We start from the raw sequence: 60,948 nt of genomic DNA on the forward strand, positions 1-60,948 counted from the left end.
AAATTGGCCCTTGAAGATTAAAATAGGAAAAGTATATGTCTTAATTTCAAGAAAACTATAGTCTAGAATCAAGGAAAGATATATAAATGGTAAATTTATGTAATAAATTTACAAAAAACAAAATAATATTTTAATTGTTATTAGAGAAGAGTGAATGGGGATCTGAAAAGGAACAGTTGGAAAGAATTAGTTCTGTTTTCCATAAATTATTTGAAATTTAAGAAGCAAAACAGATTGTTTATTTAGAAGAGTAGGAGGATAAGAATTTAGAGTGAAAAAGGAAACCAGATCATAAAAGTAAGTAATTACAACTACTGAGTTAGCTGGGTTTCATGAGTCAAGAAATTTTCAGAATTGTTTTGAGGAGAATGTAGTATCAGCATTGTTCTTCAGCATGGAGCCCTGGAGACTATGTTTCCATCGAGGAGTGAATAATTTTTCTTCTCCTCCATTTTTTCATCTATATTTCAAATGTAACCATTGCAACTTCCCTCCTTTCATAAGAGGAAAATGAAAGAATATATATTTAGTCTACTTTTCTCCAAATGAGGAGAAAATTTTTAAGATTTTTGTCAACTTAATATGTCCATTTTCTAGTTTATGGTTAAAACAGGTTTCTAGAGACAAGTTTAGAAGGCTTTCATTCTCCTAGACAAAATCTATTGTTTCTTTTCTTAGGTGACATTTTAAGTTAATGGCATGAGATCTGTTTTCTCTCTCTTTGATAGTTTCTGGTAATTTTTTCCTTCCTATCATGATTTTATTTTCATCCTTTTGTTTCACTTTATTAGATATTAGAAAAGAAAATTCTGTTATCTGGCTCTACTTCTTTAACTTTCCCCCAGATTTTTGCTTTCGTTTGTAACATAAACCATGGATGACCATTTTATAAAGTAAAAAGAATATAAAGTGTCAATGCAATCTTATATCTAGAATGTTCCAAATTATGAGTCTTGAAAAACAACTAGAAATAGACTATCCTACCAAAAACTTTACACATGGATTCAAGGCAATGACAACTTGAATTTGAATAGGTAGTGGTAGTGTCCAATTTCAATGGAAGTAAGCACTTTTTTTTAATCTGAGCATTTGTACACAGTTTAATAATATCTTAAAAAATTGCAGGAGCTTTGTTACTATTTGGGGTAAAAGTGGAACACAATCTGGTATTTTCACATGCTTTATATGTGGTAATATGTTGAGTAAAATGAGGTACTTCTCAAGCATTTAAGGAACAAGCTGGATTGAACTGATTATGAGAGCAAATTATCAGAGCCACAGAAGGTATTGGAGAATGTATAATATTTTTGAAAAAGTATTTTATGTAAAGCTGTTGCTATTCTGAGTATCTTGTTTTCTTTGGTTGCTAGCTAGAGATTAGTGATAATATTCAATATATTCCAAATTTAATGCACTACAAGAACAAGAAGTGTTCTTGAATAGCCACATCTAAATCATTAAGTTCCCCTACACCCACATTTCTACTAAAACCTATGGTACAGTGGGAGCAATGTCATATAGTGGCTTAAAACATAGGCTTTAGTTCAAATCCCAGATTTTCAACTTTCTACCAAAGTTACCTGGGGATAGTTACTTGATCTCTCTAAGGCTCACCTCTGTCAACTCTAAAATGTTTACAATAATAGTGTCTATCTTATAGTTTTGAGCATTCACTGAGAAAATAGATGTAAAATATTAAAAGACAGCCAGTATTTATTGTGTTTAATAAATGACATCTATTATAACTATATTATAAACAATATATTTTTCAAGGAACTGGAGCTTAACTAGAAAGAAGGCATTAAATTGGTTGGTTTAATATAGCAGGGACAGTAAAAATGTTGGCCATTGTACTTGAAATCCATCTGCACAAGGCCAGCATATTTCTACTCTCCACACATCCAGCTGCATGCTGGGTAGCTGGGTCAGCAAAGATCTTACCTACTCTTCAGATAAAGCCATCAAAATACTTGGCAGCAGGTTATAAGAACTGGGCTAGCATCAACTTCATTGCCCTAGATATCTATGGGAGAGACAGGATGTATTAACATGCTGAGACAAGGAAGGAAGGTACTTTGTGTAAGTTAATGTTTAAGATCACTAGGCAAGAGTTCACTCAGCATTCTTTATATAAGCATTTGGAAATGAACATGGAAAAGAATGTATCACCTTCTAAATGAGCTTGTCAAAAAAAAAAAAGCAAGTCATATTCTTCTAAAGCTGTTCATCTAGTCTGGCTGTATGTTAATTCATACTTGGAATGTAATCCAAGTCATAGATAAGCAAAAGGAATGACTTCACAGAGTCTGGTGCTGAGCTACCAGAATATTCAGTATCTAAATATATAAAATGGTGAGTTTGATTCCTCATGTCACCAAAGTGGACAAGAATTAAAAGAAACAGCTTTAGCTGCCTAACATTCTCAGAATCATATTATACCAGTGCTAGGGTGAGGAGACTATGAAAATGAGTAAAAGCCAATCTGCTACATTTGGGCATTCATTCTTCTATTGCCTCTCTTTAAAGCTGCCAGAGCTTGTGGATATATGGATTACAATTCTAAACAGGTAGTCTTCCAGCATCATTTCTTGCAAAGAGTTTTAAATAAAATTCAAAACAATAAAATATATTTTTTAATTTTTTTTATTTCAGCCAGGATCAGTGACTCACACTTCTAATCCCAGCTCTTTGGGAGGCTGAGGCAGGCGGATCACTTGAGGTCAGGAGTTCAAGAACAGCCTGGCCAACACAGTGAAACCCCGTTTCTACTATTACATTGATAGAAAAGTAATTGTGGTTTTTGCTACTAAAAGTAATGGCAAAAACTGCAATTACTTTTGCACCAACCAAATAAAAATACAAAAATCAGCCAGGCATGGTGATGCGTGCCTGTAATTCCAGCTACTGGGAAGGCTGAAGCACAAGAATCACTTGGAGTACAAGTGGCCTTTTGTTACATCAGTGAATTAAATAGTGGTGAATTCTGGGATTTTAGTGCACCTGTCACCCAAGTAGTATACATTGGACCTAAGCTGTAGTTTTTTTATCCCTAGCCCCCTCCCATCATTCCCCTTCTGAGTCTCTAAAGTTCATTATACCACTCTGTGTGCCTTTGCATACTCATAGCTTAGCTCCCACTTACGAGTGAGAACATACTTATAAGTGAGAACATAGTTTTTGGTTTTCCACTCCCGTATTACTTCACTTAGAATAACGACTTCCAGCTCCATCCAAACTGCTGCAAAATACATTCTTTTGTTCCTTTCCAGGCCAGGTGCAGTGGCTCTTGCCTGTAATCCCAGAAATTTGGGAGGCTGAGGAGGGTGGATCACTTGAGTTCAGGAGTTCGAGACCAGCCTGGCCAACATGGTGAAACCCTGTCTCTATCAAAAATACAAAAATTAGCCTGGTGTGGTGGCACGTGCCTGTAGTTCCAGCTACTTGGGAGGCTAAGGTACAAGAATCACTTGAACCAGGGAGGCAGAGGTTGTAGTGAGCTGAGTTTATGCCACTGTACTCCAGGCTGGGCAACACAGCAAGACTCTGTCTCAAAAAAACATAAAATAAAATAATAAAAAATGTTGCTTCTTTTCATGGCTGAGTAGTATTTCATGGTGTATATATAGCACATTTTCTTTATCCATTCATTAATCATTGGGCACTTAGGTTGGTTCCACGTCTTTGCAATTGTGAATTGTGCTTCTATAAACATACATATGCCAGTGTCTTTTTCATATAATGACTTCTTTTCCTTTGGGTAAATACCCAGTAGTGAGATTGCTGGATCAAATGGTATGTTTGCTTTTAGCTCCTTAAGGAATCACCATACTGTTTTCAATAGAGGTTGTACTAATTTACATTCCCACCAGCAGCAATAAGCTTTCCATTTTCCCCACATCCACGCCAACATCTATTGCTTTTTGACTTTTTAATAATGGCCATTCTTGCAGGAATATAGCAGTATCTCATTGTGGTTTTAATTCTCATATCCCTGATGATTCGTGGTATTGAACTTTTTAAATATGTTTCTTGGCCTTTTGTATATCTTTAACCGAGAATTTTTTAGGAAGCCAGGTAAGGCATCACATAGGATGATTAAGGACAGTTTGTAATGACTTGGGTTCTCTGGCCTGAAAATCACATTTACCCATTTATTTAAATTCACGTTGAAGGTCAAAAACCAGGGCTTAAGCTTTTTTTCATACATATCATTAGATAGTATAGCTAAAGCTATAGTGGAGTCACATGCTCTAAAGCTAAAGCAACCACTCATCTGAGGAACAGATCTACTTGGAGGGGAAAAAGCTACATACTGGAAAATATATGATATAAAAAAATTAAAGCAGAAATATCAAAAATTTTGAATAATTATAATTTCTTCAAAAAGATAAAAAAGATACTGGTAAAATTAAGGACAAAACATTATAAAGTAATGAGGTTTAAAAACGTAGTAAGTGTCCAAATTAACAAAAGGTTGTAAAAGAGAAATAGAGAAATAAAAAACATAATAAAAGAAATAAAGAATAAAACAAGTGAGAATAATACCACGACAGGTAGAACCAAAGTAGAAATAATGAGCTAGAAGATCAGGTCTAATAAACTCCCCATTAAGACAAAAGAAAAAAATAAAAAGATTAAATAGGGAGAAATGATAGATCAATAGATAGATAGATACCAAAAGACAAGTGCAAATGCCAAAAAAAATCTAGACAATAAGAATCATGGGTGAAAAGAAAAGGAAAAAAGAGAAGAAAAAAAGGAAATAATATATTTTCTATAATATAGAAAGATAGCAACTAACAGATATCATAAATATCATACAGAATAGATAAAGGAAATATACACCTTTAAAATCAGACATTTAAATGTGATGGTAAAATAGATCATCAGACATTTAAATGTGATGGTAAGATAAAAGATCACTTCAGAAGGCTCACCACACAAAGAACAAATTCAAAATAATTTTTAAAAGAAATACACAAATTAGAACAGAAATAACAATAGAAGTATGATGCAAATAATATGAAAGATTAAAATAATAATATAAATTGTATTAAACACATAAAGTATATTTTTGACCTTTGTGTACAAATCGATGGGGTACAATTGTAATTTCGTTACATGGATATGTTGCATAGAGAAAAGTAAGGGCTTTTGGCGAATCCATCACCAGAGTAATATCCACTGTACCCCTTAATTAATCCACCCTCCTCCTGCCCCCCACCCTTATGAGTTTCCATTGTCATTATTCTGCATTCTACATCCATGTGTATGTATTATTTAGCTTCCCCTTATAAGTGAGAGCGTGCGATGTTTGTCTTTCTGTGTCTGATTTGTTTCACCTAAGATAATGACTTCTACTTCCATCCATCTTGCTGCAAAGACATGATTTCATTCTTTTTCATGGCTGTGTAATATATATATATATCACATTTCTTTATTCCATCATTCGTTGATGGACATTTAGGTTGATTCCATATCTTTGCTATTGTGAATAGTGCTTCAATAAACATACAAGTACAGGTATCTTTTCACATAATGATTTCCTTTCCTTGGGGTAGATACTTAGTAATGGGATTGCTGGGTTGAATGGTAGTTCTATTTTTAGTTCTTTCAGAAATCTCCAAACTGTTTTCTATCACGCTTGTACTAATTTATATTCCCAGTCACAGTGTATGCATCCCCTTTTCTCCACAGCCTCACCAACACCTGTTATTTTTTGTCTTTTTAATAATAGACATTCAAACTGGTGTGAGGTGACATCTCATTGTGATTTTAATTTTTCTATTTATCTGATTAGTGACAATGAGCATTTTTCATGATTTTTGGCCATTAGTATGCAATCTTTTGAAAAATGTCTGTTCATGTTCTTTGCCCACTTTTTAACAGGATTATTTGCTCTGGTTGTTGTTGCTGCATTGTTTGAGTTTCTTGTAAATTCTGGACATTAGTCCCATCAGATGCATAGTTAGCAAACATTCTCTCCCAGCCTGCAAGTTGCCTTTTTACTCTATTAATTCTTTTTTACTGTGCAGAAGCTTTTTAGGACATGAATGAGAAATTTAGCAATTAGACATCTTTTTTAAAAATATGGAACTGAAAGATTCATTGAAGAAATTACAAACTACATTTGAAAGCTTTAATAACAGATTGGACCAAGGAGGAGAAAGCCTTTCAGAATTTGAAGACAGATCTTTAAAAATAATACAGTCAGACAAAAAGAAAAAAGAATGAACAAGGCCTTCAAAATGTGTGGAACTATTTAAAGCAAATGAATTTATGAATTGTCAATATTCTTAAGGGGAAAGAAAATCAAATAGTTTAGAAAACCTATTTAAGGAAATAATATATTTTGTCTGTTCAAAAAGTGAGACTCAAAGAAGAAAAATCTATTAGGTTGGTGCTAAAGTAAATGCAGTTTTTGCCAGTAAAAGTAACTCATAACCAGAACTAAAATTTTAGAAAACATGCATTGTAGGGTTGCAAAGGAGGACCAAAGTAAGATAAAAGAAAGATAATATAGAATAAAAATTAGGGAGAGCAGAGCAAAATGGCAGATTAGACATCTCCATCCCTCCACAGAAACACCAATTTGAACAACTATTCATGCATAAAAAAGCCTTCACAAGAGCTAAGGAAATCAGGTAAGAGATTGCAGTACCTATTTAGAGCATAATAACAGGAAAAAAGGCTTGAAGAGGATAGGAGGGACAATTTTGCATTATCTGCCCATTCCTCCCCCAACCCCAGGCAGCACACCACAGAAAGAAATACAGTCTGCTTGGGATAAAAAGAGGGAAATAAGCATAGGACCTTGCCTTGGACCATAACACCAGTTGCCACAGTAAAACTCAGTACCAAGCAAATCTCTACAGTTTCTGAATCCAGGCCAATACCCACAGATTAAGCCCCTAGACCTGCCTTGGTGTCAGATGGAAATCCGGAAATCCAAGGCACCTGAGCCATAGACTACACCTCCAGTGCTCACAAATGCTAGCTGACTACAATAGCCTCAGGCTCTGGGCAGCTCTTCATGGCTGGCAGGCAGGCCTCCACAGCCACTAGCTTCAGGAACTCAGCAGTGCTACACCAGCCTCAGTGGCCACAGCATTCCAGCCCAGCACCATAGTAACCACAGAGGTCCTGGGCCTAGAGTTCCCCCTAGCACTGAAAAGGCTGCAAAAGTCTCTGACATAGTGACCATGCTAGATGGCCTGACCAGAATCTCTGCACTGGCTTAATGTTAAAGAGAGTTTCCAGACAAAGCCAGTTTGCAATCACTGAAATAGATACCTACTTCTTCAAATTACAGATATCAACACATGACCACAAGGTTCAAGAACAATTAGGAAAACATGAAATCCCCAAAAGGCCAAAATAAAATGCCAGTGACAAACCCTAAAAAATGGAGATATACAAAAGACCTGACAAGGAATTCAAAATAACTATTTTAAGGAAACTCAGTAAACTTGAATAAAATGTTGAATAAAATACAGAGAAATACTTTCCTCAAAGAAACAAGGAAAACAGTAAATGACCAGAACAAGAAATTTAATAGAGAGATTAAAACAATTAAAAAATTAAACAGAAATCTGGAGCTAAAAATATGAGATAAAAATAGATTGTATAAACAGTGGACTTGATCAAGCAGGAAAAAATTCTGTAAACTTGAAGACAGTTTATATGTAAGTATAAAGTAAGCAGAGAAAAAAGAAAAAGGAATAAGAAAATATTACAGGATTTATGGGAATGCATCAAAACAGCAAGTGCTTTCAGTTTCTAGAGTTAAAGGAGCAAAAGAAAGACAAAGAAGTAGAAAAATTGCATAAAGAAATAATAGCAAAAACATTTCCAAACCTGGAGAAAGATATAAATAACCAAGTACAGGGCTGTCAAAGGACAATGAAAACACCACCTACCAAAACTTATGGGTTACAGCAAAAGCAGTTCTAAAACTAAACATTAGAGGAATAAATGCCTACATCAAAAAAAAGATAAACAACCTAACATTATACTTCAAGGAACTAGACAAACAAGAACAAACTAAACCCAAAATTAGTAGATGAAGAAAATAATAAAGATTAGAGGAAAAATAAACAAAATCAAGATGAGAAAAATGAGAAAAATATCAGAGAATGAAGTTAGTTTTTTGAAAAGATTAACAAAATCAACAAATCATTAACTAGAATAAGAAAAAAGAGGGGGTGCAGCCAAGATGGCCAAATAGGAACAGCTCCGGTCTACAGCTCCCAGCATGAGCGACGAAGAAGACGGGTGATTTCTGCATTTCCCTCTGAGGTACTGGGTTCATCTCACTGGGGAGTGCCAGACAGTGGGTGCAGAACAGTGGGTGCAGTGCACCATTTGCGAGCCTAAGCGGGGCAAGGTATTGCCTCACTTGGGAAGCGCAAGGGGTCAGAGAGTTCCCTTTCCTAGTCAAAGAAAGGAGTGACAGACGGCACCTGGAAAATCAGGTCATTCCCACCCTAACATGGCGCTTTTCCAATGGGCTTAAAAAATGGCACACCAGGAGATTATATCCCGCACATGGCTCCAAGGGTCCTACGCCCATGGAGTCTCATTCATTGCTAGCACAGCAGTCTGAGATGAAAATGCAAGGTGGCAGTGAGGCTGGGGGAGGGGCGCCCACCATTGCCTAGGCTTGATTAGGTAAACAAAGCAGCCTGGAAGCTCGAACTGAGTGGAGACCACCACAGCCCAAGGAAGCCTGCCTGCCTCTGTAGGCTCCACCTGTGGGGGCAGGGCACAGACAAACAGAAAGACAGCAGTAACCTCTGCAGACTTAAATGTCCCTGTCTGACAGCTTTGAAGAGAGTAGTGGTTCTCCCAGCACACAGCTGGAGATCTAAGAACTAGAAGACTACCTCCTCAAGTGGGTCCCTGAACCCTGAACAGCCTAACTGGGAGACACCCCCCAGTAGGGGTGGACTGACACCTCACACGGCCAGGTACTCCACTGAGACAAAACTTCTAGAGGAACGATCAGGCAGCAGCATTTGCGGTTCACCAAGATCCACTGTTCTACAGCCACCACTGTTCTGCAGCCACCACTGCTGATACCCAGACAAACAGGGTCTGGAGTGACCTCTAGCAAACTTCAACAAACCTGCAGCAGAGGGTCCTGCCTGGTAGAAGGAAAACTAACAAACAGAAAGGACATCCACATCAAAACCCTTCTGTATGTCACCATCATCAAAGACCAAGAGTAGATAAAACCACAAAGATGGGGAAAAAACAGAGCAGAAAAACTGGAAACTCTAAAAAGCAGAGCACCTCTCCTCCTCCAACGTAATGCAGCTCCTCACCAGCAATGGAACAAGGCTGGATGGAGAATGACTTTGACGAGCTGAGAGAAAAAGGCTCCAGATGATCGAACTACTCCGAGCTACAGGAGGAAATTCAAACCAATGGCAAAGAAGTTAAAAACTAAAAAAAAAAATTAGACGAAAGGATAACTAGAATAACCAATGCAGAGAAGTCCTTAAAGGAGCTGATGGAGCTGAAAACCAAGGCATGAGAACTAATTGAAGAATGCAGAAGCCTCAGGAGCCAATGAGATCAACTGAAAGAAAGGGTATCAGCGATGGAAGATGAAATGAATGAAATGAAGCGAGAAGGGAAGTTTAGAGAAAAAAGAATAAAAAGAAATGAACAAAGCCTCCAAGAAATATGGGACTATGTGAAAAGACCAAATCTACGTCTGATTGGTGTACCTGAAAGTGATGGGGAGAATGGAACCAAGTTGGAAAACACTCTGCAGGATATTATCCAGGAGAACTTCCCCAATCTAGCAAGGCAGGCCAACATTAAGATTCAGGAAATACAGAGAACACCACGAAGATACTCCTCGAGAAGAGCAACTCCAAAACACATAATTGTCAGATTGACCGAAGTTGAAATGAAGGAAAAAATGTCAAGGGCAGACAGAGAGAAAGGTTGTGTTACCCACAAAGGGAAGCCCATCACAATTTCATATCCAGCCAAACTAAGCTTCATAAGTGAAAGAGAAACAAAATACTTTACAGACAAGCAAATGCTGAGAGATTTTGTCACCACCACGCCTGCTCTAAAAGAGCTCCTGAAGGAAGCACTAAACATGGAAAGGAACAATCGGTACCAGCTGCTGCAAAATCATGGCAAAATGTAAAGACCATCAAGACTAGCAAGAAACTGCATCAACTAACAAGCAAAATAACCAGCTAACATCATAATGACAGGATCAAATTCACACATAACAATATAAACTTTAAATGTAAATGGACTAACTGCTCCAATTAAAAGACACAGACTGGCAAATTGGATAAAGAGTCAAGACCCATCACTGTGCTGTATTCAGGAAACCAATCTCACGTGCAGAGACACACAGAGGCTCAAAATAAAGAGATGGAGGAAGATCTACAAGCAAATGCAAAACAAAAAAAGGCAGGGGTTGCAATCCTAGTCTCTGATAAAATAGACTTCAAACCAACAAAGATCAAAAGAGACAAAGAATGCCATTACATAATGGTAAAGGGATCAATTCAACAAGAAGAGCCAACTACCCTAAATATATATGCACCCAATACAGGAGCACCCAGATTCATAAAGCAAGTCCTGAGTGACCTACAAAGAGACTTAGACTCCCATACAATAATAATGGGAGACATTAACACCCCACAGTCAACATTAGACAGATCAACAAGACAGAAAGTTAACAAGGATACCCAGGAATTGAACTCAGCTCTGCACCAAGCAGACATAATAGACATCTACAGAACTCTCCACCCCAAATCAACAGAATATACATTTTTTTCAGCACCACACCACACCTATTCCAAAATTGACCACATAGTTGGAAGAAAAGCTCTCCTCAGCAAATGTAAAAGAACAGAAATTATAACAAACTATCTCTCAGACCACAGGGCAATCAAACTAGAACTCAGGATTAAGAATCTCACTCAAAACCACTCAACTACATGGAAACTGAACAACCTGCTCCTGAATGACTACTGGGTACATAACGAAATGAAGGCAGAAATAAAGATGTTCTTTGAAACCAATGAGAACAAAGACACAACATACCAGAATTTCTGGGACACATTCAAAGCAGTGTGTAGAGGGAAATTTATAGCACTAAATGCCCACAAGAGAAAGCAGAAAAGATCCAAAACTGACACCCTAACATCACAATTAAAAGAACTAGAAAAGCAAGAGTAAACACATTCAAAAGCTTGCAGAAGGCAAGAAATAACTAAAGTCAGAGCAGAACTGAAGGAAATAGCAACAGAAAAAACCCTTCAAAAAATTAATGAATCCAGGAGCTGGTTTTTTGAAAAGATCAACAAAATTGATAGACCGCTAGCAAGACTAATAAAGAAAAAAAGAGAGAAGAATCAAATAGATGCAATAAAAAATGATGAAGGGGATATCACCACCAATCCCACAGAAATACAAACTATCATCAGAGAATACTACAAACACCGCTATGCAAATAAACTAGAAAATCTAGAAGAAATGGATAAATTCCTCGACACATACACTCTCCCAAGACTAAACCAGGGAGAAGTTAAATCTCTGAATAGATCAATAACAGGCTCTGAAATTGTGGCAATAATCAATAGCTTACCAACCAAAAAGAGTCCAGGACCAGATGGATCCATAGCCGAATTCTACCAGAGGTATAAGGAGGAACTGGTACCATTCCTTCTGAAACTATTCCAATCAACAGAAAAAGAGGGAATCCTCCCTAACTCATTTTACAAGGCCAGCATCGTCCTGATACCAAAGCCAGGCAGAGATACAACCAAAAAAGAGAATTTTAGACCAATATCCTTGATGAACATTGATGCAAAAATCCTCAATAAAATACTGGCAAAATGAATCCAGCAGCACATCAAAAAGCTTATCCACCATGATCAAGTGGGCTTCATCCCTGGGATGCAAGGCTGGTTCAATATATGCAAATCAATAAATGTAATCCAGCATATAAACAGAACCAAAGACAAAAACCACATGATTATCTCAATAGATGCAGAAAAGGCCTTTGACAAAATTCAACAACCATTCATGCTAAAAACTCTCAATGAATTAGGTATTGATGGGACGTATCTCAAAATAATAAGAGCTATCTATGACAAACCCACAGCCTATATTCTACTGAATGGGCAAAAACTGGAAGCATTCCCTTTGAAAACGGGCACAATACAGGGATGCCCTCTCTCACTGCTCCTATTCATCATAGTGTTGGAAGTTCTGGCCAGGGCAATTAGGCAGGAGAAGGAAATAAAGGGTATTCAATTAGGAAAAGAGGAAGTCAAATTGTCCCTGTTTGCAGATGACATGATTGTATATCTAGAAAACCCCATCATCTCAGCCCAAAATCTCCTTAAGCTGATAAGCAACTTCAGCAAAGTCTCAGGATATAAAATCAATGTGCAAAAATAGCAAGCATTCTTATACACCAATAAGACAAACAGAGAGCCAAATCGTGAGTGAATTCCCATTCACAATTGCTTCAAAGAGCATAAAATACCTAGGAATCCACCTTACAAGGGACGTGAAGGACCTCTTCAAGGAGAACTACAAACCACTGCTCAAGGAAATAAAAGAGGATACAAATAAATGGAAGAACATTCCATGCTCATGGGTAGGAAGAATCAATATCGTGAAAATGGTCATACTGCCCAAGGTAATTTATAGATTCAATGCCATCCCCATCAAGCTACCAATGACTTTCTTCACAGAATTGGAAAAAACTACTTTAAAGTTCATATGGAACCAAAAAAGAGCCCGCATCGCCAAGTCAATCCTAAGCCAAAAGAACAAAGCTGGAGGCATCACGCTACCTGACTTCAAACTATACTAAAAGGCTACAGTAACCAAAACAGCATGGTACTGGTACCAAAACAGAGATATAGATCAATGGAACAGAACAGAGCCCTCAGAAATAACGTTGCATATCTACAACTATCTGATCTTTGACAAACCTGACAAAAACAAGCAATGGGGAAAGGATTCCCTATTTAATAAATGGTGCTGGGAAAACTGGCTAGCCATATGGAGAAAACTGAAACTGGATCCCTTCCTTATACCTTATACAAAAATTAATTCAAGATGGATTAAAGACTTAAACATTAGACCTAAAACCATAAAAACCCTAGAAGATAACCTAGGCATTACCATTCAGGACATAGGCATGGGCAAGGACTTCATATCTAAAACACCAAAAGCAATGGCAACAAAAGCCAAAATTGACAAATGGGATCTAATTAAACTAAAGAGCTTCTGCACAGCAAAAGAAACTACCATCAGAGTGAAGAGGCAACCTACAAAATGGGAGAAAATTTTTGCAACCTACTCATCTGAAAGAGGGCTAATATCCAGAATCTACAATGAACTCAAACAAATGTACAAGAAAAAAACCAACAACTCCATCAAAAAGTGGGCAAAGGATATGAACAGACACTTCTCAAAAGAAGACGTTTATGCAGCCAAAAGACACAGGAAAAAATGCTCATCATCACTGGTCATCAGAGAAATGCAAATCAAAACCACAATGAGATACCATCTCACACCAGTTAGAATGGCAATCATTAAAAAGTCAGGAAACAACAGATGCTGGAGAGGATGTGGAGAAATAGGAACACTTTTACACTGTTGGTGGGACTGTAAACTAGTTCAACCATTGCATTGTGGAAGACAGTATGGTGATTCCTCAGGGATCTAGAACTAGAAATACCATTTGAGCCAGCCATCCCATTACTGGGTATATACCCAAAGGACTATAAATCATGCTGCTATAAAGACACATGCACACGTATGTTTATTGTGGCACTATTCACAATAGCAAAGATTTGGAACCAACCCAAATGTCCAACAGTGATACACTGGATTAAGAAAATGTGGCACATATACACCATGGAATACTATGCAGCCATAAAAAAATGATGAGTTCATGTCTTTTGTAGGGACATGGATGAAATTGGAAATCATCATTCTCAGTAAACTATCACAAGGACAAAAAACCGAACACCACATGTTCTCACTCATAGATGGGAATTGAACAATGAGAACACATGGACACAGGAAGGGGAACATCACACTCTGGAGACTGTTGTGGGGTGGGAGGAGGGGGGAGGGATACCATTAGGAGATATACCTAATGCTAAATGAGGAGTTAATGGGTACAGCACACCAGCATGGCACATGTATACATATGTAACTAACCTGCATATTGTGCACATGTACCCTAAAACTTAAAGTATAATAATAATAATAATAAATTTTTTAAGTAAAAAATAAAAAAATAAAAATTGTTGGCAAGGATGTGGATAAAAGAAATCCTTTGGACTGGACACAGTGGCTCATGCCTGTAATCCCAGGACTTTGGAAGGCAGAGGTGGGAGATTCACCTGAGATCAGGAGTTTGAGACCAGCCTGGCCAACATGCTGAAACCCCATCTGTACTAAAAATACAAAAATTAGCTGGAAATGGTAGCATGCACCTGTGATCCCAGCTACTCTGGAGTCTGAGGGAGTAGAATTGCTTCAACCCGGGAGGTGGAAGTTGCAGCGAGCTGAGATCACACCACTGCACTCCAGCATGGGGGACAGAGTGAGACTCCATTAAAAAAAAGGAATCCCTTGCACATTGTTGGTGGGAATGTAAGTTAGTACAGCCATTATGGAAAACAGTATGGAGGCACCTCAAAAAACTGAAAATGCAACTACCATACAATCCAGAAAACCCACTACTGGGTATATATTCAAAGAAAGGAAATTAGTATGTTAAAGAGATATCTCTAGTCCCTTGTGTATTGCAGCACTATTTACAATAGCCAAGGGATGGAATCAACCTAAGCATTCATCAACAGATTAATGGATGGAGTGCAGTGGCCCAGCCTTGACTAGCTGTAACCTCTGCCTCCTGGGTTGAAGTGATTCTCATGTCTCAGCCTCCTGAGTAGCTGGGATTGTACAACTGGCTAACTTATTTTTTTTTTTGTATTTTCAGTAGAGATGGAGTTTTGCTGTGTTGGCCAGGCTGGTCTTGAACTCCTCACCTCAAATGATCCACACATCTTGGCCTCCCAAAATGCTGGGATTACAGATGCCCAGCTGAGTTGTGGTCTGGCTGCTTCTAACAATCTATGCTCATATATGTGAGCAAATAAATGATATGAAATTGGAACTTACATCTAAAGAGGAAGGAGAGAGTAAAGATTTGAAAAAATTACAGCCCAGTTATGTGATAGAAAAAGAAAGCCCATTTTCAAGGAAGGAATTCAAGTGGGGCTACAAAAATTTGCAAACCTAAAAGGAATGCAAGTGCTGATAGTCAAGACAACAGGAAAAAGGCCTCATAGGTGTTTCAGAGACCTTTGAGGCAGGAACTGCCCTGCATATCCTTGGGACACTGCTACCTGCATCCCAGCCACTGTAGCTCCAGCCATGGCTCAAAGGGGCCCAGGTACTCGGGCTGTTGCTTCAGAGGGTGCAAGACATAAACCTTGGTGGCTTCCATATGGTGTTAAGCTCACAGGTCACAGAACACAAAAGTTGTTTCTTGGAAACCTCCACCTAGATTTCAGAGGATATATGGAAAAACCTGGATGTCCCAGCAGAAGCCTGCTGCAAGGGTACAGCCCTCGTGGAGAACCTCTACTAAGGCAGTGGAGGGAAAATGTGGGGTTGTAGCCCCCACACAGAGTTCCCAGTGGGGCACTGGATCTGTGAGAAGGCAGCCACCAACCTCCAGATCCCAGAATGGTAGAGCCACCAACAACTTGCACCATGCACCTGAAAAACCCATAAGCACACAACCCCAGCCCATGAGATCAGACATAGGGGTTGACCCCTACAAAGCCACAGGGGTGGAACTGCCCAAGGCCTTGGCAGTCCACCCCTTGCATCAGTGTTTCCTGGATGTGTGACATGGAGTCAAAGGAAATTATTTTGGAGCCTTATAATTTAATGACTGCCTTTCTGGGTTTCAGACTTTCATTGGAGCCTGTAGCCCCTTTCTTTTGGCTGATTTCTCCCTTTTGGAATGGAAGTATTTACCCAATGCCCGTATATCAGTTCTATCTTGGAAGTGACTAACTCATTTTTTATTTTACAGGCTTATAAGGGGAAGGGACTAGCCTTGTCCCAGATGAGACTTTGGCCTGTGGACTTTAGAGTTAATGCTGAAATGAGTTAATACTTTGGGGGACTCTTGGGAAAGCATGATTATATTTTAAAATGTGAGAAGACATGAGATTTGAGCAGGGCCAGAGGAAGAATAATATGGTTTGGATATGTGCCCCCACTCGAATCTCGTGTTGAAATGTAATCCCCAATGCTGGAGCAGGGCCCTTGTGGGAGATGATTGGATTATGGGGGTGGTTTCTCATGGTTTTACAACACTCCCCCTCAGTGCTGTCATCACAATAATGAGTTCTTGCAAATGTGATTATTTTAAAGTGTATATCACCTCCCACCCCTCTCCCTCTTGCTCCTCCTCTGGCTATGTAAGACATGCCTGCTTCTTCTTCACCTTCCAACATGATTGTAAGTTCCCTGAGGTCTCTCCAGAAGCAGAAGCCAGTGTGCTTCTGGTAGAGCCTGCAGACCTGTAAACAAATTAATCCCCTTTCCTTATAAATTACCCAGTCTCAGGTATTTCTTTGTAGCATAAGAACACACTAATGCAGGAATATAAATTATTCTCCCATAAAGACACATGAATGTGTATGTTTGTATTAGCCCATTGTCATACTGCTGATAAAGACATACCTGAGACTGGGCAATTTACAAAAGAAAGAGGTTTAACGGACTCACAGTTCCACGTGGCTGGGGAGACCTCACAATCATGGCAGGAGGTGAAAAGCATGTCTCAAATGGCCACAGACAACAGAAGAGAATGAGAGCCAAGTGAAAGGGGTTTCCCCTTATAAAATCATTAGATCCTATGAGACTCATTCACTACAAGAACAGTATGGGAGAAACCACTCCCATGATTCAGTTATCTCCCACTGGGTTTCTCCCACGAAATGAGAGAATTATGGGAGCAACAATTCAAGGTGAGATTTTGGTGGGGACACACCCAAACCACATCATTCTGCCCCTGGCCCCTCCCAAATCTCATATCCTTACATTTCAAAACCAATCATGCCTTCCCAACAGTCCCCTAAAGTCTTAACTCACTTCAGCATTACCTCAAAAGTCCAACAGTCCTAAGTCTCATCCAAGATAAGGCAAGTCCCTTCTGCCTATGAGCCAGTAAAATCAAAAGTTAGTTGTTTCCTAGATACAATGAGGATACAGGCATTGGGGAAATATGCTCATTCCAAATGGGAAAAATTGGCCAAAACAATGGAGCTACAGGCCCCATGTAAGTTTGAAATCCAGAGGGGCTGTCAAATCTTAAAGCTCCAAAATGATCTCCTTTGACTCCATGTCTCACATCAAGGTCATGCTGATGCAAAAGGTGGGCTCCCATGGTCTTGAGAAGCTCTGCTCCTGTGGCTTTGCAGTATACAGCCTCCCTCCCAGCTGCTTTAGCAGTCAGGCATTGAGTGTCTGTGGCTTTTCCAGGTGAGCAGTGCAAGCTGTTGGTGGATCTGCCATTCTGGGGTCTGGAGGATGGTGGCCCTATTCTCATAGCTCCACTAGGCAGTGCCCCAGTAGGGACTCTGAGTGGGGGCTCCAGCCCACATTTCCCTTCTGCCTTGCCCTACCAGAGGTTCTCCATGAGGGCCCCACCCCTACAGCAAACTTCTGCCTGGGCATTCAGGCATTTCCATACATCCTCTGAAATCTAAGTAGAGGTTCCCAAACCCCAGTTCTTGACTTCTGTGCTCCCACAGGCTCAACATCAAGTGGAAGCTGCCAAGGCTTGGGGCTAGCACCTTCTTAAGCCACAGCCTGGGCTTTACATTGGCCCCATTCAGCCATGGCTGGAGAAGCCAGGATGCAGGGCACCAAGTCCCTAGGCTGCACACAGCACAGGAACCCTGGGCCTGGCCCACAAAACCATTTTTTCCTCCTAGGCCTCCTGGCCTGTGATGGGAGGGACTGCCATGAAGACTTCTGACATGCCCTGGAGATATTTTCCCCATAGTTTTGGGGATTAACATTTGGCTCCTTGTTACTTCTGCAAATTTCTGCAGCCAGCTTGAATTTTTCCTCCTAAAATGGGATTTTCCTATCTATCACATCATCAGGCTGCAAATTTTCCAAACTCTTATGCTCTACTCTCTTACAAAACTGAATGCCTTTAACAGCACCCAAGTCACCTCTTGAATGCTTTGCTGCTTAGAAATTTCTTCTGCCAGATACCCTAAATCATCTGTCTCAAGTTCAACATTCCACAAATCTCTAGGACAGGGGGATAATGCTGCCAGTCTTTTTGCTAAAACATAACAAGAGTTACCTTTGCTCCATTTCCCAACCAGTTCTTCATCTCCATCTGAGAGCACCTCAGCCTGGACTTTATTGCCCATATTGCTATCAGTATTTTGGGCTAAGCCATTCAACAAGACTCTAGGAAGTTCCAAACTTACCCACATTTTCCTGTCTTCTCAGCCCTCCAAACTGTTCCAACCTCTGCCTGTTACTCAGTTCCAAAGTCGCTTCCACATTTTTGGGTATCTTTTCAGCAGCACCCCACTTCTGGTACCAATTTACTGTATTAGTCCATTTTCACACTGCTGATAAAGACATACCCAAGACTAGGCAATTTACAAAAGAAAGAGGTTTAGTGGACTCACAGTTCCACATGGCTGGGGAGGCATGACAATCATGGCAGAAGGGAAAAGGCACATCTCACATGGTGGCAGACAAGAGAAGAGAATGATAGCCAAGTAAAAGGAGTTTCCCCTTATAAAACCATCAGATCTTGTGAGACTTATTTACTAGCATGAGAAAAGTATGGGGGAAACCACCCCCTGATTCAATTATCTCCTATTGGGTCCCTCCCACAACATGAGGGAATTATGGGAGCTATAATTCAAGATGAGATTTGGTGGAGACACAGCAAAACCATACCTATGTTCATTGCAGTACTGGTCACAATAGCAAAGACATATAATCAACCTAAAAGTCCATCAATAGTAGACTGGATAAAGAAAATGTGGTACCAATTCACCATGGAATACTATGCAGCCATTAAAAAAGAGCAAGATCATGTCCTCTGCAAGAACATGAATGGAGCTGGAAGCCATTATACACAAATTAATGCAGGAACAGAAAACCAAATACCACATGTTCACACTTATAAGTGGGAGCTAAATGAAAACAAATGGACACAAAGAGGGGACCAATAGGCACTGGGGCCTATTTGAGGGAGGAAGGCAAGAGGAATAAGAAGAAGATCAGAAAAAAATAACCACTGGGTACTATGCTTAGTACCTGGGTGATGAAATAATCTGTACACCAAACCTTCATGACACAAGTCTACCTATATAACAAACCTGCACATGTACCCCTGAACCTAATATAAAAGTTAAGAAAAGAAAATGTGGCTTTTTAGGACCTCCAAATTTTTCCACCTAACCTGTTTGTCCATAGCCAAGTCCAGCTATGACCACCCACCTGAGAAAGAAAAATATAATTACTCCATACTCTTCTTCTCTGTGGCTAATGTTCTCTGGATACCTCCCCCACCACCACCAATGTGTCTCCAAACTAGTCTCCCTGGACCCTCTTCTCTCAGCTGTCTATTTAAAGTTTGTTCCCAAAGTTATTCACAAAGGACATTCATTAGCCTGTTCCAGATGAGGATCCCCCAGGCAACTTGTGTTTCTTCACTCGACTGATCCCCAGTGCATTCTCTCAATAGAGCAGGTATAACCTGTGTCACTCTGGGTAAAGTTTAATCTGGGGTAGGACAGGGAGTTCATATTATGCCTTCTGAGATCATCAGTTTATTTCTCCTACAACAGAAAAATTCAAGACTACTCTGCTTCTCAAAGTCCTTGTTTTAGTGTCCTAGTTATTGGCTATGCTTTAAAAAGAGGATGTCCAAAAACTCTGATTCAGCTCCTGTTTAATTAGTTGAATAACAGATCAGCAAATCCCCACTGAAATGATAAGAAACAGAAGCAGCGGACTACTTCTTACCAGGAAAAGTTTGGAAATTTGTGTATTTCTATGAAATGTAGTATAGAACTTGGTGGCAGAAAAGGTAAAACAAAAAATGCAATAATTCTTATACTATTTTGTAATTATATTGCCTTCTAATTTTAATTTGCCACCAAGAATATTTAGGATTAAAATCTCACAATAGTCATTTGGATAGTCAAGTCAGGAAGTATGTTACCTGTTTATAGCTTCATTTATTTTACTTCTCTGGAGTTGTAAAGACTGAAACTGATGCAGATGTGAATATTCAACCACTCCCTGAAGACTCCAGGTTAGTAACCAGGAGGAGAGGGCATCTGCAGCTGATGCTCTCTGGCTACCATCCCCAGCACCACCAACCCATCTCCAAGCTAACTTCTCTGGACCCTCTTCTCTCAGCTGTATATTTAAAGTTTGTTCCCTAAGTTATTTACAATAACTTTTCTTGATCCCTGATTTCAACTGTTGACTGCAACCCAATAGGAGGTTATAAAATCAATTTAGTGGGCTTCAACCAGCATTTTAAAAAGTAAATAGAAAATATCAGATTTTATCACATGGGTCAGGTACAGTGCCTCACATCTGTAATCTCAGCACTTTGGGAGGCCAAAGTGAGAGGATCATTTGAGCCCAGGAGTTCAAAACCAGCCTGGGCAACATAGCAAGACCCCATCTTCACAAAAAATAAAAAATAATAATTAGCTAGGCATGGTAGTGCATGCCTGTGGTCCCAGCTAATCAGGAGGCTGGGGTTGAAGGATCACTAGAGGCCAGGAGGTCAAGGCTGAAGTGAGTCATGATCATGCTAATGCACTCCAGCCTGGGTGTCAGAGTAAGACTGTGGCTCAAAATACATATATATATATATATTATACCTTATGTGGTAAGGAACGCTCTATAAAACTTTTAAGTGAGATCTATATGTGTTTATTAAAATATATATAATTTAGAATGAATTTTAATCAAGAATGCTTTAAAGCTGCTGCCTTATAAACATTTATAAAAACATAACTAGAAAGAAATCTTGAATAAATCAATAAGGGCACTCCCAGATAATGTGACTCTTTAACTGCATGGGCTCACAAATAAAGTAGAAACTTGAAATGCCCATGAAGTACCCAAATATGGAATCTCCCAGAAAATCCTGTATCATAGTTTTGTACATTTTCCCCATAAAATTCACATGCCCACATACACAAAATGTTTTACACATAATTTAATGGATTCACAGACATAGTAAATCTAATCTAGGGATTAGTAGATCCCTGGTTTAAAAGTTCTTGCTTTAAATATTCTTAAGATCCTAACATTTCCTTGGAATTTAATAGAATCTCCCTATCCTTACAGGAAGCAAAATTCTAGATCTAAAGATTCTGAATGTGTTTGAGGAAATATTCTAATCTAATATTTACTGACCCCTAGAAAGTATGTAGAATGTTTCAAAGGACAGAATAGCATAACCCTAATACACAAATCTTTGAATCTAACAGACAGACATAGGCTAAGAAGTTGGAGGGTCCACTGGAAAGAAGTGGGAAGATGATACTTTTTTTGCTTCAAGGGAATTAAGGAAGCTGAACCTGAAGAAAAATGAGAAATTGCTATATTTATATGAAAAAAAGGTAGGGAAGAGTAAGAAAAATGACAATTCTGAGAAGAGTTAGGCACAAAAAGGAAGTAGGGCAATGAATGGGATCAATGAGAAATAAAGTTAATGTTGGGGGGAAGAAATTCATAACCATTCTGGAAGGAGGTAGCAGCTGGAGGCATTCTTTTATTAACTTATTTCACAATGTTTTGAATATCATTTATGAGGCAGACACTTGCCTCATGTGAGCACTAGGGAGAGTACAATGTGGAAACATAATGACAAGAACTTTCCTCCATAGGGCAAATGGGACTGGGAAGGATCCAACATCATTCAAATGGGCCACTGGTCTGGACTATGTCATCAGAGGAGAAGTTAATCATCCATTTCATTTTTTTCTTGTCAGACTTCATCCGTTCATTTCAGAGCACCTCTTCCTTTCTCACTTTTGATTACTACTCTCTTTTTCACTTTGAGACTCAAAATTTTTTCAACAATGAAAAATAAAACCGTGTTAACTGAGTTTATCCTTCTGGGTCTAACAGATGTCCCTGAACTCCAGGTGGCAGTTTTCACCTTTCTTTTCCTTGCGTATTTACTCAGCATCCTTGGAAATCTGACTATCCTCATCCTCACCTTGCTGGACTCCCACCTTCAGACTCCCATGTATTTCTTTCTCCGGAACTTCTCCTTCTTGGAAATTTCCTTCACAAACATCTTCATTCCAAGGGTCCTGATTAGCATCACAACAGGGAACAAGAGTATCAGCTTTGCTGGCTGCTTCACTCAGTATTTCTTTGCCATGTTCCTTGGGGCTACAGAGTTTTACCTTCTGGCTGCCATGTCCTATGACCGCTATGTGGCCATCTGCAAACCTCTGCATTACACCACCATCATGAGCAGCAGAATCTGCATCCAGCTGATTTTCTGCTCTTGGCTGGGTGGGCTAATGGCTATTATACCAACAATCACCCTGATGAGTCAGCAGGACTTTTGTGCATCCAACAGACTGAATCATTACTTCTGTGACTATGAGCCTCTTCTGGAACTCTCATGTTCAGACACAAGCCTCATAGAGAAGGTTGTCTTTCTTGTGGCATCTGTGACCCTGGTGGTCACTCTGGTGCTAGTGATTCTCTCCTATGCATTCATTATCAAGACTATTCTGAAGCTCCCCTCTGCCCAACAAAGGACAAAAGCCTTTTCCACATGTTCTTCCCACATGATTGTCATCTCCCTCTCTTACGGAAGCTGCATGTTTATGTACATTAATCCCTCTGCAAAAGAAGGGGATACATTCAACAAGGGAGTAGCTCTACTCATTACTTCAGTTGCTCCTTTGTTGAACCCCTTTATTTACACCCTAAGGAACCAACAGGTAAAACAACCCTTCAAGGATATGGTCAAAAAGCTTCTGAATCTTTAAAGAATTTAAGAATTATGCATCGCGACATTATTCACAATAGCAAAGACTTGGAACCAACCCAAATGTCCAACAATGATAGACTGGATTAAGAAAATATGGCACATATACACCATGGAATACTATGCAGCCATTAAAAATGATGAGTTGATGTCCTTTGTAGGGACATGGATGAAATTGGAAATCATCATTCTCAGTAAACTATCACAAGAACAAAAAACCGAACACCACATATTCTCACTCATAGGTGGGAACTGAACAATGAGAACACATGGACACAGGAAGGGGAACATCACACTCTGGGGACTGTTGTGGGGTGGGGAGAGGGGGGAGGGATAACATTGGGAGATATACCTAATGCTAGATGACGAGTTAGTGGGTGCAGCGCACCAGCATGGCACATGTATACATATGTAACTAACCTGCACATTGTGCACATGTACCCTAAAACTTAAAGTATAATAATAATAAAAATAAATAAATAAATAAATAAATAAAATAAAGAATTATCTGTGGGACTAGGTATGAAAAAAAGAGAGAGGAAAAAAAGAATTTAAGAATTTAAGACTTCATTCATGAGTCCCTACTATGTACTAAGCTCTTTGATAGTTACTAAGTACTCAATAAAAAGTTAAACTTCAGTTCAGTGGGAGAGACTTGGAAATAAATTGCAATCTGTTAAGTGTTAATAGTGAAATGAATATGGTTTTATTCTATTTAGTTACTCAATTGAATAACTCAACCTAAGTTAGAGAGAAAATAAATGTTTTCAGAGGGGGTAAAGAAAGAAATTTTGGTAGAATAAATATTGTGAATAGGAGCACAAAATTTCAATCCAAGGAGACTGAGTAAATATTACCACTATTAGTTTCAATCAAAACAAAACAAAAAGCTATGGAGATGATAAATTTAGTTTTGAATTAAGTTAAATTCTCATTTTAAGTAAGTTAAATGCCCATCTGAATTTGGAACCAGATCTATGAATTTCACAATCCTTAACATGTACATAGTAGCTGATGATGTGGGAATAGATGAGGTCATAAATAAAAGCATGTATAGAAAAGGCTTAAATATTAAATGCTAAGGTTCATCCTAAAATTTAAAAAGCAGAAGGGTTAATAAGAAAGGCAATAAACCTATCAAATTTATGGGAAGAGATGTCTCAAGAAACATAGTTTGTTGTCAATGTGAAATGCTGCAGAGAGCGATTAATAGGAAGAATGAAAGTGTGAGAACTGACAATTGGATTGTTGTTGATCTTAGCCATTTTCAGCAAATGTGAAAGTTGGGTAGGAAGTTGGTTTGGGTAGGAAGAAATCAGATTGTTGTGGATTACTAGTGAATGGGAGCTGACAAGTTAGAGAATGATCAAATGGAATTTCGAGAACAGAGAAATGGAAAGAATGAGCCCCAAGTTATATTTCCCCATGGTATTCTGCACTTTTTCACTGATAATATCTTAACAATGGTTATAGATGTAAATCTATATTCACCTCTAGTCTGTAAGGCATAGGAGTGCAGGGATAATAACTTCTTAATCACAATTTCATCTGCAATGCCAAGCAATGGTAAGTGCTCATTAAATAGTTCTTAAATGGATGAATGAATGAAGGATGGATGGATGGATGGATGGATGGATGGATGGATGGATGGATGGACAAATGACTGAGGGGTCTCAGACAGATTTTTTTTAATAAAGGCTCATGATCATTTGAGGGTTTATATACTTTGAGAAAGGAATTATCAAGGCATGCTACATATGGACTTAGATCTGCCTGGAAATTCCACTGTGTTTTACATATGGGGAACTGAAGCTTCAATAAGTGAAATCACTTCTGCAAGGTCACACAGCTAAGTGCCTGCACTACAATCAGAAGCCAAATCTATCTGGTGCTAGAGCCCACCTGCTTAACTATTGAGCCATACAGCCATTCTAACTGGTTTTACCATTTCCTCTCCCCAACACTTCTAATTATTTTAAATGACCTTGATTTTTTTACCTATCTTATTTTTCCAAGCTCTCAACAGCTTTGTTAGAAGCCTTTGGGATATGATTCTCTTTAGGAAGTTGCAAGTATACCCAAGCCCATATTATTCCACCCTATGGCTCTTGACTTCTCTCAAAATCCTTCTCCTTTCTATATCCATATCTCTTGTGAAGAATGTGGATCTCCTGTTTATTTTCTCCCTTTCAGTAGGAACATAAAGATCCCAAAGAGCATGAGAACTAACAAAACAGTATTTTGCTTCCATCTTCCCCTGCCAATAATAAGATTTCAATGAGGATTAAGTAATGAACAAGGAGACTCATATAAGCTGCTAACTGGGCTCACCTCCTCCCTATTTATCTTCTTTCTGAGCTATAAGGAAATGGCCTTGGCTTCTAGACTTGAGGGTACAAATGGTGGTCTACTACATATAATAGTGTCCTGCCCATAATAGGTACTCAATAAATGTTCAATTAGTAAAATAACTAATGTACAAATGAAAAATTTCTTTATTACTTAAGGTTCAAGCAATTGTCATAGCTTTTTTTTATTATACTTTAAGTTTTAGGATACATGTGCACAACGTGCAGGTTTGTTACATATGTATACATGTGCCATGTTGGTGTCCTGCACCCATTAACTCATCATTTAACATTAGGTATATCTCCTAATGCTATCCCTTCCCCCTCCCCCCACCCCACAACAGGCCTCAGTGTGTGATGTTCCCCTTCATGTGTCCATGTGTTCTCATTGTTCAATTCCCACCTATGAGTGAGAACATGTGGTGTTTGGTTTTTTGTCCTTGCGATAGTTTACTGAGAATGATGGTTTCCAGCTTCAACCATGTCCCTACAAAGGACATGAACTCATCATTTTTTATGGCTGCACAGTATTCCATGATGTATATGTGCCACATTTTCTTAATCCAGTCTATCATTGTTGGACATTTGGGTTGGTTCCAAGTCTTTGCTATTGTGAATAGTGCCACAATAAACATACGTGTGCATGTGTCTTTATAGCAGCATGATTTATAATTTTTGGGTATATACCCAGTAATGGGATGGCTGGCTCAAATGGTATTTCTAGTTCTAGATCCCTGAGGAATCGCCACACTGACTCCCACAATGGTTGAACTACTTTACAGTCCCACCAACAGTGTAAAACTGTTCCTATTTCTCCACATCCTTTCCAGCACCTGTTGTTTCCTGACTTTTTAATGATTGCCATTCTAACTGGTGTGAAATGGTATCTCATTGTGGTTTTGATTTGCATTTCTTTGATGGCCTGTGATGACGAACATTTTTTCATGTGTCTTTTGGCAGCATAAATGTCTTCTTTTGAGAAGTGTGTGTTGATATCCTTCACCCACTTGTTGATGGGGTTGTTTGATTTTTTCTTGTAAATTTGTTTGAGTTATTTATAGATTCTGGATATTAGCCCTTTGTCAGATGAGTAGATTGCAAAAATTTTCTCCCATTTTGTAGGTTGCCTGTTCACTCTGATGGTAGTTTATTTTGCTGTGCAGAAGCTCTTTAATTAGATCCCATTTGTCAATTTTGGCTTTTGTTGCCATTGCTTTTGGTGTTTTAGACATGAAGTCCTTGCCCATGTCTATGTCCTGAATGGTAATGCCTAGGTTTTCTTCTAGGGTTTATATGGTTTGAGGTCTAATGTTTAAGTCTTTAATCCATCTTGAATTAATTTTTGTATAAGGTATAAGGAAGGGATCCAGTTTCAGCTTTCTACATATGGCTAGCCAGTTTTCCCAGCACCATTTATTTAATATGGAATCGTTTCCCCATTTCTTGTTTTTGCCAGGTTTGTCAAAGATCAGATAGTTGTAGATATGTGGCATTATTTCTGAGGGCTCTGTTCTGTTCCATTGATCTATATCTCTGTTTTGGTACCAGTACCATGCTCTTTTGGTTACTGTAGCCTTTTAGTATAGTTTGAAGTCAGGTAGCGTGATGCCTCCAGCTTTATTCTTTTGGCTTAGAGATGTAGATTTGGTCTTATTTATTGTTTTCTGGTTGTTTTGTATATCCCTTGTTCCTTACTTCCTATCTTATTGTCTATTTTTGTGGTTGGGTAGTTTCTGTAGTAATAAGATTTGATTCCTTTGTTTCTCCTTTCTCTATTGGCTCTACCAGTGAGTTTATAGTTTTGCATATTTTCACCATGGTGGTTATCATCTTTTCTCTTCCAGATGTATGACTCCCTTGAACATTTCTTGTAAGTCCAGTATGGTGACTATTAATTCCCTTCATTTTTGCTTGTTTGTCACATATTTTATTTCTCCTTCATTTCTGAAGGATGGCTTTGCTGGGCATAATATTGTTGGCTAGCAGGGTTTTTTTTTCTTTCAGTACTTTGAATACATCATTCCATTCTCTCCTGGCCTGTAAGGCTTCTGCTGAGAAATCTACTGTTAGTGAAATGGGGATTCCCTTATACATGACTTAATGTTTTTCCCTGGTGTTTTTAGAAATTTTTTCTTTGTCTTTGGCTTCTGACAATTTGACTAAAATGTGTCTTGGATAGGACATGTTTGGGTTGAATCTATTTGGGTTTCTTTGAGATTCCCGTATTTGGATGTCCAGCCCTCTCTCAAGAATTGGAAAATTTTGACCTATTATTTTATTAAATATGCTTTCTATACCATTTCCCTTATTTTCTTCTCCTAAAATGCCCAGAATATGAATATTTGTTTGCTTAATGGTGTCCTGTAAATCCTATAGGCTTTGTTCACTTCTCTCTTTTGTTTTTCAGTCTGCCTGTGTTATTTCAAAAGACCTGTTTTCAACTTCAGAAATTATTTATTCTGCTTGGTCTAGTCTCTTAAAAGTTGAAAATCTTTATGGTCAAGGACCTCTTGCCACATTACTAAATTCAATGGTGGATGTGTAATAGGTATCTCAAACTCAAGCATTCTAAGTGCCTAATCTACACCACCTCTCCATCTCACCTGACAATCTCTCCTTTCCTCCAGCCCCTGGCAAATTTTGTTTACCCACAGCCCTTCCCAGCTCAATCCCATGGTTTTAGTCTTGAACCATCCCACTAGTTTTGGTTTCTCTGAAGATCTCACCTGATTGGAAACAAGTGCCTATAAATGCATCACTCTGAGCAGCTATAGGTAAAGTTAGCCTCAAGCTGGGCAAAAATGTCTGTGTGAACACTAGTGGGAAGGGACACTTGAGAATCAAATGACAAAATCAATTTGAGAACAAGATGACACAGAAGAATCGAGGCTAGCCCACTGTGCAGAAGGTACAAAGTTTTGTGAGGCATAAGACATATCTGTCTGTACATTAATTGAAGAAATGCTATTCTTTGGGCATGTGTTCCCTATTTCTTGTAAAGGATTAGACAGACTTTTACCCAGGTTCACTTGAACAGCCATATTAGTTGGCTCAACAGCAACAGGATTTACAATTTTTTGAAAGAGGCAGTCTCTTCTTAGGAGAGCAAGCCTCTGAATCTAGGGCATGGATCAGGGTTCCTATTGACAAGGCGGTAGGTGCACAGACTCTGTGGCAGAAGCCTGATCGATACCTCACACCACGGGTTCAGCCAGGGAGTCAGTTGCAGGCTCAATGACAAGCATAGGAGAAAACTGCATCACACGTAATTTAACAAGAACCACTTTGGGCTGTGGTAAATGCAACTTCTAAGGCTACTTCAGAGGTGTTGTAAGAGTCTGCTTTCTGGCATTAGAGCTTCAAGATTCTTTTAAAAAAAAAAGCTACTGTTTTTATTTCTGAAGCTTCTGGTTCTTGAGTGTCTGTCTAGAAGTTGGTTGGTTGTTTAGTGATTCAATGGTCTTATTGGACCCCCTCTAGTTTTATAGACTGTTTTACATTTTCCTTTTCTAATAGGTAGATCCCTGTATTCTGCAGGGACCATGGCCAGTTTAGTAAACGTCTGACTGTAATACCATTCCACTGGCATAGGGACAGACACATGTGCACTCAAAGATCTTGCCACAGTCCGAGTGTCTCTTCAAGTCTCATTACTACATTTATGTTCTCAGCATGCATTTTCATAAAGTGTTGCTTTACGAGAGAAAATTGAGAAAATGGTTTGTGAGAGCGTCCAGGGCATCCATCAACTGGACAACAGTAAAATTTCAGTACGGGTTATCAAACCATTTCTTTTTCTTTTTTTTAACTTTTAAGTTGAGAGATATAAGTGCAAGTCTGCAACTTAGGTAAACTTGTGTCATGGGAGTTTGTTGTACAGATTTCATCACCCAAGTATTAAGCCTGATACCCATTAGTTATTGTTTCTGATCCTCTCCCTCCTCCCTCTCCACCCTCCAGTAGGCCCCAGTGTATGTTGTTCCTTTCTATGTATCCATGTGTTCTCCTCATTTAGCTTCCACCTGTGAGAACATGCAGTATTTGGTTTTCTGTTCCTGAGTAAATTTGCTAAATATAATGGCCTCCAGCTCCATCCATGTCCCTGCAAAAGACATGATTTTTTTCTTTTTTATGGCTGCATAGTATTCCATGGTGTATATGTACCACATTTTCTTTATCCAGCCTATCATTGAAGGGCATTTAGGTTAATTCCATGTCTTTCCTATTGTGAATAGTGCTGCAATGAGCATACGCATGCATGTGTCTTTATAAGAGAATGATTTATATTGCTCTGGATATATACCCAGTAATGGGATTGCTGGGTTGAACAGCATTTCTGCCTTTAGGTCTTCCAGGAATCACCAAACCATTTATTATTGTTGGGTCTACTATTCCATCCTACAGGCAGTGGCTGTTGACCAAGAACATGCTGAGCGTGGGGCTGCTGGGCAGGATCTTGCACAGCCAAGCACTGTGTGCAGGTTATTGGTCCACACTGCCTGGGACAGCTTGATCACCAACTGCTGGATCAGCTCCCAGGCTGATGGCATCAGGCTGCAGGCTGCTGTCCCTCAGCTGGGGTCCCAGAGGCCCCCACAGGCTTGAGGCAGCCTTGACTTCCCTTGTGGCTGCCAGGATGGCCAGGGGGCCAGCCGCCAGCACTGCTGTCAAGGTTCCCATACAGCCACAGAGGCTGATCATCTATACTACTCTCTGATCTGAACTATGATTATCTGTGAGTCAGTTAGTGAAAGATATTCCAACTATATCTGCTATGCTATGTTCCTTTAATTTAGAAAAAGACAAATATGAAAAACATTGTAACCTCAATCCTGAGTAGAGTAAAGGCAAGAGTATAAAAATTTCTTTGTACGTTTCTCTAATTTATTTTACTTTATTTAACACACAAGGAGACAACATTTCTCTACTTTAAATATCTCAATAAAGAATCTTGGTGACCATTTTCATCAAATGTGTAGCATTTGATGAAATCATATATACTTCCTCCAAAATATTATGATATAGCCTCCTTTGTGACAAAGAAAACTCCACAGAACATAATATTCTTGGAAAATACTGTCTCCAGTTTGACATGCCATAGATACTAGGCATGTTAGGCCTGTACCATAATTCAAGTATTGTCTGGATGGAGCTGGACAGTGAGGCAGCTATCTAATCCTACTAGCCATAATACTTTATTTCATGTTAAGTTCCCACACCAATGTTATGTTTGTCCTTTCCCAAAAATATAGAAAATCATAAAAATATCACTAGTAAAAATTCAGACTGTCATAACATTTAGTTCTTCCTGCAATTTTGGAAAATTATCACAATTTCAATAAAATTTCTAAGAACTTAAAAATAGGAAGAGTATCAACAGTAGTTAAAATTCATGGAAATTCAGTGTCTACACCAGCAATTCCTTGTTTTGCTTTCTTTTCTAAAACTGTCAAGAATAATTGCAAATAAATACCCAAAAGGAAGAGATTATATAGATTATAACTGGCTTATTAATTATTTAAATATTTATTGGCTTGAACTGTGGGTGAACAATTCTTTGCATGAGAAAATGCAGGGAAATTCTAGAACTTTCACAGCTTTGCATAAAGTTATTTCTTCTTCATAGGAGCTTCCTGCATCTTTTTGGACCTTTTGGATGTGAAGTCTCTGATAGCATAGATCTAATTACTCCCAGAATATATACATGCTCACAATGTAGCATCATCATAAATTTGATGGGCTAAAACTGTGCCCACCTAGGTCATCCACCTCTAGACTGCCTAGTACCAGGTTCATACTGTGCATATTTAGTGCCTCTGACTGGTCTGATCCTATATATGAAAAGGGTCTCATTATTATATAACAGAAGCTTGTACATCAAAAGTTGATTCAGCACAAACTGTTACCCCTCCCCACTTATGCCCATATCACTCACTCTTTATTCCACACATATTCTCCCTCTCAAGGCCTTTGGCTTTGGCAATTTCTCACAAAGTAATGTTCCCCTGCAGTTCTTGCCTGATTCAATTAACTTCCTTTTATCAATAGCTGTCATTTTTGTTTGTGTTAGCATCTCCCTTTCTCTGATAAATATTTCACCCTGCTCCAGTCTTGGATTTCTGATGGAACTGTCAATCCACTCATCTCTCCTTATTTGACGTCATTGATAAACATACAAACTGGCCCATTCAATTATGATACCACATTCCCCTAGCTAAAAGATTGAGTCAGAGTTAAGCATATGAACCAAGATGGACCTTATGACCTTTTTGATTTAGACTTGAAAGAAAAGAGAGATGGTGCCATGCTTTCTGGATCATAGATTTCAAGGACTATATATTGGAGACTGTCTACTGTCTTCCAAGTGAAAAAATCTGTCTCAAGAAAAACACCAACCTTAAAAGAAGAAAATGGGGAGAGAGTAACTATGTTTGAGTCCCTGTATTCTAGATCTAGTAACACCTGAAACCAGTTACTGCTGGACTTATACATTATGTGAATTATAAATTTCTGTCTTCACTTAAGATAGTTTGGCTTGGGTTGCTGTCATGTGAAATCAAAAGATTCCTGATTATTCCTTCCCGGATTTTAGTTCTGTGATTTTAAACTAAGCTCTACTCTTCACCATAATACACAATTAATACCCAACAAAAATGGAACTTAGGACATTCCAACCCTATTATTGGCCAAAGTTCTAGGTTCTCCCATGTTATTCTATATTTTTCCTTACTTCTACTCCATTTCTGCATTTGACTGGATCCCGACATGGTGCCCAATGCTCCAAGATGCTTTATTTTTTCTGGGATACATCCATGATATAAGATTATCGGTATCACAATCTCAATTCAGGAAACAGTCTTTCACATCTTGATAAGCCACACGTTTTGTCATTCAAGAAAAAGAGGTATAGATGTATGCCATTTTATGATTGCAGAATAATGGTTTATCTGTGTTATCAGGGATTTAGAATTTAAAAAATGGAGGATTGGTTAACCTACTCCAGGATGACTGCAGTAGAAGAACATAGATATACCTCTCATAATGTGACTAGAGTTGAGAATACTTGTATTCCACATGAATATGAGTACTCACCATAAGTCTTCTTCAACAAACAGACATATACATACATCTATTAAAAAGTTGGTAGACAAGCTGACTTTTTCTGTGGATGAGAACCAATCTTATTCTCCACCACTTTAATGCTTGTTCAATGAGCTCAAAAACAAAGTAAACATTAAAGAAGGACTGTAGAATTATGCATGAGACTTTCCTTACCAAGACTCATCTGGCTACTGTCATTGCTGTGTCCAATCTTCTAATAGCAGAAATCAAAGCCAAGCCTATTGCATGGCACCTGCTACTTTCATATGCAATTGGTTAATTAGTTAATTGCTAATTAGTTAATTGCAAAGGGCCCCTTATATTATAGTGGGGCAGCAATTGTCTTCACTGAAACAGCCCTTCCTTTTGGATATGGATTTCTTCTGCCAGCTCAGCATTATCATCCAAGGGCAAACTGGATGATTTATTTACTATCATTTTTATCCCACAATGTTTCTTTTAAACAAGAAAAAATATTATCAAAATTAAATGTATACATATTTATTATATATTACCTTCTACCTTGATGACCCATAGTTTACCAACACAGAATCTATAACTAACTGCAAATTCCCAAAAGAGAGAAGATAATTGGTTCTGTTTGGCTCATGACTACACTTACTTCATTCTCCTCTGGCCAAGTTCATTCTCTTCTAGTTTTCTCAATATGTGGTGTGGGCTGGAAGAGAAAATAAACAATGAGCTATCTTATGTACTATAAAGTTATATCTTTGTCTTCCTCCTGACTCAAGAATTACCCACAAACACATGTTCCCACAAAGCTGTAGACTAGATTGAATCAATCCCTTCTGTAAATTATACTGTTCTGTTGTTACTCCCTCTTTGTTGCCTTTTCTCTAAACTCTTATTGTCCTGGTGTATATGTTATTGCTCTCCAGTAATTTCTCAGGACCATGTTTCTCTTTCCTAAAGAAATCTGTATGCTATAATTCTCTATCACATTGGCTGCTCAAAAATCCATACTTGGCACACTCATCTATTAAGACTCTCTGTCTAAAGCCAAACTGTGATCGGAGGAGAGAGATTGTTCACAAGTTAATCACAGACATCATCTAGGATCAACCTCAAATACAAACATTCCTCTCACCAAACATAGCTGAGAATTAATCCTGTGTATAGGACTCTAGGTCAAAGCCAAACACTGATCCTTCCAAGACCATGTCCCTCTACTCCTTCCAATCTGAAATTCCTTTTGTCAGGGAGAGTCATATTTAGCAGCTATTAGGAGTCACATGACACTTATCATTTCCATGTAAACATTTAGAGATCGCAAGTGGGTAAACTTGGAGAAGTTTGAGCCAGAGTGCCAGGAACAAGTGGAAGAGCAGTTCTCAAGCCTTAGAAGAAATAGAGGAAGAACAAGACCTCCTACCTCTCATCAGAGGACAGTTATCAGGGTACAAAAGACTGAAAGAGAAAAGGAGTTTCTGGGAGGAAATACTAAACCACACTCCATCTCTCACATTTCTTGACCAATGTGTGAGACCATCACAGCAACAGAAGGTAAATGCCCTAACTATCTCCCTCTTTAGGAGTCATATGGTGTAATGAACATTAAGAAAACAAGTTATATTGTCTAGCTTTATACATAAATATAATAAAGGTATTTTATTTAACATTATGCCCAGGACACACTAGACTTCTCAAAAAAACATATCATTGCAAAATGACAGTGCTAAGTCCTTACCTAACAATAATAACTTTGAATGTAATGAACTAATGTCTCCAGTTAAAAGACATAGAGGTCTGAATGAAATAAGAAAAACAGCATCCAACTGTATGCTGCCTACAACAAACTCAATTCATCCTTAAGGACACTACAGACTGAAAGTGAAGAGATGGAAAAAGATATTCCATTCAAATGGAAACCAGAGCAGCAGCTATACTTACATCAGATAAAATATACTCTAAGCCAACAACTGTAAAAAGAGACAAAGGAGGTCATTATACAATAATAAAGGGATCAATTCAGCAAAAGAATATAACACAGATGCAGCAATCTTTAACAAAATACTAGCTAACTGAATCCAACAGCATATCAAAAAGATAATCCACCGTGATCAAGTGGATTTCATACCAGGGATGCAGGGATGGTTTAACATACACAAGTCAATAAGTGTGACATACCACATAAACAGAATTAAAAACAAAAATCACATGATCATTTCAATAGATGCAGGAAAAACATTCAACAAAATCCTGCATCGCTTTATGATTAAAACTCTCAGCAAAATTGGCATACAAGGAAGATACCTCAATGTAATAAAAGCCATCTATGACAAACCCACAGCCAACATAATAGTGAATGGGAAAAGTTGAAAGCATTCCCTCTGAGAACGGGAACAAGACAAGGATGCCTAGTCTCACCATTCCTCTTCACCATAGTACTATAAGTCCTAGCCAGAGCAATCAGACAAGAGAAAGAAATAAAGGGCATCCAAATTGGTCAAGAGGAAGTCAAATTGTCACTGTTTGCTGACGATATAATTGTTTACCTCAAAATCCCTAAAGACTCCTCCAGAAAGCTCCTAGGACTAATAAAAGAATTCAGCAAAGTTTCTAGATACAAGATTAATGTATGCAAATCAGTAGCTTTTCTATACACCACAGGGACCAAGCAGAGAAACGAATCAAGAACTCAACCCCTTTTACAATAGCTGCAAAAAATATAAAATACTTAGGAATATACCTAACCTAGGAGGCAAAAGACCTCTACAAGGAAAACTACAAAACACTGCTGAAAGAAATCATAGATGACACAAATAGAAACACATCCCATGCTCATGGATGGGTAGAATCAATATTGTGAAAATGACCATAATGCCAAAAGCAATCTACAAATTCAATGCAATCCCCATCAAAATACCACCATCATTCTTCACAGAATTAGAAAAAAAAAACAATTATAAAATGCATATGGAACCAAAAAGAGCTCATGTAGCCAAATCAAGATTAAGCAAAAAGAACAAATCTGGAGGCATCACACTATCTGATTTCAAACTATACAATAGGGCCACAGTCAACAAAACAGTGTGGTACTGGTTAAAAAAAAAAAAAAAATAGGGACATAGACCAGTGGAACAGCATAGAGAATCCAGAAATAAGCCCAAATACTTAAAGCCAACTGATCTTCAACAAAGTAAACAAAAACATATAAAGTGGGGAAAGGACATCATTTTCAAAAAATGGTGCTGGGATATATGGCTAGCCACATGTAGGAGAATGAAACTGGATCCTCATCTCTCACCTTATACAAAAATCAACCAAGATGGATTAAGGACTTAAACCTAAGACCTGAAACTATAAAAATTCCAGAATATAACATTGGAGAAACCGTTCTAGACTTTGGCTTAGGCAAGGATTTCCTGACCAAGAACCCCAAAAAAATGCAATAAAAACAAAGATAAATAGTTGGGGTCTAATTAAACTAAAGAGCTTTTGCATGGCAAAAAGAACAGTCAGCAGAGTAAGCAGACAATCCACAGAGTGGGAGAAAATCTTCACAATCTATATATCTGACAAGGACTAATATCCAGAATCTACAACAAACTCAAACAAATCAGTAAGAAAAAAAAGCAAACAATCCCATCAAAAAGTAAGTTAAGGATGTGAATAGACAATTCTCAAAAGAAGATATACAAATGGCCAACAAACGTATGAAAAAATGCTCAACATCACTAATGATCAGCGAAATGTGAATCAAAACCACAATGTGATTCCACCTTACTCCTGCAAGCATGGCCATAATCAAAAAATCAAAAAACAGTAGATTTTGGCATAGATGTGGTAATCAGGGAACACTTCTACACTGCTGGTGGGAATATAAACTAGTACAGCCACTATGGAAAACAGTGTGGAGACTACCTAAAGAACTAAAAGTAGAACTACCATTTGATTCTGTAATCCCACTACTGGTTATCTACCCAGAGGAAAGGAAGCCATTATATGAAAAGATACTTTCACATGCATGTTTATAGCAGCACAATTCACAATTGCAAAATTGTGGAACCAACCGAAATGCCCATCAGTCAACAAGTGGATAAAGAAACTGTTGTGTATATATATATATACATATATATATGATGAAATATATGATGAAATACCACTCAGCCATAAAAAGGAATGAATTAATGGCATTTGCAGCGACCTGGATGAGACTGGAGACTATTATTCTAAGTGAAGTAACTCAGGAATGGAAAACCAAACATCGTATGTTCTCACTGATATGTGGGAGCTAAGCTATGAAGATACAAAGGCATAAGAATGATACAGTGGACTTTGGGGACTTGGGGAGGAGGTTGGGAAGGGGGCAAGGGTTGAAGATTACAAAAAGGGTCTCGTGTTATCGCCCAGGTGATAGGTGCACCAAAATCTCACACATCACCACTAAAGAACTTACTCATGTAACCAAATACCTCTTGTACCACCAATAACCCATTGAGTGGAAAATAAATAAATAAATAAAAATAAAATGTGTTCTAAAAAAAGAATTAATAAAGATCAAAGCAGAAATAAATAAAATTGAGACTAAAAAAATACAGAAGATCAACAAAACAAAAAGTTGGTTTTTTGAAAAGATAAAATTCACAAACCTTTAGCTGGACAGAAAAATTAAGAGAAAACACAAATAAGTAAAATCAGAAATGAAAAAGGAGCCCTCACAAGAGAAACACAGTAATATAAAGGGTCATTAGAGACTGCAATGAACAACTATATGCTAATGAATTCAAAAATCAAAAGTAAATGGATAAATCCCTCAACACATACAACCTACTGAGATGGAGCCTAGAGGAAACCGAAAACCTGAACAGACATGAACAAGTAACAAGATTGAATCAGTAATAATAAAAAGTCTCCCAACAAAGAAAAGTCCAGAACTAGATGCCTTCAAAACTGAATTCTACCAAACATTTAAAGAAAAATTAATATCAGCTATTCTCAAACTATTCCAAAATGTTGATGCAGAGAGAACTTTTCCCAACTTATTCCCTGAGGCCCTGATTCCAAAACCAGAAAAGAACACAGAAAAAAAAAAACCATGGGCCAATATTCCTGATGAACATACACACAAAAATCCTCAACAAAATACTAGCAAACAAAATCAAACAATATATCAAAAACATAGGGAGGAGCCAAGATGGCCGAATAGGAACAGCTCCGGTCTACAGCTCCCAGCATGAGCAACGCAGAAGATGGGTGATTTCTGCATTTCCATCTGAGGTACCAGGTTCATCTCACTAGGGAGTGCCAGACAGTGGGCGCAGGTCAGTGGGTGCATGCACCATGCGCGAGCTGAAGCAGGGCCAGGCATTGCCTCACTCCGGAAGTGCAAGGGGTCAGGGAGTTCCCTTTCCTAGTCAAAGAAAGGGGTGACAGATGGCACCTGGAAAATTGGGTCACTCCCACCCGAATACTGCGCTTTTCCGACGGGCTTAAAAAACAGCGCACCACGAGATTATATCTGGCACCTGGCTCTGAGGGTCCTACGCCCACGGAGTCTCGTTGATTGCTAGCACAGCAGTCTGAGATCAAACTGCAAGATGGCAGTGAGGCTGGGGGAGGGGCGCCCACCATTGCCCAGGCGAGCTTAGGTAAACAAAGCAGCCAGGAAGCTCGAACTGGGTGGAGCCCACCACAGCTCAAGGAGGCCTGCCTGCCTCTGTAGGCCCCACCTCTGGGGGCAGGGCACAGACAAACAAAAAGACAGCAGTAACCTCTGCAGACTTAAATGTCCCTGTCTGACAGCTTTGAAGAGAGCAGTGGTTCTCCCAGCACGCAGCCGGAGATCTGAAAACAGGCAGACTGCCTCCTCAAGTGGGTCCCTGACCCCTGACCCCCGAGCAGCCTAACAGGGAGGCACCCCCCAGCAGGGGCACACTGACACCTCACACAGCAGGGTACTCCAACAGACCTGCAGCTGAGGGTCCTGTCTGTTAGAAGGAAAACTAACAAACAGAAAGGACATCCACACCAAAAACCCATCTGTACATCACCATCATCAAAGATCAAAAGTAGATAAAACCACAAAGATAGGGAAAAAACAGAACAGAAAAACTGGAAACTCTAAAAAGCAGAGTGCCTCTCCTCCTCCAAAGGAACGCAGTTCCTCACCAGCAATGGAACAAAGCTGGATGGAGAATGACTTTGACGAGCTGAGAGAAGAAGGCTTCAGACGATCAAATTACTCTGAGCTATGGGAGGACATTCAAACCAAAGGCAAAGAAGTTGAAAACTTTGAAAAACATTTAGAAGAATGTATAACTAGAATAACCAATACAGAGAAGTTCTTAAAGGAGCTGATGGAGCTGAAAACCAAGGCTCGAGAACTACATGAAGAATGCAGAAGCCTCAGGAGCCGATGCGATCAACTGGAAGAAAGGGTATCAGCAATGGAAGATGAAATGAATGAAATGAAGCAAGAAGGGAAGTTTAGAGAAAAAAGAATAAAAAGAAATGAGCAAAGCCTCCAAGAAATATGGGACTATGTGAAAAGACCAAATCTATGTCTGACTGGTGTACCTGAAAGTGATGGGGAGAAAGGAACCAAGTTGAAAACACTCTGCAGGATATTATCCAGGAGAACTTCCCCAATCTAGCAAGGCAGGCCAATGTTCAGATTCAGGAAATACAGAGAATGCCACCAAGATACTCCTCCAGAAGAGCAACTCCAAGACATAACTGTCAGATTCACCAAAGTTGAAATGAAGGAAAAAATGTTAAGGGCAGAGAGAAAGGTCAGGTTACCCTCAAAGGGAAACCCATCAGACTAACAGCAGATCTCTTGGCAGAAACTCTACAAGCCAGAGAGAGTGGGGGCCAATATTCAACATTCTTAAAGAAAAGAATTTTCAACCCAGAATTTCATATCCAGCTAAACTAAGCTTCATAAGTGAAGGAGAAATAAAATACTTTACAGACAAGCAAATGCTGAGAGATTTTGTCACCACCAGGCCTGCCCTAAAAGAGCTCCTGAAGGAAGTGTTAAACATGGAAAGGAACAACCGGTACCAGCTGCTGCAAAATCATGCCAAAATGTAAAGACCATCAAGACTAGGAAGAAACTGCATCAACTAATGAGCAAAATAACCAGCTAACATCATAATGACAGGATCAAATTCACACATAACAATGTTAACTTTAAGTGTAAATGGACTAAATGTTCCAATTAAAAGACACAGACTGGCAAATTGGATAAAGAGTCAAGACCCATCAGTGTGCTCTATTCAGGAAACCCATCTCACGTGCAGAGACACACAGAGGCTCAAAATAAAGGGATGGAGGAAGATCTACAAGCAAATGGAAAACAAAAAAAGGCAGGGGTTGCAATCCTAGTCTCTGATAAAACAGACTTTCAACCAACAAAGATCAAAAGAGACAAAGAAGGCCATTACATAATGGTAAACAGATCAATTCAACAAGAAGAGCTAACTATCCTAAATATATATGCACCCAATACAGGAGCACCAAGATTCATAAAGCAAGTCCTGAGTGACCTACAAAGAGACTTAGACTCCAACATATTAATAATGGGAGACTTTAACACCCCACAGTCAACATTAGACAGATCAACGAGACAGAAAGTCAACAAGGATACCCAGGAATTGAACTCAGCTCTGCACCAAGCAGACATAATAGACATCTACAGAACTCTCCACCCCAAATCAACAGAATATACATTTTATTCAGCACCACACCACACCTATTCCAAAATTGACCACATACTTGGAAGTAAAGCTCTCCTCAGCAAATGTAAAAGAACACAAATTATTACAAACTATCTCTCAGACCACAGTGCAATCAAACTAGAACTCAGGATTAAGAATCTCACTCAAAACTGCTCAACTACATGGAGACTGAACAACCTGCTCCTGAATGACTACTGGGCACATAATGCAATGAAGGCAGAAATAAAGATGTTCTTTGAAACCAACGAGAACAAAGACACAACATACCAGAATCTCTGGGACGCATTCAAAGCAGTGTGTAGAGGGAAATTTATAGCACCACTAAATGCCCACAAGAGAAAGCAGGAAAGATCCAAAATTGACACACTAACATCACAACTAAAAGAACTAGAAAAGCAAGAGCAAACACATTCAAAAGCTAGCAGAAGGCAAGAAATAACTAAAATCAGAGCAGAACTGAAGGAAATAGAGACACAAAAAACCCTTCAAAAAATTAATGAATCCAGGAGCTGGTTTTTTGAAAGGATCAACAAAATAGATAGACCACTAGCAAGACTAATAAAGAAAAAAAGAGAGAAGAATCAAATAGATGCAATAAAAAATGATAAAGGGGATATCACCACAGATCCCACAGAAATACAAACTACCATCAGAGAATACTACAAACACCTCTACGCAAATAAACTAGAAAATCTAGAAGAAATGGATAAATTCCTTGACGCATACACTCTCCCAAGACTAAACCAGGAAGAAGTTGAATCTCTGAATAGACCAATAACAGGATCTGAAATTATGGCAATAATCAATAGCTTACCAACCAAAAGAGTCCAGGACCAGATGGATTCACAGTCGAATTCTACCAGAGGTACAAGGAGGAGCTGGTACCATTCCTTCTGAAACTATTCCAATCAACAGAAAAAGAGGGAATCCTCCCTAACTCATTTTATGAGGCCAGCATCATTCTAATACAAAAGCCGGGCAGAGACACAAGCAAAAAAGGGAATTTTAGACAAATATCCTTGATGAACATTGATGCAAAAATCCTCAATAAAATACTGGCACACCAAATCCAGCAGCACATCAAAAAGCTTATCCACCATGATCAAGTGAGCTTCATCCCTGGGATGCAAGGCTGGCTCAATATACACAAATCAATAAATGCAATCCAGCATATAAACAGAGCCAAAGACAAAAACCACATGATTATCTCAATAGATGCAGAAAAGGCCTTCAACAAAATTCAACAACCCTTCATGCTAAAAACTCTCAATAAATTAGGTATTGATGGGATGTATCTCAAAATAATAAGAGCTATCTATGACAAACCCACAGCCAATATCATACTGAATGGGCAAAAACTGGAAGCAGTCCCTTTGAAAACTCACACAAGACAGGGATGACCTCTGTCACCACTCCTATTCAACATAGTGTTGGAAGTTCTGGCCAGGGCAATTAGGCAGGAGAAGGAAATAAAGGGTATTCAATTAGGAAAAGAGGAAGTCAAATTGTCCCTGTTTGCAGATGACATGATTGTATATCTAGAAAACCCCATTGTCTCAGCCCAAAATCTCCTTAAGCTGATAAGCAACTTAGCAAAGTCTCAGGATACAAAATCAATGTACAAAAATCACAAGCATTCTTATACACCAACAACAGACAAACAGAGAGCCAAATCATGAGTGAACTCCCATTCACAATTGCTTCAAAGAAAATAAAATACCTTAGAAATCCAACTTACAAGGGATGTGAAGGACCTCTTCAAGGAGAACTACAATCCACTGCTCAAGGAAATAAAAGAGGATACAAACAAATGGAAGAACATTCCATGCTCATGGATAGGAAGAATCAATATTGTGAAAATGGCCATACTGCCCAAGGTAATTTACAGATTCAATGCCATCCCCATCAAGCTACCAATGACTTTCTTCACAGAATTGGAAAAAACTACTTTAAAGTTCATATGGAACCAAAAAAGAGCCCGCATCGCCAAGTCAATCCTAAGCCAAAAGAACAAAGCTGGAGGCATCACACTACCTGACTTCAAACTATACTACAAGGCTACGGGAACGAAAACAGCATGGTACTGGTACCAAAACAGAGATATAGATCAATGGAACAGAACAGAGCCCTCAGAAATAACGCCACATATCTACAACTATCTGATCTTTGACAAACCTGAGAAAACCAAGCAATGGGGAAAGGATTCCCTATTTAATAAATGGTGCTGGGAAAACTGGCTAGCCATATGGAGAAAGCTGAAACTGGATCCCTTCCTTACACCTTATACAAAAATTAATTCAAGATGGATTAAAGACTTAAACATTAGACCTAAAACCATAAAAACCCTAGAAGAAAACCTAGGCATTACCATTCAGGACATAGGCATGGGCAAGGACTTCATATCTAAAACACCAAAAGCAATGGCAACAAAAGCCAAAATTGACAAATGGGATCTAATTAAACTAAAGAGCTTCTGCACAGCAAAAGAAACTACCATCAGAGTGAACAGGCAACCTACAAAATGGGAGAAAATTTTCGCAACCTACTCATCTGACAAAGGGCTAATAACCAGAATCTACAATGAACTCAAACAAATTTACAAGAAAAAAACAAACAACCCCATCAAAAAGTGGGCGAAGGACATGAACAGACACTTCTCAAAAGAAGACATTTATGCAGCCAAAAGACACATGAAAAAATGTTCATCATGACTGGCCATCAGAGAAATGCAAATCAAAACCACAATGAGATACCATCTCACACCAGTTAGAATGGCGATCATGAAAAAGTCAAGAAACAACAGGTGCTGGAGAGGATGTGGAGAAATAGGAACACTTTTACACTGTTGGTGGGACTGTAAACTAGTTCAACCATTGTGGAAGTCAGTCTGGCGATTCCTCAGGGATCTAGAACTAGATATACCATTTGACCCAGCCATCCCATTACTGGGTATATACCCAAAGGACTATAAATCATGCTGCTATAAAGACACATACACACATATGTTTATTGCGGCATTATTCACAATAGCAAAGACTTGGAACCAACCCAAATGTCCAACAATGATAGGCTGGATTAAGAAAATGTGGCACATATACACCATGGAATACTATGCAGCCATAAAAAAATGATGAGTTCATGTCCTTTGTAGGGACATGGATGAAATTGGAAATCATCGTTCTCAGTAAACTACCACAAGAACACAAAACCAAACACCGCATATTCTCACTCATAGGTGGGAATTGAACAATGAGATCACATGGACACAGGAAGGGGAACATCACACTCTGGGGACTGTTGTGGGGTCGGGGGAGGGGGGAGGGATAGCATTGGGAGATATACCTAATGCTAGATGACGAGTTAGTGGGTGCAGTGCACCAGCATGACACATATGTATACATATGTACCTAACCTGCACAATGTGCACATGTACCCTAAAACTTAAAGTGTAATAATAAAAAGAAATAAAAAATAAAAAATAAAAAATAAAAAAAATAAAAATTACAAAAAAAATTATCAAGTAGTTTACTCTTAAAAACATTTAAAAAATTAAAAATTTCATAACATTCTAAAAAAAAAACCATAATACACCATGACTAAGTGGGATGTATCCCAGGAATGCAATGATGTTCCAACATAGGCAAATCAATAAATGTGATTCATCATATAAAACAGAATGGAGGACAAAAACCATATGATCATCTCAATAGATGAAGAAAAGATACCTGATAAAATTCAATATCCCTTCATGATAAAAACTCTCAAAAAATTAAGTATGGAAAGAAAGTACCTCAACAGAATAAAGGCCTTATATGACTAAACCCATTATACTGAATCTAATGTCTAACATACTGAAGCTAACATTATACTGAAAGCTTTTCTTCTAAGAACTGAAACCAGACAAGGGAGTACACACTCACCACTCATTCCACATAATTGAAGTCCTAGTCAAAGTAATTAGGCAGGAGAAAGAAATGAAAGGCATTCAAATTGGAAAGGAGGAAATCAAGTTGTCTCTGTTTATATATAAAAAATCCTAAAGACTCAACCTAAAAACTCTTAGAACTGAAAAGTAAAGTCGTAGGATACAAAATCAGCATGCAAAAATCAGTAGCATTTCTATACATGAACAACTAACTAGCTGAAAAAATAAATAAGGCAATCCCATTTACAATAGCTATTAAAAATAAAATAGCAAGGAATAAATTTAATGAAGGAAGTGAAAGACGTCTGCAAGGAAAACTACAAAACACTGATGAAAGAAACTAAAGAGGATACAAACAAATGGAAAAGATATCACATGCTTGTAGGTCAGAAGAATTAATATTGTTAAAATGACCATAATCCTAAAGCAATCTACAGATTCAATGCAATCCATATCAAAACACCAATGACATTCTTCACAGAAATAGAAAAAAAAATCTTAAAATGTGTATAGAACCTCAAAAGACTTCCAATAGGCAAAGCACTCCTGGACAAAAAGAACAAAGCTAAAGGCATCACATTACCAGGCTTCAAAATATACTACAAAGCTGTAGTAACAAAAACAGCATGGTACCGGCATGAAAACAGACACATAGACCAATTGAATAGAATAGATAACACAGATATTAATACACATATCTATAGCCAACTGATTTTGACAAAGGCACCAAGACAGTCTTGGGGAAAGGACAGTCTCTTCAAGAAATGGTGCTGGGGAAACTGGATGTCCATATATAGAAGAATGAAACTAGACTCCCACCTCTCTCCCTACAAAAATCAACTCAAAATGGATGGAAGACCTAAATGTAAGACCCAAAACTATAAAACTTCTAGAAGAAAACGAAGGGGGGAATCTTCATAACATTGGTCTGGGTAATGACTTATTGGATATAACAACAAAAGAATAAGCAACAAATATAAAAATATAGACAAATTAATTACATCGAATTTAAAACCTTCTACACAGTGAAGGAAACAATCAACAGAGTGAGGAGGCAATCTATAGAATGGGAGAAAATATTTGCAAACTATTTATCTCACAGGAGATTAATATCCAAAATACATAAGGAACTCAAACAACTCAGTAGCAAGAAAACAAATAACCTAATTTAAAAACAGGCAAAGGACCTAAACAGAAATTTCTCAAAGGAAGACATACAAATGACAACAGGTATATGAAAAAAAAATGTTCAACATCACTAATCATCAGAAAAATGCAAATCAAAACCACATGAGCTATCACCTCACTCCTGTTGAAATGGTTATTACCATCTGGGTGTGTGGCTTATGCCTGAATCCCAGCACTATGGGAGGCCAAGGCAGGAGGATTACTTGAGCCCAGGAGTTTGAGAATAGCCTGGGGAATATAGTGGGACCTCATCTCTACAAAAAATAAAAATAAAAAATAAATACTGGGGGCACTGTGGCATCTCTACAAAAAAAAAATAGTGGGGTCACTGGGACCTATAGTCCTAGCTACTCTGGAAGGTGAAGTGGAGAGTTCATTTGAGCCCAGAAGATGGAGGTTACAGTGAGCTGAGATTGTGCCACTGCACTCTATGCTGGAAAACAGAGAGAGACTCTGTCAAAAAAAAAAAAAAAAGGATTGTGGGGCCAAGATGGCCAAATAGGAACAGCTCCAGTCTACAGCTCCCAGCATGAGCAATGCAGAAGATGGGTGATCTGCATTTCCAACTGAGGTACCGGGTTCATCTCACTGGGGAGTGTCGGACAGTGGGTGCAGGACAGTGGGTCCAGCACACTGAGCGTGAGCAGGGCGAGGCATCATCTCACCCAGGAAGTGCAAGGGGTCAGGGAATTACCTTTCCTAGTCAAAGAAAGGGATGATAGACAGCACCTGGAAAACTGGGTCGCTCCCACCCTAATACTGCACTTTTCCAACAGTCTTAGCAAATGGCACACCAGGAGATTATATCCCGTACCTGGCTCAGAGGGTCCTATGCTCACAGAGCCTCGCTTGTTGCTAGCACAGCAGTCTGAGATCAAACTGCAAGGTGGCAGCAAGGCTGGGGGAGGGGCGCCCACCATTGCTGAGGCTTGAGTAGGTAAACAAAGCGGCTGGGAAGCTCGAACTGGGTGGAGCCCACCATAGCTCAAGGAGGCCTGCCTGCCTCTGTAGACTCCACCTCTGGGGGAAGGGCATAGCCAAATAAAAGGCAGCAGAAACCTCTGCAGACTTAAATGTCCCTGTCTGACAGCTTTGAAGAGAGTAGTGGTTCACCCATCACACAGCTGGAGATCTGAGAATGGACCGGCTGTCTCCTCAAGTGGGTCCCTGACCCTGAGTAACATACCTGGGAGGCACCCCCCAGTAGGGGCAGACTGACACCTCACACAGCCAGGTACTCCTCTGAGACAAAACTTCCAGAGGAATGATCAGGCAGCAACATGTGCTGTTCACCAATATCCACTGTTCTGCAGCCTCCGCTGCTGATACCTAGGCAAACAGGGTCTGGAGTGGACCTCCACCAAACTCCAACAGACCTGCAGCTGAGGGTCCTGACTGTTAGAAGGAAAACTAACAAACAGAAAGGACATCCACACCAAAGCCCCATCTGTATGTCACCATCATCAAAGACCAAATGTAGATAAAACCACAAAGATGGGGAAAAAACAGAGCAGAAAAACTGGAAACACTAAAAATCAGAGCACCTCTCCTCCTCCAAAGGAGCACAGCTCCTCACCAGCAATGAAACAAATCTGGACAGAGAATGACTTTGACAAGTTGAAAGAAGAAGGCTTCAAACAACCAAACTACTCTGAGCTAAAGGAGGAAGTTCAAACCCATGGCAAAGAACTTAAAAACCTTGAAAAAAATTAGACAAATGGAATAATCAATGCAGAGAAGTCCTTAAAGGACCTGATGGAGCTGAAAACCAAGGCACGAGAACTACATGATGAAGGCGCAAGCCTCAGTAGCTGATTCAATCAACTGGAAGAAAGGGTATCAGTGATGGAAGATCAAATGAATGAAATGAAGTGAGAAGAGAAGTTCAAAGAAAAAAGAATGAACAGAAATGAACAAGGCCTCCAAGAAATATGGGACTATGTGAAAAGACCAAATCTACATCTGATTGGAGTACCTGAAAGTGACAGGGAGAATGGAACCAAGGTGGAAAACACTCTGCAGGATATTATCCGGGAGAACTTCCCCAATCTAGCAAGGCAGGCCAGCATTCAAATTCAGGAAACACAGAGAATGCCACAAAGACACTCCTCGAGAAGAGCAACTCCAAGACACATAGTTGTCAGATCTACCAAAGTTGAAATGAAGGAAAAAATGGTAAGGGCAGCCAGAGAGAAAGGTCGGGTTACCCACAAAGGGAAGCCCATCAGACTAACAGCGGATCTCTTGGCAGAAACTCTACAAGCCAGAAGAGAGTGGGGGCCAATATTCAACATTTTTAAAGAAAAGAATTTTCAACCCAGAATTTCATATCCAGCCAAACTAAGCTTCATAAGTGAAGGAGAAATAAAATACTTTACAGACAAGCAAATGCTGAGAGATTTTGTCACACCAGGACTGCCCTAAAAGAGCTCCTGAAGAAAGCACTAAACATGGAAAAGAACAGCTGGTACCAGCCAGTGCAAAAACATGCCAAATTGTAAAGACCGTCGAGGTTAGGAAGAAACTGCATCAACTAATGAGCAAAATAACCAGCTAACATCATAATGACAGGATCAAATTCACACATAACAATATTAACCTTAAATGTAAATGGGCTAAATGCTCCAATTAAAAGACACAGACTGGCAAATTGGATAAAGAGTTAAGACCCATCAGTGTGCTGTATTCAGGAAACTCATCTCACGTGCAGAGACACACATAGGTTCAGAATAAAGGGATGGAGGAAGATCTACAAGCAAATGGAAAACAAAAAAAAAGACAAGGGTTGCAAACCTAGTATCTGATAAAACAGACTTTAAACCAACAAAGATCAAAAGAGGCAAAGAAGATCATTACATAATGGAAAAGGGATCAGTTCAACAAGAAGAGCTAACTATCCTAAATATATATGCACCCAATACAGGAGCACCCAGATTCATAAAGCAAGTCCTTAGAGACCTACAAAGAGACTGAGACTCCCACACAATAATAATGGGAGACTTTAACACCCCACTGTCAACATTAGATGGATCCACGAGACAGAAAGTTAACAAGGATATCCAGGAACTGAACTCAGCTCTGCACCAAGTGGACCTAATAGACATCTACAGAACTCTCCACCCCAAATCAACAGAATACACGTTATTTTCAGCAACACACCACACCTATTCCAAAATTGACCACATAGTTGGAAGTAAAGCACTCCTCAGCAAATGTAAAAGAATAGAAATTATTACAAACTGTCTCTCAGACCATAGTGCAATCAGACTAGAACTCAGGATTAAGAAACTCACTCAAAACCGCTCAACTACATGGAAACTGAACAACCTGCTCCTGAATGACTACTGCGTACATAATGAAATGAAGACAGAAATAAAGATGTTCTTTGAAACCAACGAGAACAAAGACACAACATACCAGAATCTCTGGGACACATTCAAAGCAGTGTGCAGAGGGAAATGTACAGCATCAAATGCCCACAAGAGAAAGCAGGAAAGATCTAAAATTCACACCCTAATATCACAATTAAAAGAACTAGAGAAGCAAGAGCAAACACATTCAAAAGCTAGCAGAAGGCAAGAAATAACTAAGATCAGAGCAGAACTGAAGGAAATAGAGACACAAAAAACCCTTCAAAAAATTAATGAATCCAGGAGCTGGTTTTTTGAAAAGATCAACAGAATCGATAGACCGCTAGCAAGACTAATAAAGAAGAAAAGAGAGAAGAATCAAATAGATGCAATAAAAAATGATAAAGGGGATATCACCACAGATCCCACAGAAATACAAACTACCATCAGAGAATACTATAAACACCTCTATGCAAATAAACTAGAAAATCTAGAAGAAATGGATAAATTCCTCGACACATACACCCTCCCAAGACTAAAGCAGAAAGAAGTTGAATCTCTGAATAGACCAATGACAGGATCTGAAATTATGGCAATAATCAATAGCTTACCAACCAAAAAGAGTCCAGGACCAGATGGATTCACAGCCAAATTCTACCAGAGGTACAAGAAGGAGCTGGTACCATTCCTTCTGAAACTATTCCAATCAATAGAAAAAGAGGGAATCCTCCCTAACTCATTTTATGAGGCCAGCATCATCCTGATACCAAAGCCTGGCAGAGACACAAGCAAAAAAGAGAATTTTAGACAAATATCCTTGATGAACATTGATGCAAAAATCCTCAATAAAATACTGGCACACCAAATCCAGCAGCACATCAAAAAGCTTATCCACCATGATCAAGTAGTCTTCATCCCTGGGATGGAAGACTGGTTCAATATACGCAAATCAATAAATGTAATCCAGCATATAAACAGAACCAAAGACAAAAACCACGATTATCTCAATAGATGCAGAAAAGGCCTTTGACAAAATTCAACAACCCTTCCTGCTAAAAACTCTCAATAAATTAGGTATTGATGGGATGTATCTCAAAATAATAAGAGCTATCTATGACAAGCCCACAGCCAATATCATACTGAATGGGCAAAAACTGGAAGCAGTCCCTTTGAAAACTGGCACAAGACAGGGATGCCCTCTCTCACCACTCCTATTCAACATAGTGTTGGAAGTTCTGGCCAGGGCAATTAGGCAGGAGAAGGAAATAAACGGTATTCAATTAGGAAAAGAGGAAGTCAAATTGTCCCTGTTTGCAGATGACATGATTGTATATCTAGAAAACCCCATTGTCTCAGCCCAAAGTCTCCTTAAGCTGATAAGCAACTTCAGCAAAGTCTCAGGATACAAAATCAATGTATAAAAGTCACAAGCATTCTTATACACCAATAACAGACAAACAGAGAGCCAAATCATGAGTGAACTCCCATTCACAATTGCTTCAAAGAGAATAAAATACTTAGGAATCCAACTTAGAAGGGATGTGAAGGACCTCTTCAAGAAGAACTACAAACCACTGCTCAATGAAATAAAAGAGGATACAAACAAATGGAAGAACATTCCATGCTCATGGATAGGAAGAATCAATATTGTGAAAATGGCCATACTGCCCAAGGTAATTTAAAGATTCAATGCCATCCCCATCAAGCTACCAATGACCTTCTTCACAGAATTGGAAAAAACTACTTTAAAGTTCATATGGAACCAAAAAAGAGCCCGCATCGCCAAGTACATCCTAAGCCAAAAGAACAAAGCCGGAGGCATCACGGTACCTGACTTCAAACTATACTAAAAGGCAACAGTAACCAAAACAGCATGGTACTGGTACCAAAACAGAGATATAGATCAATGGAACCGAACAGAGCCCTCAGAAATAATGCCACATATCTACGACCATCTGATCTTTGACAAACCTGAGAAAACCAAGCAATGGGGAAAGGATTCCCTATTTAATAAATGGTGCTGGGAAAACTGGCTAGCCATATGGAGAAAGCTGAAACTGGATCCCTTCCTTACACCTTATACAAAAATTAATTCAAGATGGATTAAAGACTTACATGTTAGACCTAAAGCCATAAAAACCCTAGAGGAAAACCTAGGCAATACCATTCAGGACATAGGCATGGGCAAGGACTTCATGTCTAAAACACCAAAAGCAATGGCAACAAAAGCCAAAATTGACAAATGGGATCTAATTAAACTAAAGAGCTTCTGCACAGCAAAAGAAACTACCATCAAAGGAACAGGCAACCTACAGAATGGGAGAAAATTTTCACAACCTACTCATCTGACAAAGGGCTAATAACCAGAATCGATAATGAACTCAAACAAATTTACAAGAAAAAAACAACCCCATCAAAAAGTGGGTGAAGGATGTGAACAGACACTTCTCAAAAGAAAACATTTATGCAGCCAAAAGACACATGAAAAAATGCTCATCATCACTGGCCATCAGAGAAATGCAAATCAAAACCACAATGAGATATCATCTCACACCAGTTAGAATGGCGATCATTAAAAAGTCAGGAAACAGCAGGTGCTGGAGAGGATGTGGAGAAACAGGAACACTTTTCACTGTTGGTGGGACTGTAAACTAGTTCAACCATTGTGGAAGTCAGTGTGGCGATTCCTCAGGGATCTAGAACTAGAAATACCATTTGAGCCAGCCATCCCATTACTGGGTATATACCCAAAAATTATAAATCATGCTGCTATAAAGACACATGCACACGTATGTTTATTGTGGCACTATTCACATTAGCAAAGACTTGGAACCAACCCAAATGTCCAACAATGATAGACTGGATTAAGAAAATGTGGCACATATACACCATGGAATACTGTGCAGCCATAAAAAATGATGAGTTCATGTCCTTTGTAGGGACATGGTTGAAGCTGGAAACCATCATTCTCAGCAAACTATCGCAAGGACAAAAAAACCAAACACCACATGTTCTCACTCATAGTTGGGAATTGAACAATGAGAATACAAGGACACAGGAAGGGGAACATCACACACCGGGTCCTGTTTTGGGGTGGGGGGAGGGGGGAGGGATAGCATTAGGAGATATACCTAATGTTAAATGACGAGTTAATGGGTGCAGCACACCAACACGGCACATGTATATATATGTAACAAACCTGCACCTTTGCATATGTACCCTAAAACTTAAAGTATAATAAAAAAAAATCAGAAATGACACAAATAAATGGAAAAACATTCCACCCTCACAGACAGGAAGAATCAATATCATTAAAATGGCCATGCTGCCCAAAGCAATTTATAAATTCAATGCTATTCTTATTAAACTATCATTGGCTTCCTTCACAGAACCAGAAAAAACTATTTTAAAATGCATATGGAACCAAAAAAGACCTCGAATAGCCAAGGCAATCCTAAGCATAAAGAACAAAGCTGGAGGCATCACGCCACCTGACTTCAAACTATACTATAGGGCTACAGTAACCAAAACAGCATGATACTGGTACAAAAACAGACACATAGACCAGTGGAACAGAATAGAGAGCCTAGAAATAAGGCCACACACCTACAACCATCTAATCTTCGACAAAGCTGACAAAAACAAGCAATGGGAAAATGACTCCCTATTCAATAAATGGTACTGGGGGAACTGGCTAGCCATATGCAGAAGATTGAAACTAGACCCTTTCCTTACACCATATACAAAAATAAACTCAAGATTGATTAAAGACTTAAATGTAAAACCCAAAACTATAAAAACCCTGGAAGACAACCTAGGCAATACCATTCTGGACATAGGAACAAGCAAAGATTTCATGACAAAGACACCAAAAGTAATTGCAACAAAAGCAAAAATTGGCAAAGGGGATCTATTTAAACTAAAGAACAGCAAAGGAAACTGCCAACAGAGTGAACAGGCAACCTACAGAATGGGAGAAAATTTTTGCAAACTATGCATCTGACAAAGGTCTAATATATATCTATAAGGAACTTAAATTTACAAGAATAAAAACAAACAACCTCAAGTGGGCAAAGGACATGAATAGACACATTTCAAAAGAAGGCATGGCATACATGCGGCCGACAATCATATGAAAAAAGCTCAACATCACTGATCATTAGAGAAATGCAAATCAAAGCCACAATGAGATATCATCTTACACCAGTCAGAATGGCTATGATCATTAAGTCAAAAAATAATGTTTGCTGGCAAGGTTGCAGAGAAAAAGAAACACTTATACACTGTTGGTGGGAGTGTAAATTAGTCCATCCATTGTGGAAGACAGTGTGGCAATTCCTCAGAGATCTAAAAGCAGAAGTACCATTTGACCCTGTAATCCCATTTCTGGGTATATACCCAAAGGATTATAAATCATTCTATTATAAAGACACGTGCATATGAATGTTCACTGCAGCACTGTTCACAATAACAAAGACATGGGATCAACCTAAATGCCCATCAATGGCAGACTAGATAAAGGAAACGTGGTACACATACAACATGAGATACTATGCAGCCATAAAAAAAGAACAAGATCATGTCTTTTGTGGGAACATGATTGGCACTGAAGGCTATCATCCTTAACAAGCTAATTCAGAAACAGAAAATCAAATACTAAATGTTCTCACTTATAAGTGGAAGCCTAATGATGAGAACACATGGACACATTGAGGGGAATGACACACACTAGGGGCTGTCAGAGGATGGAGGGTGGGAGGAGGAAGAGGATCAGGAAAAATAACTAATGGGTACTAGACTTAATACCTGGGTGACAAAATAATCTGTACAACAAAACCTCATGACACAAAGTTTACCCGTACAACAGACCTGCACATGTACCCCTGAACTTAAAATAAAAGTTAAATTTAAAAAGAGAAACTGAAACTATGACATGAACATACATAATCCTTACTCTATTGCTATGTACCTAAGTAGAATTCATTACATTAAATTGATATAGTGATGGTAATTATAATAAATATTTTCCAAGTAAAAAAATAACAAATGTTGGCAAGGCTGTGGAAAAAAGGGACTGCTTATACTCTGTTGGCGGGAATGTAAATCAGTTCAGCCACTGTGGACAGCAGTTTGGAGATTTCTCAAAGAACTAAAAATAGAACTACCATTTGACCCAATACCCATTACTGAGTATATATATCCAAAGGAAAATAAATTGTTCTACCAAGAAGACATGCACTCATATGTTCATCACAGCACCATTCACAACAGCAAAGATATGGAATCAACCTAGGTGCCCATCAATGGTGGAGTGGATAAGGAAAACATGGTACATATATAACATGAAATATTATACAGCCATAGAAAAGAACAACATCATGTCCTTTGCAGCAACATAACTGCAGCAGGAGGATATTATCCTAAGCGAATTAATGCAGAAACAGAAAATCAGATACCACATGTTCTCACATATAAGTTAAACATCAGGTATACATGGACATAAAGATGGGAACAATAAACACAGGACTACACAAGGATGGAGGAATCGAGAGAGGCAAGGATTGAAAAACTACCTATCAGGTACTATACTCACTACCTGGGTGATGGGTTCAATCATACCCTAAACCTCAGCATCATGCAACATACCCATGTAACAAACCTGTACATGTACCCTCTGAATCTAAAATAAAAGTTGAATTTTTTTAATTAATTAAAAACAAAAGATGAAAAAAGACTTTCATTCTGTCTTCCCCATAATCATATCTCAGCATCTTCAACATTGCCATGCCTAGCGTATAGCAGAAACTCCACAAATATTTGCTAAATGAATTGCTGAATATATGAATGGTTCAGTATTTCACATCCACCAGTTTTCTTTCTCTTTTGTTATGAAATCTGTATGCACTTTATCAGTAATTCTTAAATAGTTCGGCTTTGGTATTCTTTGGGTTGCACTGAGTTTGTTCATTTTTAAATACTTTTCATGAGTGTTTTATAACACTATATATTATCTGTATACATCTGCAATAGTAATATTGCTACACCATCTCCTCTTCTAGTTGTTTTATCTCAAGAAAAACACATCAGAAAAAATTCAGAGAAAGACATTGTAGGATGGTTTCTTTTTGTTTGTTTGTTTGTTTTTGTTTGGATGGTTTCTATCATGGCCATAGAAATGATTAAGAGTCTTCAGGGAAAGCAGGCAAAAAGGGAGAATGGATTTCAGGTGAGATCAGGAAGGGCATAGGAAAAGTAAGCAGAAACCTCTTCACTCCAGAATACAAGAAGTGTAAGGAAAGGCTCTTGAAGCTTGAAAACATTGAAATTAAGACAAACAAAAAGACATCCTAGTTCACACCATGCCATTATTAGCTATAAGGTGCTATTAGAAGCTGAAAAATTAAGACTAAGGAAAGGAAAAAGAATTGTGCAAGATCCCCGTGTTAGCAGCAGAACTGCGACTAAAATTTAAGTTGTCTGACTTCTGATGTAGCATAGTACATTCGCACCATGCAGAGCTACCCATGTGCAGTGCAAAACCCGAGCATGTTTTAGCAATAAAATTTTAATGCAAATTAAAACTGCTGAACAGGCTGGACATTCATAGATGACTGTGGCTGGACTTACCAAAATTGTGACAAAGTTGTCTTTGATGCCTTCCCCTCCACTTATCAGTTCTCAAAAATATTTACCCAATTGATGTTGCCAACTACATTATTAACAACTGACAGTAACACAAATATTTATTTAGGGGTAAGTTCTTAGGTAAATATTTTGTCATCTTCTCTGAAGATTTTTTGCAAATTGTTTTGCTTACGAGGCCAGAGCAGCCATATTCTAAGTTCATTAGTGAATTCTGAGAGCAGATTTCCCTGAGCACCGTTTGTTTTTGTTCCCCCGCCTCTGAATTGATCCCCTGGGTCTGTAGTAAAAGAGTCTATAAAGCAAATGTCCCTTTCCTTTGGATGGAACCTGTGCAGAAGCCTCTTACATGACCGGAAACTTCAGAACCTTAGATTCCCAGCGGAAATCATGCGCCATGATAAAAAGGGGAAGAGGTTTCCAGCTTCAATTCAGATTCTAACCCTCTGCTATGTGGTTTGGATGCTGACTGAGCAACAGAATTGTCTCTGTAGATAGCTATGTTTTTGGATTGTTGCTGCTGAAGGGACAGGTAGGTTGGAGAAGGCCAGAGAGAAATGAAGGCAGTCAAAAACAAATTTCTATGGAAACTTAATCCTGAAATTATTTCTACAGAGTTGCCTCCACATTTTTCTGCAAGGCTGAGCTCTTTTCATGAAACCACGTAGGCCATTTGGGCCTTTAAACTCTCTGCTCCCTCTTTAGGGAATCGTTAGAGATCTGAGGAGCTTGTGTTCTCCCTGGGCTGGTGAATCTCTGAGGCTGCTTCCCAGGTAACCAGTCGCTGTACAGAAAGGAAGGGAGCTGCATGTCACAGCTTGCCTTGCCAGACCACAGAAGTCACCCAAGACCAAGGTTTCTAAATCATTCAGCAAATTCCCTATGGCCTGGTGGGAGCTCTCTCTTTTTAAGCTGAAAAAAACTGAAGCTGAAGAACTGCTTCTCCTCCCCAGAAATGGGCCTTTTTGCAAACACTGGCTGGTTGTAGGTGGGAAGACCGATAGCAAATCCCTAGGCAAGAATTCTCTCCAAACTTTATAAATTCATATATCCCATCAGTAAAAATAAAATTGGGAAAATATCCCCAATATATGGGTATGTTTATCAATGTTTAAGTTATTTGCACTACTACTATATATATAGTTTGTGTTTTAAAATATACACAAAAACAGACTTTTTTAAGCTACAGAGCTTTGGAGGCTGGTTGTTTTTTATTATTATTATTTTTTATTTCCAAATGTTATTGGGGAACAGGTGGTGTTTGGTTACATGAATAAGTTCTTTAGTGATGATTTGTGAGATGTTGGTGCACCCATCACCCAAACAGTATACACTGAATCCAATTTGTAGTCTTTTATCCCTCACCCTCCCAACTCTTTCCCCATGAGCCCTAAAGTTCACTGTGTCATTCTTATGCCTTTGCATCCTCATAGCTTAGTTACCACTTATTAGTGAGAATATGTGATATTTGGTTTTCCATTCCTGAGATACTTCACTTAGAATAATAGTCTCCAATCTCATCCAGGTTGCTGCAAATGCCTTTAATTCATTCCTTTTTATGGCTCAGTAGTAGTCCATTGTGTGTATATATATATATATATATATATATACCACAACTTTGCAATTGCAAATTGTGCTGCTATAAACATGCATGTGCAAGTATCTTTTTCGAATAATGACTTATTTTCCTCTGGGGAGACACCCAGTAGTGGGATTGCTAGATCAAATGATAGTTCTACTTTTAGCTCTTTAAGGAATCTCCACACTGTTTACCACAGTGGCTGTACTAGTTTACATTCCCACCAGCAGTGTAGAAGTGTTCCCTGTTCACCACAGCCATGCCAACATCTACTGTTTTTTTATTTTTTTATTATGGCCATTCTTGCAGGAGTAAGGTGGTATTGCATTGTGGTTTTGATTTGCATTTCCTTGATCATTAGTGATGTTGAGCATTTTTTTATATGTTTGTTGACCATTTGTAGATATTCTTTTGAGAATTGTCTATTTGTGTCCTTAGCTCACTTTTTGATGGGATTGTTTGTTTTTTCTTACTGATTTGTTTGAGTTTCTTGTAGATTCTGGATATTAGTCCTTTGTCAGATGTATAGATTGTGAAGGTTTTCTCCCACTCTGTGGGTTGTCTGTTTACTCTGCTGACTGTTCCTTTTGCTGTGCAAAAGCTCTTTAGTTTAATTAGGTCCCAACTATTTATCTTTGCTTTTATTGCATTTGCTTTTGGGTTCTTGGTCAGGAAATCCTTGCCTAAGCCAAAGTCTAAAGGGCTTTTCCAATGTTATCTTCTAGAATCTTTATAGTTTCAGGTCTTAGATTTAAGTCCTTAATCCATCTTGAGTTGATTTCTGTGTAAGGTGAGAGATGAGGATCCAGTTTCGTTCTCCTACATGTGGTTTGTAAATTATCACAGCACCATGTGTTGAATAGGATGTCCTTTCCTCACTTTATGTTTTTGTTTGCTTTGTTGAAGATCAGTTGGATGTAAGTATCTGGGCTTATTTCTGGGTTCTCTATTCTCTTCCATTGGCCTATGTGCCTATTTTTATACCAGTATCATGCTAAAAACAGATGTTTTTAATGAGCTAAAGATAAATGCCATAGTTCATTAACTTCAAGACACCCATTTTAACATCTTTGAGATTGAGATTATATTATACTCAATGGTATCTTAGCATAATGCCATAGTCTTCTTGGCAGTCTTTTTTCTTTCTTAATGGCACATAAAATAATAGTGTATTTCATATTAGATTGTATCCTAGATTTTATGAAATATCATATAACTTGAAGGATCTCATATCTCCTTCTCATATCCCAGTGGATCACGTGGCATATCCCATGATGTGAGCAGCCTCCCCATTTAAAGACCAGTGACATAGGCCATGGAGTTTCTGGGCCATCAGTCTCAAATAAAAAAAAGAGAGAGTGAATCACTCTTAAGATTTTTACAGATTTCTCCAGGGGGAAAAAATCCCTTTTCTACTCAATAAAATAACAAGCCTGAGAGCCTTAGTGAATCTGATCATGGCAAGAAAATACTCAAGTGGCTCCCAGTTATGTTTTAGAATCTCACTGTACCTTAGACCAATAGTTAATTTCTCTGGATTTTCCCTTCCTTATCAGAAGATGAGTGTGATAAGCCTCACTGGGTTTCATTTCTATAGATGACTATCAAATGCCAGGCCCCAGGAATGAATATGAGAGAGGGGAGTGAACAAGGATGAGTAAGATATTCGCTATCTTCAAATCTCTTACAGTTCAGATGCAAATGTCAGGCAGTTTTTAATGATGATCTAGTGTAAGAAAATGGCAGGGTAAGTGAAAATGGCTTCTTCTTCCAAAACTACATGCTACATATGCAAGCAATACTTTACAAACTAGGAGGCTTTGTTGTGAATGCAGATCTGAGAAGGCCAGTGCCTCTACTGGAAAGGGGGAGGTAAGTGCTAAGATACCCAGATGAACATAAAGTCTGTGAGCTCAATGTGTTGGTGGTTTAGCACAGAAGACAGGCTCTAGCCTATACAGCTGACTATGGAATATAGCAGAGGCAAAAACTATGTTATGGGAGCCATGAGGAAGCAGCTAATTCAGCCTAGGACTTCAGAAAAGTCTTCATAGAAGAGGTCACACTTGAGCTGGATTTTGAAAGATGAGTGAGTGACAGTTCTAAAGAGGACTGAGAAGAGCAGCAGAAAATTCTTTGTAGGCTTTCTCAGAGGGAAAAAAACGGAAGGAATAAAAGAAAAAAACAGGGAGGAATAAAGGGAGGGAGACAGGAAAGTCATTGTCATTCAATAGTTCCTCAGATTCTGAAAGAGGCAACTTTTCTTGCTAGGGAAGAACCTCCAGAAGCTTCTGCTCTGCTTTCCTGAATCCATGGGGAAGCAGCAGGGAGGGGGAAAGAAATGATGCATTTCAGGAGAAATTTTTCCCTTTTCATCCTAATTTCTGATGGTCCTATTTGCCCAGAATTGCACATTTCTGGAAAGGGCTTGAGGTCCACAATGGCCAATCAGACTGTGGTGACTGAGTTCTTCCTCCAAGGCCTGACGGATACCAAAGAGCTTCAGGTGGCTGTTTTTCTGCTCCTGCTGCTTGCCTACCTTGTGACTGTCTCTGGGAACCTGATCATCATCAGCCTGACCTTGCTGGACACCCGCCTGCAGACATCTATGTACTTATTTCTCCAGAATCTGTCCTGCTTAGAAATTTGGTTCCAGACAGTCATCGTGCCCAAGATGCTGCTCAACATTGCCATGGGGACCAAGACCGTTAGCTTTGCTGGGTGCATTACCCAGGACTTTTTCCACATCTTCTGGGGGCCACAGAGTTCTTCCTCCTCACAGCCATGGCCTATGACCAGTATATTGCCATCTGCAAGCCCCTCCACTACCCCATGCTCATAAGTAGTAGAGTCTGCACACAGCTCATCCTCACCTGCTGGCTACTAGGTTTCTCCTTCATCATCATGCCTGTCATCCTGACCAGTCAGCTTCCATTCTGTGATACCCACATCAAGCATTTCTTCTGTGACTACACGCCTCTAATGGAGGTGGTCTGCAGTGGGCCAAAGGTGCTGGAGATGGTGGATTTTACCCTGGCCTTAGTAGCACTGTTTGGCACCTTGGTACTCATCACCCTGTCCTATGTCCAGATCATCCAGACAATTGTCAGAATCCCCGCTGTCCAGGAGAGGAAGAAGGCTTTCTCTACCTGTTCCTCTCATGTCATTATGGTTACCATGTGTTATGACAGCTGCTTCTTTATGTATGTCAAGCCCTCTCCAGGAAAGTGGGTTGATGTCAACAAGGGAGTGTCTCTAATCAATACAATTATTGCCCCACTGTTAAATCCCTTCATCTGTACTCTGAGGAACCAACAAGTTAAGCAGGTAATGAAAGACCTAGTCAGAAAAATGACTTTGTTCCAAAATAAATAAGGGCCCTAAAAGTCATCTTCTGGGGAAAAAATGGGTGCCTTCTCCAGAGTAAGTCCACATGACATCAGGCCAAGAGGCAGGAGTCAGGGGCTTAGGCCCCCATTGCACCCCCAGCAAGGTGCAGGTTTCCCCACAGGCCATAAGGAAAATGTCCTGATATCATATGAAGAGTCTTATTACCTAGCCTCAGTCTTAGGTTTGCACCTTCTTTTATCACTCTGTCAGCCAAAGAAATGAGAAATAGCTAGCCTATGTCCCCAGGTGCCCTCAACTAGACTCCAGTAACAGCTGACATTCGTCAGCATGCCAGTTTCATTTTTAACACCTATAATGTTTGTAGAACACTTCATAGTTTCAAAAGCATTTTCTCAACACTAACCTCACTCAATCTTCACAATAACCCTGCGAAACAGATGGAAAAATTATTATTTACATTTTACATAAGATGTTGATATACTCAAACAGTTTAAGTGTATTGCCAAAGATCACACAGGAGACCAGGGTTCAAACCCACAACTTCTGGATCTAAACGCAATACCACATTTCCTACAGATGTGAGACATCTGGATTTAATAGTCATCTTTTGCTGCACGCAAATTATCCCAAAATTTAGCAGCT

At 38.9% G+C, this 60,948-nt stretch overlaps 2 protein-coding genes and 2 pseudogenes across 3 annotated transcripts in view, besides 1 other annotated feature; 3 read left to right on the plus strand and 1 right to left on the minus strand.

Moving 5' to 3' along the window:
- The window catches only part of OR6C4 (olfactory receptor family 6 subfamily C member 4), a 6,231-nt gene extending 2,626 nt beyond the window's left edge, over positions 1-3,605 (plus strand). For both annotated transcript variants that reach the window (NM_001005494.2, NM_001385975.1), the window contains exon 2: positions 1-3,605. This exon is cut by the window's left edge and continues 1,019 nt beyond it. The gene's annotated coding sequence lies outside the window, so the exon portion shown is untranslated.
- Positions 3,606-20,240: 16,635 nt separating this feature from the next.
- On the plus strand, positions 20,241-23,385 carry OR2AP1 (olfactory receptor family 2 subfamily AP member 1). The gene is made up of 2 exons (NM_001258285.2): positions 20,241-20,395; positions 21,993-23,385. Exon 2 carries the CDS (start codon positions 22,188-22,190, stop codon positions 23,115-23,117), a length of 930 nt encoding a protein of 309 aa, NP_001245214.1. The 5' UTR covers positions 20,241-20,395; positions 21,993-22,187; the 3' UTR covers positions 23,118-23,385.
- ATMINP2 (ATMIN pseudogene 2) lies at positions 28,150-29,232 on the minus strand (annotated as a pseudogene).
- Positions 38,028-38,588: an enhancer, noted in NCBI's record as "H3K27ac-H3K4me1 hESC enhancer chr12:55984039-55984599 (GRCh37/hg19 assembly coordinates)". NCBI's record gives its function as "activates a minimal SCP1, AML or CMV promoter by ChIP-STARR-seq in naive H9 embryonic stem cells {active_cell/tissue: H9 hESC(naive)}" and the evidence as "EXISTENCE:reporter gene assay evidence [ECO:0000049][PMID:30033119]".
- On the plus strand, positions 59,396-60,327 carry OR6U2P (olfactory receptor family 6 subfamily U member 2 pseudogene; annotated as a pseudogene).

The sequence above is a fragment of the Homo sapiens genome, chromosome 12, assembly GCF_000001405.40.
Source record: "Homo sapiens chromosome 12, GRCh38.p14 Primary Assembly".
Lineage (NCBI taxonomy): Eukaryota > Metazoa > Chordata > Mammalia > Primates > Hominidae > Homo > Homo sapiens.

Excerpts from the sequence above, each read along its gene's own strand:
- OR2AP1 (NM_001258285.2), top strand. The coding sequence starts at position 22,188 with ATGAAAAATAAAACCGTGTTAACTGAGTTTATCCTTCTGGGTCTAACA.